This window comes from Arachis ipaensis, chromosome B3 (genome assembly GCF_059453495.1).
Source record: "Arachis ipaensis isolate K30076 ecotype BB chromosome B3, ASM5945349v1, whole genome shotgun sequence".
In the NCBI taxonomy this organism is placed as follows: Eukaryota; Viridiplantae; Streptophyta; class Magnoliopsida; order Fabales; family Fabaceae; genus Arachis; species Arachis ipaensis.
This window is the reverse complement of record NC_142438.1, coordinates 119,632,492-119,704,580: the sequence shown is the minus strand read 5'-3', so window position 1 is coordinate 119,704,580 and position 72,089 is coordinate 119,632,492. Positions and strand designations below refer to the sequence as shown.

General features: G+C 35.3%; 3 protein-coding genes and 2 non-coding genes across 5 annotated transcripts; 1 reads left to right on the top strand and 4 right to left on the bottom strand.

Annotated features, from left to right (window-relative positions):
* The first annotated feature begins 28,945 nt into the window (after positions 1-28,945).
* LOC148572238 (bidirectional sugar transporter SWEET14-like) lies at positions 28,946-30,530 on the top strand. The gene is made up of 6 exons (XM_088509408.1): positions 28,946-29,106; positions 29,183-29,219; positions 29,309-29,522; positions 29,607-29,768; positions 29,846-29,965; positions 30,061-30,530. The coding sequence occupies exons 1-6, from the start codon at positions 29,061-29,063 to the stop codon at positions 30,229-30,231; spliced, it is 750 nt and encodes a 249-aa protein (XP_088365534.1). The 5' UTR covers positions 28,946-29,060; the 3' UTR covers positions 30,232-30,530.
* A 10,317-nt stretch (positions 30,531-40,847) lies between these two features.
* Positions 40,848-42,359, bottom strand: LOC148572237 (uncharacterized). The gene is made up of 4 exons (XM_088510257.1): positions 42,291-42,359; positions 41,718-41,808; positions 41,367-41,437; positions 40,848-40,973 (listed from the first exon to the last, which is right to left on the bottom strand). Exons 1-4 carry the CDS (start codon positions 42,357-42,359, stop codon positions 40,848-40,850), a joined length of 357 nt encoding a protein of 118 aa, XP_088366383.1.
* A 7,973-nt stretch (positions 42,360-50,332) lies between these two features.
* Positions 50,333-52,254, bottom strand: LOC148572236 (uncharacterized). The gene is made up of 3 exons (XM_088507417.1): positions 51,638-52,254; positions 50,842-50,939; positions 50,333-50,406 (listed from the first exon to the last, which is right to left on the bottom strand). Exons 1-3 carry the CDS (start codon positions 52,252-52,254, stop codon positions 50,333-50,335), a joined length of 789 nt encoding a protein of 262 aa, XP_088363543.1.
* A 5,317-nt stretch (positions 52,255-57,571) lies between these two features.
* Positions 57,572-57,675, bottom strand: LOC148572235 (small nucleolar RNA R71). The gene has a single exon (XR_015908865.1). It is a non-coding gene; the product is annotated as a small nucleolar RNA R71 (small nucleolar RNA).
* Positions 57,676-64,216: 6,541 nt separating this feature from the next.
* LOC148572234 (small nucleolar RNA R71) lies at positions 64,217-64,324 on the bottom strand. Its single transcript, XR_015908986.1, has one exon. It is a non-coding gene; the product is annotated as a small nucleolar RNA R71 (small nucleolar RNA).
* Between the last annotated feature and the right edge of the window lie 7,765 nt (positions 64,325-72,089).

Sequence of the window (72,089 nt, the reverse complement as noted above, 5' to 3'; positions counted from 1 at the left end):
CTCTGTATACTCTATTGCTTAATTGCTACTTGGTGCCTGAGTTACCGTACTCTTATTAGTGTCTTGGAAACAAAGGAAATTACTAGCTGCTACTACTGCAGTGTATTAAAGTAAAGAAAAAAAGATGTGGTTATCCCTCCTCCAGTAAGGCCTCCAAGGATCACACAATTTCTAATGACGTCATTTGAGTATAAAGGGAGAAACTGATAAAGACTCAAAGGTACTTGAGGCTCCTCTTCCTACTCCATAAGGACCGGAGGAGCACCGTAGGGAACCGTACTGCCACGATCATCAACAGGAGGCGCCATGAATGACCCAGAACTGAGGATATCACTGCAAAGAGAAAAGGATTTAAATGTGTCCTATGACTCCATTTCAGCACTGAGGGTTTCTTTGTCCCTAACCTTTTCCAAACCATCCAGGTAGGATACCATAACAGCCACCTCAGTAGAATGGATCCATGTCAGACATTTCCATTAAGTTTTGCAGCTCCAGATGGATAGAGGGATCCAAGTGTCTAAATTTTAAGGAGGTCAAGGACTTAAATGTATTTTTCAATCTTTAAGGACTTAAATGTTCACAGGACAAAAGGTTAGGAACCTATTTGTCCTTTACTCTTTTGATTTTTATTTAGTTAATAGATTGAACTTTATATTAATTAGTGAATTTAGGATTTTCTTTATTTTAACCTAATATGAGATTATAAATATGTTTTGTGATGAAATCATGTTATGGACAAGGCAAAAGTGAGGTTGATGAGTGAGTTCATCTCTTATTGCAATAAGAAATTAGGTAGAAGGTTAAGTGATTTTCTTTTATTCAATTCTTAAACGATGGTGCAGACAATTGAGTTTATTGAGTGAGTCCCTTTCTTGTTGCATCAAGAAATTAGATATAAAATAAAGTGATCTTTTTGTATTTAATTTTAATATATTCTTTTTATTTTTAATTTTTAATTTCAATTTATCTTTTTTTTTATTTTAATTTTTGTCTTAGTTTCTTATTTATCCCTTATTTTTGTAACAAAATCATTATAAGAAAAATGTTGAATACCGTCGGATTGAATTTGACGGTGTATATATATATAGCGTTGAAAATTGTTTACCGATAAATTATTTTGTCCGATGCTAATTATCGGTAGATTTTTGTCGGTTTTTTAATGAATTTGTCGAGACTAAGTTGCTGACTACCGTCGAATTATTCTGAGGTAACTTTGGCGCCATATTATGTGTTTTGGCACCTAATTATTGTCGGATTTGTCCGTTGGTATATTCGACGGTAGTTTTTTCACAATTAAGCCACAATTAGTAGTCAAATTAAATTTTTTGTTAACATAATTAGGACAGAAATTCAAAATTACTAGAAATCAACTAATAATTTTATTAAAAATCAATTATATAAATATAATAAAATGTCACATAATTAGAATATAATGAAATAGACATAAAATAAATTAAATCCCTAATCCCTATAGATCCCGGTAATCGTCATCGTCATCTTCCCCCTACTGAAGCAGCATAATAGGTACTGATGTCGGTGCTCTACCAGCAGCACTACAAGAAAAACACCCATTCAGGTACACTTGAAAAGTGTAGCCAAAAGTGAAAAAAAAATGATGCCTTAGGCTACGGCTACGCTTTTTGGGGTGATTCTTATTCGGCCGTTGCCTATTCTCAAAGGCTACGCTTTTCTGCACCAAGTGCTACGCTTTTGGCGTTTGGGAATAGGCTACGCTTTTCAACTGATGTTGTCCAGAAACAAAGGCTACGCTTTTCAGCTTTCATTTTTCCAGAATAGGCTACGCTTTTCAACGCTACTGCATCACTTGTAAAGCGTAGCCACATTGTATACCATAGCTACTTTTTATAAGCATAGCCTTAGGTTCCTCTTTTTTTTTTTTTTTTTTTTTTGTATACTATAGCTACTGTATATAAGTGTAGCCTTAGGTCCCTCATTATTTTTTTTTATTTTCTATATATATATATTCTAATAATTTTTTTTCTAAAACCTAATATTTAGTAATATGATTATATATATAATCCTATTTTTTTAATTAAATTAGTCAAAAATTATAAAATAAAAATAAATACATAATAATACCATACAATATTCTTTAAATAATAAAAATTATCCTTTAACAAAATATATTTATAATGAACTAAAAATATTGGGATGATCATAAATGAGTATTCATACATCTCACACTAAATTAAACATACCCATATTAAAATATACATTAGACCACTTAGAATTTATTACTAATAAACTATAAAAAACCAAAATATTGTATCTTACATAGGTATCTTCTAATAAAAGTTATTAATCTTCTGATAGAAGAAAAAAAAATAAATTGATGTCAAATAGAGCACCTAACATTTGCGACTGAATTGAACATATATTGAAGCAAATTCTTGGCTTCTCCCATTGAGCGCAATGATTCCGACTGAAATGAAGGGCACAGACCTCATTTTGGATCCTGTTGCATAAAGATTCAACCAATTGATTTCTGTCAAATCCCATATTAACCACTTTCTGAAGAAGCTCTTCGTCAATCTGCAAAACCATGATATTGGTGGATTTTGTATATATGAACTGATTATAATATATCCAGAAATTCAAATGAAAATGCAACAACAAAAGCCAAAGTTTAGGTTCAAAATCAGCAACAATATCAACTCAGCCAGAGCATTCCAAATTTTAAATATTCACAAACAAACCAACAAATCATGAAACAAAAACTATAGATATTCAATTGGAGCACCTAAATCTTTTCAAATGCATGTAAGAACTAGAAAAGGAAAAATTAAGGGGAAAAAAAATTAAGCTTTGCCACCAACCTTAATCCTTTCGTTCTTTTCACGGGAGACAGTGACAGAATCACCAAAAGCACCAGCTTTGCCACCAACCTTAATCCTCTCTTAAAGGAACTTCTCCTGAACTTTTTTTGGATGCAACCTGATAAAACCAATTAATTAAGCTTAGGATAAAACCATAAAGAATAATTAGGCAAAAATATGATTTATAAATCAAATTAGACATAATAAATAAATTATATGATGATTAAATGTATGCCAAAGACCAACTTTGAAGCATTTCAAAAATGGTAGAATAGAAAGAATCAATGTTAAAGAATCCTATACATATTCTGCCAACAAATAAATATTTATTCACCACTTTTTAAGTTAAGTACTTATGTAAATTTATATGCCTACAAATATTTATTCACATTCACCCTTATCAGTCACATGAAACTAGTGTCAAATTACAAAATACCATGATCCATATTCTCCCCCATTGCTACTGTACCAAAAAGTGATAGCGACGAATAAAAAGATTGTTATGCAAATCTGTTTTATAATTACACATGATGTGTAGATAGAGCAGTTGGCACTAAGAAAATTAGAGGAGTATAGAAAAATAGGATGACATTAAAACATGCAAGGTTTTGATAAATTGGACCAAATAAATAAAAAACAGAAGAATCTATTGCCAATATCTGACCTGCGATAGTGTCGTGCAGTTTCGATCAGCAGTGGTATTGATTAGCACCTGACATGTTAAGTAAGTGAATAAGTGTGAGTATCAAAATTGTTTAAGGTGGAGTTAATGTCAAAAATAAAAATCAGGCAAATTGATAAACATAAGGACACTATTCTATTCTTTATCAGAAGGTAAGATAAAGAACAAATATGTTCCTTTTGCTTCACTCAAATTTTAACTCCAGTTGGCATAGTCTTATAGAAAGAACAAACTTTAAAATGCTGAATTCAATGATAGGAATATTTAGGAACATGAAGCTCAACTCAAAACACATGGAATTAGTTAACAAATAGAGTGAAGAGGAGGTGCCTGTCACGGAGTTGAACTTGTTCCATCATGGACGCCGTTCTTTGCTAATAAGCTTCTAGAAGTGATTCCAAACCAGCTAACATGCTCTTATCCATGATTCAATTCAATTCAACTCAACCTAGTGTTCTTCATTCACATTAATCATATATGATCTGTTAAACACGATTTTACAATGAAATAATATGTTGAACTGATTATGGCGAGATATATGATCTGGTATTAATCAACCCAATTAATTAACAGATGGATCAAAATTGAATTGAAAAAACTAATCCAAATAGAAACCGGAACCTGAAGAAGAGGTCTGGGGAGATTGCAGCAGAACTTTTCAAAGGAGAGAGAGAAAGGTTGGGAGTACGAACAGGAAGTAATTGTAGAAGCCGAAAGTGAGGACAGGAGCACGGCAAGGCCTGGCAGCGGCGGCGGCTTCAATTGACCCCAGGAGCGACGAATGTTACCGCACTCTGTTGCTTCTGCATGGCTTTCAAGCATTTCCACCTCATGGCACCCTGCTACGGCAATGAGCGATTGTAGTGTCTGCTTCTCTTTCTTGCTTGTAACATTTAAAGCAGCTTCTGGAGGCACCTGAGTACCCAACGATTCTACCGGAGCTCATGTGAGGCAAACGCTGCTTGCGGACTTGCTCCCAGTATCGTCAACTATTCCATCCAATGAGTCCCCTTGTTCATTCTGGCGTGCCTGCAAATTTGACAACTCTTCACAATATTTCTCTTGCTCTTCTCCATCAGATGTTGAATTCACATCAACTGTTTCAACTAGCAGAGATGAATTCTCAGAACTGAAAAATCTTTCTCCAGAATCTTCAATCTTGTCATTAACTCCCATTGTGCATTCAGATTCTCTAGATATTGCAGTTACTGATGCTACACGTTTTCCATCAATAGATTCTGAATCAATATTAGTAAGAAAGCTAGAGCAATGCTCTTCTATGGAAGCCTCTTGCCTCCTAAGTGGAAATTGTGTATAGCTGAATTTTGTGGAGTTTGAAATTGTTGCATTGTTGTCCCCTGGAGTGCTTCCACAATAGGCAGACATAAGCTCTCTGTCAAATACTCTCTCAATGTGCAAAGCAAATTAGTTTCCTCAAGCAATTCTGCTTCAGGACAAGCTTCAGTCTTCTCTATGCTGCAAACTTCATCAACTGATTGCATGAAAGGTGGTAATAGTACTTGGTTTCGATGTTCAAATGGTTCATTATCACTATCAAATTTCACAAAAAAATGTGATGTTTCAGTTTCCATAGGGTCATTCTGAACTTCAAATGTTTCATCTTTAAAATGCTGATTTCTTTCTTCATTTTGTTCCACTAACGGAGAATTGTAGGAGTCTATAATCAAATCCACCGATTGAACTTCTTCTGTAGAAAAACTCACCTCCTGCAATCAAAGATTAACAGCAAACATTCCGTAACAAACACCATGAAAAAATTAAATGATGCTGAGAACTGCGAAGTAAGAAGCTCACTACTACTAAAACCTGCAGTATAGAGGACAATTATAAAACTTTTGCATCCCTTAACATCTATTTGAATTCTCAAAAAACCATCATCATACTTAATTCCAATAGCTCAATTTCTTTTTGTTCTTTTGGAGAAAAAAGAAAGGTACCTTAATCATCTCCAATTGTTGTTGTTGATTGTGGGACAAATTTTCATTGAATTCGAAGACAAAGGAGATATGCGAATCAAAAGCGCAAGTAAAGGGAATCCAAGAGAGACGATAACCCTAGACAAAACCCCAACGGTGAAGGTGTCACCTTCGTTCATGAGAACACTAACTCCTGCCTGAAGCTTTGTGCCATTGAGCCACGTTCCATGTACTGCGAAGGAGAGACACGAAAGAATATAATTGATCGGTAAAAGAATGAAAGAATAGAATTTGAGAAGAGAAAGGAGGAATAGAAGGTACCAGAAGAGAGGTCAGTGAGGGAGAGAGAACGGGAAGAAGGGTGGCAGAAGATGCGGAGGTGGAAGCGGCTGACACTTGGGTGAGCGAGAACGACGTCGCATTTGTGGTGGCGGCCAATTAGGACCATTGAATCGATGTTGACGACGATGAAGATGTTCTTGAGGATCGAGTTGTTCTTGAGAACAGTCAAAACTGGGATTCTCAATTCTCCCCCTTCTTTTTCTTGTTGCTGCTGGTCAATGTTCTCAGCTGCCATTGCCATGGCCAAGAACGCAGAGAGAGAGAGAGAATGTAGAAATTGAATTCAAAATTTTGAGGAAGAAGAAGAAGAAGGTGGTAACTGTAACCGTTTTTGAAGCTTTGAATGAAATATTAGTTACTACACACCAACAGCCTCCTTCTCTCTCGCGTCGCGTCTTCATCCTCTCTCTCTCTCTCTCTCCATCTCGTCTGCGAATTGTCTTTCTCTCTCTCTCTCTCTCTCTCTCTCTCTCTCTCCCCTCCAGACTCCCTCCTCCATGACGGCGATAGCGGTGGCTGCAGCAGCGTTGCAGCAGTGACCCCCTCTCACTCTCTGTTCTCTCGCTCGCACTCTCATCTCTGTCTTCCTCCTCTCCTCCCTCTGGTTCACTCATTCTCTTGGATCTGGGTGTGTGTGTGAAAGGGTGCGTGGCGAAGGTGAGTTAGGGTTAGAGTTTTGAACAATTAATTGGAAGGTGAGGGGGTGAAATTTTTCTCTAATCTGATGGTAAAAGTGAGGGTGTTCGAACGTGAATGTGATTTAGTAATAAGGAGAAAAAAATTACTAAGTGTTGTGGGTGTATTTGGCTCTAGATACATTAGGCATCACTTTTAAAATGCACCCAAAATTTAATAAATAGGCTATCCTTTAAAAGCGTCTTCTTTGATACGAAAAGCGAACCTATAGATATCAACCTACAGCTACGCTTTATAAGTGATTTCTATAATACTTAAGGCTACACTTTTTAAATGATGCCACAATTGTGTATCCTTTTCTCTTATAAAAATGCAACACAGAGAAAAGCGTAGCCTATTCATAAAATAGGCTACGCTTTTCAAATGTAGCTTAAAAAAAGTGTGGCTGAATGGGTATTTTTCTTGTAGTGAACATCGCTTCCTCCAGCGCGCATTTACTCATTGTACACCTCCATCTGCTCTCGCAAACAATCTAGCTACGCTCCAGCTTCTCCTTCATCTGCAAGTTGATGGTTGCGGTGTCTCCCATGCGTGCAGGAAGCTTGTTGTACCTTTGCTCAAACTGCTAACCTTGTTGGTGAAGCTCCTGTGTGAAATTTTGCACCTCCTCCTTCAAGTCAACAACTTCTGTGGGATCGGTGGTGCACGAATTGTGAATCACACTTTTCACACTCGTACCACTAACCAGCAAGTGCACTGGGTCGTCCAAGTAATACCTTACGTGAGTAAGGGTCGAATCCCACAGAGATAGTTGGTTTGAAGCAATCTATGGTTATCTTGCAATTCTCAGTCAGGAAGTCAATTATATTTATTAGTTGAATTGCGAATAAACAAGAGAGCATGGATTAAAGGTTACTTGTTATGTAGTAATGGAGAATATGTTGGAGTTTTGGAGATGCTTTGTCTTTAGAATCTCTGCTTTCCTCTGTCTTCTGATTCACGCACGCACGTCCTCCTATGGCAAGCTGTGCGTAGGTGGATCACCATTGTCAATGGCTACCATCTATCCTTCTAGTGAAAAGGGTCCAGGTGCGCTGTCACCGCACGGCTAATCATCTGTAGGTTCTCAGTCGTACCGGAATAGGATTTACTATCCTTTTGCGTCTGTCACTACGCCCAGCACTCGCGAGTTTGAAGTTCGTCACGGCCATCCAATCCCAGAATCCTACTCAGAATACCACAGACAAGGTTTAGACTTTCCGGATTCTCATGAATGCCGCCATCAATCTAGCTCATACCACGGAGATTCTGATTAAGGAATCTAAGAGATATTCATTCAATCTGATGTAGAACGGAGGTGATTGTCAGACATACGTTCGTGTATTGAGGAAGGTGATGAGTGTCACTGATCATCACCTTCTCCATAGTTAGGCGCGAATGGATATCTTAGATAGGAACACGCATGTTTGAATGGAAAACAGAAGTACTTGCATTAATTCATCGAGACACACCAGAGCTCCTCACCCCCAACAATGGAGTTTAGAGACTCATGCTATCAAAGAGTACAAAGTTCAGATCTAAAATGTCATGAGATACAAAATAAATCTCTAAAAGTTGTTTAAATACTAAACTAGTAACCTAGGTTTACAGAAAATGAGTAAACTATAACAGATAGTGCAGAAATCCACTTCTGGGGCCCACTTGGTGTGTGCTGGGGCTGAGACTAAAGCTTCTCACGTGCCTGGGGCTGTTTTGGGTGTTCAACGCCAGCTTTGGATCCTTTTCTGGCGTTGAACTCCAACTTGCAACTTGTTTCTGGCGCTGGACGCCAGAATTGGGCAGAGAGCTGGCGTTGAACGCCAGTTTACGTCGTTTATCCTTGAGCAAAGTATGGACTATTATATATTGCTGGAAAGCCCTGGATGTCTACTTTCCAACACAATTGGAAGCACGCCATTTGGAGTCTTGTAGCTCCAGAAAATCCATTTTGAGTGTAGGGAGGTCAGAATCCAACAACATCTGCAGTCCTTTTTCAGCCTGAATCAGATTTTTGCTCAGCTCCCTCAATTTCAGCCAGAAAATACCTGAAATTATAGAAAAATACAAAAACTCATAGTAAAGTCCAGAAATGTGGATTTTTCCTAGAAACTAATGAAAATAAACTGAAAACCAACTAAAACATACTAAAATCTATATGAAATTAACCCCAAAAAGCGTATAAAATATCCGCTCATCACAACACCAAACTTGAACTGTTGCTTGTCCTCAAGCAACTAGACAAATAAAATAGAAGACTAATAAGTCAAGAAGCAATAATATCTTAGAGTTTTTGAGTGAAGCTCAGATTCTAATTAGATGAGCGGGACTAGTAGCTTTTTGCTTCCGAACAGTTTTGGCATCTCATTTTATCCATTGAAGCTCAGAGTGATTGGCATCTATAGGAACTTAGAATTCAGATAGTGTTATTGATTCTCCTATTTCAGTATGATGATTCTTGAACACAGCTACTTTATGAGTCTTGGCCGTGGCCCTAAGCACTTTGTTTTCCAGTATTACCACCGGATACATAAATGCCACAGACACATAATTGGGTGAACCTTTTCAGATTGTGACTCAGCTTTGCTAAAGTCCCCAATTAGAGGTGTCCAGGGTTCTTAAGCACACTCTTCTTTTTGCTTTGGACCTTGACTTTAACCGCTCAGTCTCAAGTTTTCACTTGACACCTTCACGCCACAAGCACATGGCTAGGGACAGCTTGGTTTAGCCGCTTAGGCCAGGATTTTATTCCTTTAGGCCCTCCTATCCACTGATGCTCAAAGCCTTGGGATCCTTTTTATTACCCTTGCCTTTTGGTTTTAAGGGCTATTGGCTTTTTCTTCTTGCTTTCTCTTCTTCTTTTTTTTTTTCTGCAAGCTTTGTTCTTTGCTGCTTTTTCTTGCTTCAAGAATCATTTTTATGATTTTTCAGATTATCAATAACATGTCTCATGTTCATCATTCTTTCAAGAGCCAACATATTTAACAGTCTTAAACAACAAATTCAAAAGACATATGCACTGTTCAAGCATTCATTCAGAAGACAGAAAGCATTGCCACCACATGTTACTAATTAGAATTTTTCTTATTAAAAAAACTCGAATTTTATTGCCTCTTATTCAAAAGATCTACTATTTTATTCATGTTTGCTGATGATGAGAAAAATAGACTATAACTTAATTGGAGGTAAAATCAAAATAGACACTAATTACTACTATATGACTCCTAAGGTAAACTCTTATAACGACAACTATCACAGAGTTAAAGCAGAAATTGGAATTTAACAACCTTTGTTCTGGGAAGTGGATGTTCCTCGGATCTGTGGGGTGCTTGGTCCTTCAAGAGATAACTTCTGGCGCTTCAATTCCCTCAAGTCACGCCCTTGCTCTTCCTGTTCTTTAATCAAATAGCAAAGAATTTGACTTTGTTCCTTCTGTTCCTTTATTATTTGTTCCATACCTTCTTGCATCTTGGTAACTGATGTTTCAAGATACTCCCAATATTCAGATTGAGGGATTTCTGGGAGAAATTCCTGTGTTTTCTTCTTGATGGGGTCATCCTGTGCTTGTTGTTTTTCCATTGATGCTTTGGTGATTGGTTTCTCAATTGAGATATACTCAGTTATTCCCATCCTTACTCCAGCGTCCTTGCAGAGCAGAGAAAGCAAGCTTGGGTAAGCCAACCTGGCCTCTTTAGAATTTTTATTAGCAATTTTGTAGAATTCAGTTGAAATCAGTTGATGAACTTCCACTTCTTTTCCCATCATGATGCAATGGATCATCACTGCTCTTTTAACAGTGACTTCAGAACGGTTGCTGGTGGGCAGCAGAGAATGCCCAATGAAGTCCAGCCATCCTCTGGCGATTGGTTTGAGATCTTCGCTTTTGAGTTGATTTGGGACACCCTTCGTACTGGTGGTCCACCTGGCTCCAGGGATACATATATCCTCTAGAATCTTATCCAGGCCCTTGTCTGTTCTCATCATTCTCCTGTTGAAAGAGTCTGGATTATCTTTCAGCTGAGGTAGCTTTAAGATCTCCCTGATCTTGTCAGGGTTGGTATGAACAATCTTTTCTCTGACCACGGTCCGATATTCATAGAAAGCAGTTCCAGATAGTTTTTGCTTGTCTGTCTGCCACATGTTAGCATAGAACTCCTGGACCATATTCCTTCCCACTTTCGTCTCAGGATTAGCTAGGACCTCCCAGTTCCTGATTCGAATTTGCTCCTGGATCTCCGGATATTCGTCTTCTTTCAGATCGAATCTAACTTCCGGGATCACTGATCTTAGACCCATTATTTTGTAATAATGGTCTGAATGTTCTTTAGATAAGAACTTCCCTTGATTCCAAAGTGGTTTTGGAACGCTCTCTTTCTTGCCTCTTGAAGTGGGTTGTTTTCCCTTAGGAGCCATGATCTTAGTAATCACGGATAAACACACCAAACTTAGAGGTTTGCTTGTCCTTAAGCAAAAGAAAAGAAAGGAGAGGGATAGAAGGAGAGCTAGGTGCAATTGTTGATGGAGGGGGGGGGAGGCCGAACCCATATTTAAAGGGAGGGGGGTGGGTTCGAAAATTTAGAAAAGATATGATAAAAAAGATTGATTTGGAAAAGATAAGATAGAAGATATGATAAGAGAGGATATAGTTTAAAATTGAAAAGATATGAAAATTTTTTGAAAAAGATAAATCTAGATTTTGAAAAAGATAATGTGGAGATTTGAAAAAGATATTGATGAGTTGAAAAGATTTTTGGAAAAGAGTTGAATTGGATTGAAAAAGAGGGTTTGTGCTTATGGATTAAGATATATTTGATATTTTTAAAGTAGGATTTTTAGAAATTAAGGATTTTAGAAATCAGAGTTCTTAACATGTGTATGCAAGAAATCATGATTTGAAACATGGAAATTAAAATTAGAATGAAAAATATGAAGAAGAAACGAATTTACCTCCTCCCCATCATCCTGGCGTTTGAACGCCCAAACGCTGCCTGTTTTGGGCGTTCAATGCCCAAATGCTGCTCTCCTGGGCGTTCAACGCCCAGTTGTTGCCCTTTTCTGGCGTTGAACGCCAGATAGCTGTCCTTACTGGCGTTCAGCGCCCATTGGATGCCTCTTTTGGGCGTTGAACGCCCAAAACAGGCTCTTACTGGCGTTTTCTTGCCAGTGAGCTCTTTTTCTCTATTTTGTGTGCAGATTCCTTCTGTAACCCTGTGAACTTATGCAATTGATTCTTTATCTTGTTATTAATGAACTTTATATAAACAAATAAAAATAAAAATAGGGCAAAATGCTTAGAGGATTGATGCCCCATGGCTGGGTTGCCTCCCAGCAAGTGCTTCTTTATTGTCTTTAGCTGGACCTTGCTGAGCTTTTAATCTAGCTTCACCCTTGAGCACTCTTGCTCAACTTTGCCTTCAAGATAGTGCTTGATTCTCTGTCCATTGACAATGAACTTCTTATCAGAATCAATATCTTGAAGCTCCACATAACCATATGGTGATACACTTGTAATCACATATGGTCCCATCCACCGGGATTTCAGTTTCCCGGGGAATAGCCTGAGTCTAGAGTTAAACAGCAAAACCTTCTGTCCTGGTTCAAAGATTCTAGATGACAGCTTTCTATCATGCCACTTTTTTTATTTCTCTTTATAAAGCTTGGCATTTTCGAAAGCAGTGAATCTGAATTCCTCTAGCTCATTTAGTTGGAGCAATCTTTTTTCTCCTGCTAATTTGGCATCAAAGTTTAAGAATCTGGTTGCCCAGTAGGCTTTATGTTCCAGTTCCACGGGCAGGTGACATGCCTTACCATACACAAGTTGGTATGGAGAGGTCCCTATAGGGGTCTTGAATGCTGTTCTGTAAGCCCACAGAGCATCATCCAAGCTCTGTGCCCAATCCTTTCTACGGGTACTTACTGTCCGTTCTAGGATTTTCTTTAATTCTCTGTTAGAGACTTCAGCTTGCCCATTAGTTTATGGATGATATGGAGTAGCTATCTTGTGGCGAATCCCATACCGAACCATGATAGAGTAAAGCTGTTTGTTGCAGGAGTGCCCCATCACTGATCAGTACTCTAGGGACACCAAACCTGCTAAAAATATATTTCTGGAGGAACTTCAGCACTGTTTTAGTATCATTGGTGGGTGTGGCAAAGGCCTCAACTCATTTTGATACATAGTCAACTGCCACCAGAATATAAGTGTTTGAGAATGATGGTGGGAAAGGTCCCATGAAGTCAATTCCCCATACGTCAAATAACTCAATCTCCAAGATTCCTTGTTGAGGCATGGCGTAACCATGGGGCAGATTACCAGCTCTTTGGCAACTGTCACAGTTACGTACAAACTCTCGGGAATCTCTATAGAGTGTGGGCCAATAGAAGCCACATTGGAGGACCTTGGTGGCTGTTCGCTCACCCCCGAAATGGCCTCCATATTGAGATCCATGGCAATGCCATAGGATCCTCTGAGCTTCTTCTCTAGGAACACACCTACGGATTATTCCGTCTGCACATCTCTTAAAGAGATAGGGTTCATCCCACAAGTAGTACTTTGCATCAGTGATTAATTTTTTCTTTTGTTGCCTGTTGTACTCTTTGGGTATAAACCTTGCAGCTTTATAGTTTGCAATATCGGCAAACCATGGTGTTTCCTGAATGGCAAATAAATGCTCATCCGGAAAAGTCTCAGAGATCTCAAGAGAGGGGAGGGACGTTCCTTCTACTGGCTCTATCCGGGACAGATGATCAGCCACTTGGTTCTCTGTCCCTTTTCTGTCTCTTATTTCTATATCAAACTCTTGCAGAAGCAACACCCATCTGATGAGCCTGGGTTTTGAATCCTACTTTGTGAGTAGATATTTAAGAGCAGCATGGTCAGTATACACAATCACTTTTGATCCTACTAAGTATGATCTAAATTTGTCAATGGCATAAACCACTGCAAGTAATTCTTTTTCTGTGGTTGTGTAATTTTTCTGGGCATCATTTAAAATGCGACTAGCATAATAAATGACATGCAGAAGCTTGTCATGCCTCTGTCCCAATACTGCACCAATGGCGTGATCATTGGCATCACACATTAGCTCAAATGGTAATGTCCAATCTGGTGCAGAAATAACTGGTGCTGTGACCAGCTTAGCTTTCAGCGTTTCAAACGCCTGCAAACACTCTGTGTCAAACACAAATGGCGTGTCAGCAGCTAGCAGATTGCTTAGAGGTTTTGCGATTTTTGAAAAATCCTTTATAAACCTCCTATAGAATCCTGCATGCCCCAGAAAGCTTCTGATTGCCTTAACATTGGCAGGTGGTGGTAATTTTTCAATTACCTCTATTTTTACTTGATCCACCTCTATTCCCTTGTTTGAGATTTTATGCCCAAGGACAATCCCTTCAGTCACCATGAAGTGACATTTTTCCCAATTTAAGACTAGGTTGGTCTCTTAGCATCTCTTCAGGACAAGTTTCAGGTGATGAAGACAGGAGCTGAATGAGTCTCCATATACTGAGAAGTCATCCATGAAGACTTCCAGAAATTTTTCCACCATATCAGAGAAAATAGAGAGCATGCATCTCTGGAAGGTTGCAGGCGCATTACACAGCCCAAATGGCATTCTTCTATAAGCAAACACTCCAGATGGACATGTGAATGCTGTTTTCTCTTGATCCTGGGGATCTACTGCAATCTGGTTATAGCCTGAGTAGCCATCCAAAAAGCAGTAATAATCATGACCTGCCAGTCTTTCTACCATCTGGTCTATGAATGGTAAAGGAAAATGATCCTTTCTGGTGGCTGTATTGAGCCTTCTGTAGTCAATACACATGCGCCACCCTGTAACTGTTCTTGTAGGAACCAGTTCATTTTTTTCATTATGAATCACTGCCATGCCTCCCTTTTTTGGGACGACTTGGACAGGGCTCACCCAGGGGCTATCAGAAATAGGATAAATAATCCCAGCCTCTAGTAATTTGGTGACCTCTTTCTGCACCACTTCCTTCATGGCTGGATTTAGCCGCCTCTGTGGTTGAACCACTGGTTTAGCATTATCTTCCAATAAGATTTTGTGCATGCATCTAGCTGGGCTTATGCCCTTAAGGTCACCTATGGACCACCCAAGAGCTGTTTTGTGTGTCCTTAGCACTTGAATAAGTGCTTCCTCTTCCTGTGGATTTAAAGCAGAGCTTATGATCACTGGAAAAGTGTCACCTTCTCCTAGAAATACATATTTCAGGGATGGTGGTAATGGTTTGAGCTCGGGTTTAGGAGGTTTTTCCTCTTCCAGAGGAAATTTCAGAGGCTCTTTCATCTCCTCTAAATCCTCCAAATCAGGCTGAACATCTTTAAAGATGTCTTCCAACTCTGATTCGAGACTCTCAGCCATGTTGATCTCTTCTACCAAAGAGTCAATAAGATCAACTTTTATGCAGTCTTTTGATGTGTCTGGATGCTGCATGGCTTTGACAGCATTCAACTTAAACTCATCATCATTGACTCTCAGGGTTATTTCCCCTTGTTGGACATCAATGAGGGTTCGTCCAGTTGCTAGGAAGGGTCTTCCTAGAATGAGAGTAGCACTCTTGTGCTCCTCCATTTCCAGCACTACAAAGTCAGTGGAAAAGGCGAATGGCCCAACTCTGACAATCATGTCTTCAATCACGCCTGATGGGTATTTAATGGAGCCATCAGCAAGTTGGAGACAAATCCGGGTTGGTTTAACTTCTTCATTTAAGCCATGCTTTCTGATAGTGGATGCAGGTATTAGGTTGATGCTCGCCCCAAGATCGCATAAAGCTGTCTTGGTGCAATTACCTTCTAATATGCATGGTATCAGAAAACTCCCAGGGTCTTTAAGCTTTTCAGGAAAGCTTTTTAGAATGACCGCACTGCATTCTTCAGTGAGGAGAACTCTTTCTGTTTCTCTCTAATCCTTTTTATGACTCAGGATCTCTTTCATGAACTTGGCATAAGAAGGTATTTGCTCAAGTGCCTCTGCAAATGGAATCTTTATTTCAAGAGTCCTGAGATAATCTGCAAAGCGAGCAAATTGCTTATCCTGCTCCTCTTTACGGAGTTTTTGAGGATAAGGTATCTTGGCTTTATATTCCTCAACCTTAGTTGCTGTAGGTTTATTGCCTACAGAAGTGGTTGAAGAAGCCTTTTTAGCGGGGTTATCATCAGCACTTGTGTGTGTCTGATCCCTCACTGGCAATTGAGTGCCAGAGTTAGAAGCTGGAGTGACGTTAGACGCCAACTCCTTGTCTGTTCCTGGCGTCTGAACGCCAGCACTGTGCCCATTTTGGGCGTTCAACGCCAGATCCTGCCCATTTTGGGCGTTCAACGCCAGATCCTTGCTTGTTTCTGGCGTTGAACGCCAGTCCTTGCTTGTTATTGGCGTTGAACGCCAGTCTTGGGCATGGTCTGGGCATTCAGCGCCAGCCTTCCACCAGATTGCTGGCGTTTTAACGCCAGAATTACTTTTCCCTGGGCTCTTACAGTCCTCAGGTGAATTTTGGGTGGTTTGCTCATTCCTTGGCTCTTTGCTGCCTTGAGGTGGGGTATTTAATATTTTCCCACTTCTTAATTGAATTGCTTGGCATTCTTCTGTTATTTGTCTTAACAGGTGCTGCTTTGTTTGCTTCAATTGTTCTTCCATATTTATATTAGCCATCCTTGTCTCTTGTAGTTTATCCTTGAATTCGGCTAACTGCTTTGTTAGAAAGTCCAATTGCTGATTGAATTCAGCAGCTTATTTTACAGGGCTGAGTTCAGCAGTTACTGTTTTAACCTCTTCTTTCATGGAAGGGTCACTGCTTAGGTACAGATGATGATTCCTGGCAACTGTATCAATGAGCTCTTGAGCCTCTTCAATTTTCTTTCTCATGTGGATAGATCCACCAACTGAGTAATCTAGAGACATCTGAGCTCCTTCTGCAAGCCCATAATAGAAGATGTCTAACTGAACCCACTCTGAAAACATTTCAGAGGGGCATTTTTGTAGCATCTCTCTGTATCTCTTTCAGGCATCATAAAGAGATTCCTTATCTCCTTGTTTAAAGCCTTGGATGTCCAGCCTTAGCTGTGTCATCCGTTTTGGGGGAAAGTATTGATTCAGGAATTTTTCTGTCAGCTGTTTCCATGTCCTTATGCTGGCCTTAGGTTGGTTATTTAACCACCTCTTAGCTTGATCTTTTACAGCAAATGGAAACAGTAATAGTCTGTAGACATCCTGATCTATTTCTTTATCATGTACTGTGTCAGCAATTTGTAAAAATTGTGCCAGAAACTCTGTAGGTTCTTCCTGTGGAAGACCGGAATACTGGCAACTTTGCTGCACCATGATAATGAGCTGAGGATTCAACTCAAAGCTACTAACTCCAATGGAGGGTATGCAAATACTACTCCCATATGAAGCAGTAGAGGGGTTAGCATATGACCCCAGAGTCCTCCTGGACTGTTCATTTCCACTTAGATCCATAATGGAGAAAGGGAGATGATGTCAAATAAAAAATTTGTTTTTATTTATTTATTTATTTATTTAATTCGAAAATGAAATAAATTAAAATAAAATAAACAAAAATGGTTGAAAATTTTCAAAAAAATGAGGAGAGAGAAAGTGGTTAGGAAGTTTTAAAAAGGATATGATGATTTTTGAAAAAGGTTTTAAATTTTGAAAAAAAAATCTGAATTTTAAAGGTAAATTTCGAAAATTTGCTTTAAAATAGAGAGAAAAGATATTTTTGAATTTAAAGAGGAGAGAGAAAAACAATAAGATAGCACAAGATTTAAAATTTTTAGATCTAATGCTCCTTGTTTTTGAAAATTTTGGAGGGAAAACACCAAGGAACACCAAACTTAAAAATTTTAAGATCAAGACACAAGGAAAACTCAAGAACACTTTGAAGACTCACAAGAACACAAGAACATGAAGAAAGAACACCAAACTTAAAATTTTTAGAAAATCAAACTAAAATTTTCGAAAACCAAAGGGAAATCAACAAGAAAACACCAAACTAAAAGTTTGGCACAAAATTTAATAGAGAAATTATTATTTTTGAAAAAGATTTTTAAAAAGAGTATACCAAACTGCCACGGACTTAGACCAACGCTCTAGCCAATTGGGCAGTAAATGTAACACTTGTTTTGAAGAAGTATAAAATTTTAACCAAGAACAATAATAAGAGACTCTAAACCAAAAAGAAAAATTTTTCCTAATCTAAGCAACAAAATAAACCATCAGTTGTTCAAACACAAACAATCCCCGGCAACGGCGCCAAAAACTTGGTGCACGAATTGTGAATCACACTTTTCACACTCGTACCACTAACCAGCAAGTGCACTGGGTCGTCCAAGTAATACCTTACGTGAGTAAGGGTCGAATCCCACGGAGATTGTTGGTTTGAAGCAATCTATGGTTATCTTGCAATTCTCAGTCAGGAAGTCAATTATATTTATTAGTTGAATTGCGAATAAACAAGAGAGCATGGATTAAAGGTTACTTGTTATGCAGTAATGGAGAATATGTTGGAGTTTTGGAGATGCTTTGTCTTCAGAATCTCTGCTTTCCTCTGTCTTCTGATTCACGCACGCACGTCCTCCTATGGCAAGCTGTGTGTAGGTGGATCACCGTTGTCAATGGCTACCATCCATCCTTCTAGTGAAAAGGGTCCAGGTGCGCTGTCACCGCACGGCTAATCATCTGCAGGTTCTCAGTCGTATCGGAATAGGATTTACTATCCTTTTGCGTCTGTCACTACGCCCAGCACTCGCGAGTTTGAAGTTCGTCACGGCCATCCAATCCCAGAATCCTACTCGGAATACCACAGACAAGGTTTAGACTTTCTGGATTCTCATGAATGCCGCCATCAATCTAGCTTATACCACGAAGATTCTGATTAAGGAATCTAAGAGATATTCATTCAATCTAATGTAGAACGGAGGTGATTGTCAGACACACGTTCGTGTATTGAGGAAGGTGATGAGTGTCACTGATCATCACCTTCTCCATAGTTAGGCGCGAATGGATATCTTAGATAGGAACACGCATGTTTGAATGGAAAACAGAAGTACTTTCATTAATTCATCGAGACACAGCAGAGCTCCTCACCCCCAACAATGGAGTTTAGAGACTCATGCCATCAAAGAGTACAAAGTTCAGATCTAAAATGTCATGAGATACAAAATAAATCTCTAAAAGTTGTTTAAATACTAAACTAGCAACCTAGGTTAATAGAAAATGAGTAAACTATAACAGATAGTGCAGAAATCCACTTCTGGGGCCCACTTGGTGTGTGCTGGGACTGAGACTAAAGCTTCTCACGTGCCTGGGGCTGTTTTGGGCGTTCAACGCCAGCTTTGGATCCTTTTCTGGCGTTGAACTCCAACTTGCAACTTGTTTCTGGCGCTGGACGCCAGAATTGGGCAGAGAGCTGGAGTTGAATGCCAGTTTACGTCATTTATCCTTGAGCAAAGTATGGACTATTATATATTTCTGGAAAGCCCTGGATGTCTACTTTCCAACACAATTGAAAGCACGCCATTTGGAGTCTTGTAGCTCCAGAAAATCCATTTTGAGTGTAGGGAGGTCAGAATCCAACAACATCAGCAGTCCTTTTTCAGCCTGAATCAGATTTTTGCTCAGCTCCCTCAATTTCAGCCAGAAAATACCTGAAATTACAGAAAAATACACAAACTCATAGTAAAGTCCAGAAATGTGGATTTTGCCTAGAAACTAATGAAAATAAACTGAAAACCAACTAAAACATACTAAAATCTATATGAAATTAACCCCAAAAAGCGTATAAAATATCCGCTCATCAATCGGTAGGGCTAGTGGCAGAGATAGACACATATTAAGCTGTTAACACGGAGGTGTGGAGGTCGCTGGCAAAGAACGACCCCAAGCCAAAGAGACTCAATTATTGTGGGGCTCAGAGGCAGTCTCGCGCCAAATCCTATCAGGATCTACCACTGAGGTATCGGAGTCGAGGTCGTCGTTTTCACTAGGCAGCTGAGATTGCTGGGTTGCGGCCTCTAATCTCTGTGTGTAGTCCTCCTGTGTAACATATGTTGTGATTAGGATAACAGTTAATTGACTTTAAAACGAATAAATTTCAAACCTAGAATTAACTTGAAACTCATATAATGAGCCGCAGACCACTCATTAGCAGATCTCTCCTTGTTGGCCTTTAAAGTATATGTATATTTGAAAGTCTTCGCCAGTATTGTCTCACGATCCAACGAATTAGACTACACATATTGAAATCAACAAATTAAATAAATCAAGCAACAACTAATTCAATTAATAATTAACAAACATTAGCAAACTACTTACCAGCTTGCTCTTCGTCTTCATGAAGGTCATCGACTCACCCGAATACTTCACGACCTCGAGGAAGCCCTGCTAGCGATGTTTGTCAGACGGCGACACTTGAACCCCTTATCATTTCTAAAACGGGCCTCCAGTTCCTTCTTGATAAGTGGTCGCGCCTTTGACGAACGTTGTTCATCATCTTTTAAAGTCGTGTAGCTGCCGGTTGGTCGTAGATCTTTCTAATCATGAGATTATGTTCCGTATCCCATATGAATTTCAACTGCACAAAATGATTCAACAACATTAGTTTGTCGAAATAAAATACAGTTCAAATATAGTTAATTCAACAACATTGGGTTCTTACCGCCCACTTTTGAAACCATCATTCTCTAGTCTCAGCAGGGATCTTCGTATAGTTCGGTCATGGGTGATCGTACATAGACTTAATCACCTCATAGATCTCCTATGTACATGCATTGTTGTTTAGTGCAAACCTATAAAAAAATATTAAGATTAACATACACATAAATTAAACCTTATTGGTATAAAAGATATTAAAATATTAATAACTCATGCATGCATGCCATCAGGCCAAATTCGAATCCGTATGACGGGCGGTAGTGGAAGAGCATCCTGCTGGGACGTATTAGACGAATAACCCACTGCGGGATCTGTCATTGGATCTGTAGGGGGCATAGCAGAAGAAAGCACGTAGTTCGGGTTCGGGACCCTGATGAACAGTTAGTCCGGTGGACCCACCTGTGACGTCACAAGGGTCGACCGGGTAGTCGGGGTAGAAGGCGATGACTGAGCGGTCCCTAGGAATTCAATGGAAACCCTCCCTCTACCACGACCACAAGACCCACTCAATCTGTCTCTGCTACCTGTCATCATGTCTGCAAAGAGAATATATTATTAGCATTAATTAGCCTATATATTACACAAATCCTTCAACATTTACATTATCTAAAAAAAATTTGACATAACCTCTCCTAAAGTTAGACATATATCCACCTTTACGGTTTTCACAAATCCAACCAACCTTAATCCACACCATCACTCAACAAAACTCCATTAAATTCACAACATATATATCCCAGAGAGTATACAACAATCAAATTAGCATATAATAATCAAATCCTAAATCCTAGATTAACATATACCTAAATCCTAAATTAACAATTAACTTAATCCTAAATCTTAAATTAGTATATAATAATCAAATCTTAAATCCTAAATTAACAATTAACTTAACCCTAAATCCTAAATTAGCATATAATGATCAAATCATAAATCCTAAATTAACATATAACTAAATCCTAAATTAATTATTAACTTAACTCTAAATCTTAAATTAGCATATAATAATCAAATCCTAAACCCTAAATTAACATATAACTAAATCCTAAATTAACTTAAACAAAGAAAAAGAGTGACCATGAAACCTAGGGAGCAAACAGAGGAAGAAGACGGTGATGACGGCGGTACAGGATGGTGACAGCGGCACACGAATAGAGAGAGAGAGAGAGAGAGAGAGAGAGAGAGAGAGAGAGAGGGAGTCGCAGCTGACAGAGGGAAGAGGAGAAAGGAACGGGCTAGTTTCGGTGAGGGGGAGAGGAGGTGGCGACAGGAGGGGTTGGCGGCGCGGGAAGAGGAGAGGGTTAAAGAGAGGGGGATAAGAGAGGATAGAGAGAGAGAGAGAGAGAGAGAGAGAGAGAGAGGAGATTTCGAAATGAAAGGGGAGAGAGTTCGAGCTTTCAATTTTAGGACTTGTTACCATCGAATTTACCAGCGGATAAATCCGACGGTAACATATGTCGGTCACCAAAATGCAGCATTCCACTAAAATGAGTTTACTGGTGGATTTTTTCGTCAGTAAACCCCACACTACATTTCACATCTATTTTTCCCGTTTTTTTCTCAACTATTACTGGCAAATTTACTGTTGGAATAAAAAATCCACCGGTAATGATTTGACCTAACGAATTCTACTTGAAAATCGTCTATATACCGTCGGTAAAGCCGACGCTAGTGTACGACGCTAAATCCGACGGTACTTAACATTTTTTATAGTGAATAAACATAGCATATTCCTTAGTGAGCCCATCGTATCAGTGATGGCTGAAACACGATCTTCAAGAGAAAAAGAACATGAACTACTACAACAAATTCAGGTTGAGGCAACTCTTCAAAAATATTGCCTATAATAAGAAAAAGCAATGCCTTTGATCAAAGGCAACACTTTCAAACAAAACACAATATATTTTGGGGGTTGGCTATATGACCGTTGCCTTTGGTCTAAAGCAACACTTTTTTGCATCAAAGGAATTCCTTTTCATAGCGATCCTCGAAAAACGTTGTCTTTTCTTCTATATAAAACAACTTTGAGTAAGGGTTGGTATATAGTTTTCAAAAGCAACACTTGATGAACTACCACTACTACATTTTAAACATTTAGTAATATTTATCTCTTAATATTTGCAAAATTGTTAGTAATTATTATAAAATTATATATAAAGTAACATTTATAATGAAATGTTAGTAAATACATGTAATTTTTTTTTAAAAAAAGGTAAAAAGTGTTAGCTATTCCTATTGACATTAAAATAAATGAACATCAATCAAAATTGGAGACCTAACCTAATGGTTGGGACAAAAGAAAGATCGGAGAACCTGCTAGCACAGAGAATCAATGCGCCAAAGCTATCGGCATGATCTCACTCCAAATCTTGCTCTCCTTCGCACTCTCACTCTCAATTTCACTCGCGCTCTTGATCTCGATCTCGATCGTGCTTTCAATCTCGCTCGCACTCCGCTCCTTGAATCTCTCTCTTGTTTTAACAAACTTTTTTTGATTATTCAATAATTTTAAGATATTCAATTATCAAAACTTAATTTAATTACTTTTAATAAAATAATTCCTAAATATAAAATCTTTAATGAATAAGTAAATTGAAATTAACTCATAATAATATATTTTTTTTTAAAAATTCTGGGTCTTACATCCTACCAATCTTATAAAAATTTTTGTCCTCGAAAATTGATACAAAATAAAAGAGATTTCATATTACTTCACTCTTGAATACATTTAAAGAAAAAGTAAAAAGTTCTCAGTATATATATACATACAGTTTCAAATACCAGGATTTTCATGTGGCATAAAGGTATAAAGGGTATAAGTGTGATGCGAAACAGAAGTTACAAGATAGGTTTGATGTACAAGATGATATGTTTCAAACATGTGATGGTAAAGCAAGGCGAAAAAAGGTTATAAAACAGGTTAGGGTTAAAACAACGTACTTAACGTTCGCACTCTGATCTCACACCAACTTCAGAATTTGAAAGAATTATTGAAATCACAAGTAGACAAGTTAACACTGATCTGTTTATTTATCTCTGTTTATTGAGCATTTTCATGCGCCATCCCTGATTCATTTACTTCATTCATCTCATATAAACTTAAAAAAAAATCTCAGCATCTGTTCCAACTTCCAACCAGTCTAAATAAAAATTCTCAATCACAAGGTCATTTAAAATCATACAACTATGAACACAAATAAAAATCAAATTACATAATCAAATATTTAATTAAAATCAAATTAAAATCTGCATATGAACTTAACAGAATTTAACACTGATCTGTTCATTTATCTCTGTTTATTGAGTATTTTCATACGCCATCCGTGATTCATTCACTTCATTTATCTTCGTATAAATTTAAAAAAAAAGCCATCATCTGTTCAAACTTCTAACTAGTCCAAATAAAAATTTTCAATCACAAGGTAATTTAAAATCATATAATAACCATGAACAAATAAAAATCAAATTACATAATTAAATATCTAATTAAAATAAAATTAAATAATAACTGAATTTTAGTTTTGAAGGCTGATAAACATACTTTCAGAGTTTCAACACGAGAAGCAGGAGCTGAACAGAGGAACAAAGCACAAGGTAGGATGCAATACAGCCGGCGATGCGACGCGGGCAAGTTGAACAGAGAACGAAGCACGCAAGTACGCTGGCGATGCGAGTATGGTGCAGCAGAGCTGGCAACGAGAGTGAGAGAAGATTTCAACACTGCCAGTGTCGCGAGTCGAGGCAGACGCAGGTAACGTGAGTAGCGCCAGCGATGGAAGTGGGGGTAGACGCGGTTAGAGTGCAGAGAGATTTAAATTTGAGAGAAGAGGATTAGGGTTCTTGAGGTGCTGAGCCGCTGAGGGAGTGAGACCTGTGAAATAGGGTTTGTAATCTGAATAGATTGTGGCCAAGTAGGGTTGTTAAAGTTGTATTTATATTTATTAAATAAGAAATGAATTTTGTAAAAATAAAAGTGTTAATATTGCAAATTGATAAACTTGGTTCAGTGACTAAGAACTTTTTGATAGTTGCGGGTAGGATCCATGCTGCTCGGCTTAGGCATTGTCGACACCATAAATTTTTAAGCTGAAACTCTATGATACCATACAAGAACTAGAGAAAAATCTTGTCAGTACTTAACCAGCAAAAAAAAGTGAATAATTTTATACCATTAAATATAATCTTATACCATTAAAAATATTAATGATGACTACAAATTATAAAACTTGTTAGCCCTAACACTCATCTTTGATTATTGTGTGTGGATACAATAGTATATACAGATCAGTGAAGTCACGTAACACAGGAATGCATGCAACAAACTCTGTTAGCTTGGCAACTACGTAACCTAACAACACATGCAGTTACTTATCCATTTTCTTTATCACCTTCTTGATCTTAACTATATCTACTCTATTAGAAGATTTGGCAAGAAGCTGCGTAGAGATGAAAATTCCAATAGTATAACGAATACAGTAGTTTGTAATGTTGGTCCGAAGTGTTCGCAAAATATAGATAAGAATTGCAGAAATGTTTGGTTAACTCGTCTTATTTAATATTTATTAATTATTGTAATAATTAATAAATGCTAAATAAGACAACTTCTGACGATTTTTTTTTGTCTTCCTAACATTACTTTAAAAATTGTTAGTCACTGAACTTTTTGTTATCATATGATAATTTATTTTAATAAAAGTTTTCTAGTTGATAAACAAATTGCATATCATATGTGATTGGTGATGCGGCTTAAGCTTTAAAATGAAGTGAATCTTAATTCTTTTATTAAATTCGTTTTTGATCTTCTTCTTTGGATTTTTTTTTTAAAAAAAGGATCAAACATACGTATATTTAGATAACGAACACTTTTGCAGTGCAATAATAAATATCCATAAATGTCTAAGTAACATTTCGACATTTTCTTACATCATCAGTGATGATAAAATTAAAGTTAAACGTGATCTTGTCTTCAACCCCTTTTTTGCTTTGATAATTTTTGTAATAAAAATGTGTCCTACCTCTCAGAAGTGATTCAATTCATTCAATTCTCTCATCATGTAGGCGCCACCGACTCCGCTTTTTCACGTGGTTCATATCCAAAATAGTGGGAATATGGGTTCTCCTATACACTTTGCCATGGCAATACAAAAACCATAAAAGTGTATCCTTTTTCCTATTTTAAAACTATTATATACATGCACTCTTATATAATATCATATCGTCTCTTCATTATTGGCTCAACTAAAAATTAAGGTGACGCAATTTTTTAGCTTTTGCGTCATTAAAAAAAATAATGTCTGAAAATGAAACCCCCCTCCCCCCATGAGGTCGTTCCATTCAAGATATACAGGGCAAAAATAAAAATAAAATTCATTGCCACCTTACTTTATTTTTTTTTTTAAATATTATAATATAAATTCTTTTGGGGTCTAATCCAATCATAACCCACGTCAGCAATGCTTTCCTCTTGCCACCACCATTGCCAATTGTATTCACAATATATATCGTTTCCAAATTGGTGCGGAATCTGAGAGTTACTATGTTAAATTCTGTTTGAATTATTGAAAACTTATACCAAATTTGCATCCACGTCGTACGCGGTAGCCTTTGTTCTTATCTTGTGTTGGGCAACCATATATATGTTTGTCCAACACAACTTGGAGGACACCAAGCTTCCACTTATATACATTTTATTTTCGCTTTCTTGTTTTATTATCTAGACTCTTCGGTTTTCTATTAATGGTTCTAGCTAAACAACTTAGTATTGCTAACTTTATATATGCATTGGACTTATAATGAAGCTAAGGAGAATATAAAAATGGTGATACGGATAAGGGGTTGGAGCTATTTGACAACAATATAATATAAACTTTTTCCTTCGTTATGGAAATAAGAATATGTATATGCGAATTAACACAACATGAAGCTAAATGAGACAAACTCCAATTTCACACGTAGCAGTGAGAAGTGGCACTCATCAAATGAAATACATTAATTAGGCTGATAAAATTATTTTTTCTAAAAATTTAAATTGATAGAAAGAGATACATATTTTATACTAAAATTTTTCTTTTAAAATCTATCACGATCAAATTCTAGATCTTTAATTCATAGAAATTGTAATATCAAGTCATAGTTATTTCTAATTTCTCTCAAAAAAAAACTTGAATTCATAGCAGAAGACACATAAATAATTATATATCTAAACAATTTAACAATTAGTAAGTAGTAATAGTGTGCATTATATTGCGGCTGATACCTAGCTAGGTCAACAATGATAGCAAAGGCGTTTAGCATATTCTCCATCATTATCATTATTTTCATCATCATCAGCAGTAGCAAGTTGAGGTTGTATATCCACCGTCCATTGGCCTCTTTAATGCCCAAAGAGTTAAGATCCCGGCCTCCAAATGCGATTACACCTCAAAAAGTTACCCTATGGTAACAGTAGCTAGAGTTACTAGGTAGTGGGATTCTGAATTTCACGAATGAAAAGAGTATCTGTTCCGGAATCATGCAAAGAAAAAATGGATGAACGGAGGCAAGTGGGAAATGCCCCCCCATATATATAATATGTATAGACTTTCCCTCCAGCAGTGCATTACAGTTCACAACAATAACAAATTTGGCTCTGTTTAATTATACCTTGCTTCAACTTAATTTGGTTTTATTATTCAGGGGAATCATGTTTTTCTTTTTCCTTTTTCAAGGGGAAATTAAAAGTTTAATGGACTTCAGCTATTTTTATGGATTCTTATTTTCCACAATCCTTAGTCAATAAGTTATTTTATCCGATTATATTCAATATTTTTATTAAATTAACTTGATAATGTATGTTTCAATACACTTCAACTACTGATTTGTAAATTTATTAGAAGAATTTATAAGATTTCTCGATAAATAAAAATTAACATTAACATATAGTCACCGTCATATGTTATTTTTTTTAGCCAAGTATATTTGATTTGAAACTAAATAGATGAAACCTGCACAAAATGAGATTCAATAATCAATCTATAAAAAATTGCCTAGTAAAGAGGTGCTTTATTACATAAATTATTTGATTTTTTTTTTTTCATAAAACCATTGCTACAATATTATCACTACGCCATAGTCGACAGATTGCGGCTGCCATTTTGCGGAGGTTATCACAACCGCCGCTAGATGAAAAGATGATGGTGGTTGAATTGGTGGTTTCTAAGTGTTCATCGAAATTCCATTTTTTAGCGGCAGATTTGTAGGTAACCACTAAACCAAACACTTTTAATTGCAAAGATGCGTAACACCAACTAACCCACTCTTATTTTTTGGTTTGTTCTTTGTTTAATTTGCTTCGCTCCCTATTAGTCTTATTTCTGGTTCTGGGTCTGATTATAAATTAGTATTTTTTTTTTGTTAAATTTGGGGTAATTTAATTGTTTTGCTAATTTGTGATCATTATCATAATTTTTTAATTTAATTATTTAAAATTAATAAAAAAAATAGCACCGATTTTTGCAGTTTAAAATCACTGCAAATGAATTATCTATTCAGCAGCGATTATTCAAAATCACCACAAAATTTTTTGTTAGCGTTTTAAAAGAGGGTTATCCATCAAGCATCATAAATCTATTTAGGGACATTTAAAATTGTCGTAAAAATCTTAAAAAATCACTACTAAACCAAATTTTTTTTGTGTATTATGAAATTATTTATCCTAAAAGTATAATATAATTACAAACATAAATAATTATGTCTAACCATACTAAAAATAATTTTCTTCATTGTTTTATTATTCAACGAAAATTTTGGTGACAAAATTAAAGTTTTATAAACTTGTGGGGGTGCATTATTATATCTTCAATTTTTTCCTTCTTTTCGCCCTTGGTTTTTGCCCATTATAATTTATATATATAGTCGTTAAAATCAAAAAGCCCTTTCGTGAGAAAAACATCTGAAAGAAGGAAACTAAAATTCGAATATGCATAAAGAAGGTGGCACCCGGATCGGGACCAAGCCAATTATAGTGTATATAATATAATGTATGATTAACCTAACTTAAAAATTAATTTGTGTTATCTTTTCAATAATCTAACAAACATATTTCATATCCTTCCTTAATTATTGTTTACGAGAAATTGAAATCCTCAATTATGTATTCACTTGGTCGGTAATAAAAGTGGCGAAAATAAATAAAAATAAAAAAGAAATAGAGTTGGAAATCAAAGTGAATAATTACATTTTAAAAGGAATGAAGATGATGCGAAGATATAATATATGTGGTGACTGATGAAGCAAAAGAAATTAGGTGGAAGAAAGAAAGGAAAGCTTAGAAGGATGGAACTTTGTGCGGAAATGAAGCTTTATTTCTGTGGCTGGCTGCCCAATCAGTAATATGGGCACATAAATAAAACTACAAAAGAGTAGCGCAAATTGAATTGCCTGTCACTAACCATAGTTCAGAAAGGTGGACCACATTATTATTGGGGTTACCGCGGTAACATTATTATTATTTTTGACTTAGCTATGAATGATGAGTTAATTAATTAATGATGAGTTGTAAGGCTCTAAGCCACTTGGTGGGTGACACATCAGAAAGGGTGTGTAATGTGTTGAACCCAAAATGAGGCGTTGGAGAAGGCAATAGGGTAAGAATTGAGAAAGGTGTTTGGATAGTGTTAAAAGTTTAAAAAGCAGTAGGAGTAGTAGTGATCTAATTAATTATAATCAAAAGTAATATTGGTGCTTCGCATTTTGGCGCTCTTCTTGCAAGTTGATACTATTATCATCACTTTTCGCCAACTATAAATAGGTCGTAAACTCTTCGTTTAGATTCGTGGGTTTAATAACATACACAAAGAGAATTAATAGCTTTGAACTGAGGGTGAGTCTGAGACTGAGAGAGAAGAAAATACATTCTAATTCCAAGCTAATTCATTAAGAGATGGCCATGACCCGTGAATCTTGGGCTTTTGTGTTTGGCCTCATAGGTATCACTCTTTTTTAGCTTCTTAATTAATTTCTCCATTTCATGCATGCGTGCCCTAATTTGTGTTTTTAATATAGGCAACGTGATCTCCTTTGCGGTGTTCCTTGCTCCAATGTAAGCAATGATAATCCTTACTTCCTTCTTTCTTTCTTTTGATTTACAAGCAAGAATTATTATTAATTAACTTGTGTATGTGCACGCAGACCGACCTTCTACCAAATATATAAGAAGAAAACGAGCGAAGGATTTCAGTCACTTCCATATGTGGTTGCACTCTTTAGTGCAATGCTTTGGATTTATTATGCATTGGTTAAGAAAGATGCTGCTCTTCTTCTTATCACCATTAACACCTTTGGAATTGTTGTAGAAACTGCTTACCTTGCTATCTTCCTGTTTTATGCCCCAAAGAAGGCTAGGGTACGTGTGTTTTTTCATTCTAGCTAGCTTTCTTTATTTTCTTTGATTTATGATTATTCTCTAACTAAAATTATTGTTATACAGTTTTCGACGATCAAGCTTCTTATGTTGCTGAATGTGTTTGGGTTTGGAGCTATGTTGTTGGCAACTCTGTATTTATCTAAGGGAGCGAAGCGTCTTGCTATCATTGGATGGATTTGCCTCGTCTTCAACATTAGTGTTTTCGCTGCGCCTCTCTTCATCATGGTATGTAATAACTAATAATAAGTAGTAACAACCAACAACATATATAGCAAGTTTCTAATTACTCATGATGATTGTAGAGGAAAGTGATCAAGACGAGGAGTGTGGAGTACATGCCATTCACCTTGTCCTTCTTCTTAACCATCAACGCCGTTATGTGGTTCTTCTATGGCCTTTTCCTCAAAGACTACTACATTGCTGTAAGTAATATATATATATATATATATATATATATATAATTCTCATCTCATCTAATATAATCAACTACTACTTATTGGATGAATTGATGATGTAGCTTCCGAACACGCTGGGATTTCTGTTCGGGATCATTCAGATGGTGCTGTATTTGATGTACAGAAATGCGACACCGGTGGCACTGCAAGAGCCAGTGAAAGCGCAAGAGCTTAATGGCCATACCATCGATGTTCTCAAGATCGACACCAATCATGCTCTTGCCAAAGTCTAAGGGATCACTTTAATTACTCCATCCTATATATTTTAAGTGTCTCTCTCTTTTTATTAATGTAATTAAAGCATCGTGTGGTTTAAATTTTAACGTACGTACATAAAGGTAGCTCTAAAATATTTCCATATTCTCAATTACATATAGCAAGCTTATTAATTAGCCTGTCATCTTTAATTTGGAAATATCACTCTCTCTCTCTCTCTCTCTCTCTCAGTGTATCCCTCAGTCAAACTCATAAAATTCACTTTCCTTGTATACCTTATCAATGTTTCCCGTAATGAAAATTAATTGTTCAGTAATTTTTGCTGCACTGCTCATTACATTTTATTTAAAGTCTTCAATATAATTCGATCATCTTAGTAATATATAGGATTGCTAATAATTTTCAACTTATTTGATCAATTATTAATTGAATTAAATGTGTGTAATAATCAAATTAAATAAAGCGTCGGAGAAGGGGACGGAAAGGGGGATCTCTTTAGTTTGCTTTTCGTATGTCATGCACAAGGAGGCAGATAAAGCCATCAAACCTTACTAACAACAATAATATAATAAAAATCAATAATATACTGTTTACCTTTTAAATTTTTTCTTGATCATGACATTCAATTCATTGTTAACATGTAGACAAAATTACATAGGATTAATTAATCTAATCTACTCTCAATCCATTCCAATGATTAAAGAGAGTATATATAATAAAGGGGGAGTGCTAAAAATCATCAGCCAAATATATATATACACGAAGTCTATATATAGTATAGTTACCAAAGTCTATAGTATGGTTAAGGTAGTTATAATAGCTAAATAGTTTTAACAATATTAAAAAAGTATTGTTACAATTAAAGTTATATTTTTTATATTTTGATGAGATTTTTTATTTTTATTTTTGTTAATTAAAAATTATTGTTAATAAAAAATATTATTTTAATTTTAATAATATGTTTTAAATATTAATAAAATTGTATAGTCTCTGCAATACCATGAACATATATAGGCAGAGTATATATTATCAATGGAATATTTAATAATAAAATTATTAATAAAAAATAATAAAAATTTGTCTTATTTAATATCTATTAATTTTAGTAATAATTAATAAATATTAAATAAAACAAGTTTGAGTTATTTTTTTTGTTTTTTTAGCATTATTATATTATCAGTTATTTAATACGCCAAATCTATGTAAGTTGACTATTACTTAATTAACATTCATCAGAAACTAAATGATGTCAATAATGATACTATTTATATCAAACAGTTGCTCAAAACATGAACCGCTAGCGATCAAGGACAAAGTCAAACTCAAAACGCACAGAAGGAAAGGGATCCTGAAAGGTAAAAGTGATCTTTCATTCTTTTTAATGAGAAAATCAAAGTAGAATATATTTATTCTTTTTAATATATTAGTGCGTCATGTCGTATGTATTAAAAATTTTAATTGTTTTTTTTTTTCATAAATATAATTGATCTTTATTTCATAGAGAAATATCTACTAAAAAAATACAAATATTTGTCATCCTTCATTTTTATTATCATTATTTGCAATTTTCATTAAAAAAAAATCTAGGTCTAATCAAGGAGAATATGATATTTTGTACCAATTGACAAGTGACATCAAACTAGAGGATTATATTACCCCACCAGTTCAATTTTCGTGGTATAGCCTTACAATGTAGACACTAGACACAGTGAACGTCCCAAAGTAAATGGTACATAAAAAAAGAAGACAAAGTGAGGATTTGCATTCCCTTTTTTTTCTTTTTCTTTTTTTACGTCATTTCCATCAATTCTCCTTAGGGGGGAAAAGCTTGAAGCATTTGTGTATGTGTTGTTAATTCGTGTACATGCTTTTTAATCAAGTGTCACGTTCTGATCTTGAGATTCAAATCAAGAAGGATTTGCTTCAAATGGCTCAAAAAATTCTCGTTTTTGAAGTGGGGGGATAAACTCGATTAAAGGGGAACGTTAGGCGGAGAAATTAAAAATAAATAAATAAATAAATAAATAAATGAAATAAAATAGAAGGGGATACGATAAAATGCACTAACTAAACGTGAAATGAAATAATGGGCCACGGAGAGAGAAAGGGATGAGTACTACGTATGCGTTTGAAGATAAGCATTCAAGGGCTTTACGCAAATTAGTGAGGCAAGGTAGCTATATAAAGTTGGAATATGATTGTATTGAAATTAAAAAAAAAAAAGATAATAATATTGCCATGCACAATGCATATATCATATTATGGTTATTGGGTGGTTCCTTTGCTCCTTCCTATATAGAAGAATTAAGCAGATGAATGTGCAAAAAAATAGATATAGATAAGGTGTGATGCAATAAACCACTTGTGTTGTTGGGTAGTACCTTTAATTTGTCTATATACTAGCAAAGCCTCCTGTGTCTTGTAATGTTATTAGTTGCTTTATCCTGTTTTATTTTTATCACTACGTCAATGAAATGATCGTTGCTCGTTCATTATTATTATTACATGGACATGGGGGGTGCCAATTAGGCCTCTCTATCTCTGATATGATTCCATTTCTTTCTTTTTCGGTGCTGCTTTCTTGAGCCCTGCCCAATCATTGCCTCATAATGCATGCCCTCCTAAGATATGTATCATTTATTTTCATTTCTTTTTGCTTATGTTTTGATTTGATTATTCATCCATGGCTGCCATACCATGTGTCATGCATCACCTTTCTTGTGGACCTAGCTTACCTCATGCTTTAATTCAATCATATCCTTGCTCCTCTTACATGCATGCTTCCTTTTATTCTTCCCTCGTAAAACTATTCTTGTGGAAACTTTAAATCGATAAATAAATAAATAAATAAATAAAAGAGAAAATCTACGCATCATCATATTTATTAAAATCCGGTTTGCACTTAATTAGCAAATGAAAAGTGAATAATCTCACACCATTAAATATAATTTCACACCATTAAAAATATTAATAATGACTACAAATTACAAAAACTGCTAACCCCTAACATTCCTCATATATATAAGAAATATATCTAATGAGAATGAGTTGTTTATATAAGAATGTGAGAATGTAATTATTATGGTTGAAATAAATTAAATTTAATGGCCAGGATTAAATTTGCTTTAAAAGCTAAATTAAAATTAAAATTACTACTCCTTCTTTTTCTCTTTCTTTCTTTGACCAAAAGTAAAATTTCTCTCACATTTTTATCTTTTTTTCCTTGATCTTATATTTGGAGGCTAAAAATTAAATTCCTAATGTTTTAATATTTCTTTGTAATGCGTTATTTCTTTCACTATTAGTCTTGTTACTGTTATTGCTCCTCCTTATACTCGTTACTATCATCGTTGCCACACATTAAAACAGATTTAATCTTGGCCATTAAATTTAATCCAACGATAATAATTGCATTATCACATTCTCATATAAACAATCCATTCTCACTAAATATATCTCCTATATATATATATATTTAATATATTTTTTTTAAATAAGAACTTTTTAAAATTTGTTTAAATTTTTAGCATAGTTTTTTTTTTTTAATTTTTCTTAAGCTAAATTCTTTTTTCTTTTGAGATCTAATAAGCATCGATCTCTAAATCTTTTCAATCATAAAATTTTAATATTATGTTACAAAATTACTTTTTTTTTTAAACTTAAAACTGATAAAAAAATATAAATAATTATATCTCTAATACTTTTTAAAAATATTATTTATAATATTTCATTAAGACGTATACAATATATATTAATAAATAAAAATATAATTATACCAATGAACTATACTTCAAATAATATAGCCTTCGTATCTTTACTTCAAAGTTTTGGGTTTGAGTCTCACTCCTAATATAAAAATAAAATATATAATTATACTAAAATTTAAAAGTGAATTTTGTTTTTCTTTTGCATGTGTTTTGTCTTTTCACTGTTTGGAACATTTTAGGCAGCTGATTTATGCATGGTGGCTATGAAAATATATCTCAATACGTGTTGATTTGAATCCAATCCTTTTGTGCCACATGACCAACTTGGAGATCTTATATATGTTTCCTTCACTTTGCTCTTATTTATCACCTCATCACCTAAATGAATCATCCGACAGCAAGATATCATCAGTAGTTATCTCAACTGCTCGTACGTATATATAACCAATTTATAAAAAACAATGTATCATCTATCACAAAGAATCTGAATTCAATGTGCTTAACTTTTACATATCCTATCGCATGCAACCTCTCTTTACTCCTTACAACTACTTATTTTTAAACACTAAATTATAGATAAATTTTATTAATTTATATGTATAAATTTTAAAAAATATAGGTATAAATTATATATTAATTTATATATATAAAACTCTAATAAATATAAATATAAATTATATATTTTTTATGTGTAAAATATCGATAAATATAAGAGTAAATTATTACTGATTAAATATCAATAAAAAATAATATAATATTTATTAATTACATAATATTATTTTTTTTAAATTTAATTTTATAAAAAAAATACCTAAATAATTATATCTTTTACACAAATTTTTCAAGATTTTGGTAATAATAATTGAACGCATTACTACTTGCTAGTTAATGCTGATCCTTAATTAATAATCTGACTAACAAAAGATTGGATATTAGCTACTTATAATTGGTTGGGATACATGAGTTAATTAAGCCTCACCTCTATACTGGTATAAAAATTTTTGTTTCAAGTTTGCATAAACTTCCAAGTCTTTTAGAACTTTCGCACTTCCTTTTTTCTGCTCCCCTATAAAAGTTTCGTCTTCACATGCCTTAATTCATCAAGAGAAGTATACGGAATATGTTTATAACAGCTTTTGAATTAAAAGTGACTCCTTTGCATATATAATATGAACCAAACTTGCTATTTGCAAATAGAAGAGATTACTCTTTACTGGATTGATTTAGTGCCTGCCTAACATTGAGGTAATAATACTCTGCGCGCGTGCTACGTACCAAAAGAAGGGAAAAAAAAAGAAAAATAAAATGATTAGAGATATAATTATTCATGTTACTTTTTAGCTTAAATTTTTAAGATAAGTAGTTTTATGATATGATATCAAAAAAATTCGATTTTTGATAAATTCTAAAAGTAAAAAATTAACATAAAACAAATAAAAAAAATACTTATATAAAAATTAAACAAATCCAAAAGAGAGTATCACTTGAAAGAAAATATTAGAAATCATCTCATGTGACAGAAAACACACATCGTCTTATATCTGTTGTATGGTCTAAATTTTGCTATATGCCGTGGACCTTACATAAAATTTATTTTAATTCATTCCATACAATGTTATGTACGTAACCATATGCAGACCACATATTTAATTCACTCTTCTTTTAATTAGGACTACCTAAAAATTAAAAGTTGTCCTAAAGAGAGTGACTATATATCCATGTGTGTGCACTATGACTATATTCCTACCTCGCCCGTCCTTTTATGAAAGTGTCTTCAACCACAGTGTGAGTTTCACACCATAAATTGTGAATAATTGTTTTACTTTATGGAATATACTTGATTGTTATTCTCTTTCCTTGTTATTAAAATAAGTGTTTCTTTTAATTTTTTTTAACTTCATTAAAACTTACATCTGCTTTATTTTTAGTTTTGATTTCTATAAAAATTTTAATTTCTTTAGATTTTATTAGTATAATAAAATTTAAAAGATCTTAGTTTTAGTACATCTTGCTAAGACAAAAAAAAATTATAAGAATAGATTAATTTTAATAGTCATCTTTGAGACACTTATTACGTGGTCAATGTAATTTAATAACAGAGGTGGGTTTGACTTGGTAATAAGTTAGCAACAGTAGAGAATATATATAACGCCAAGAGAAGATATAAATAGTCATAGTGATAGTGATATAGTCAAAATATATGATACTCATTTATTCAAATAGAAAACGTATAGTCTAATTAACCTCCTTATACTATATAGTTTTCTGCACTCTTTCCCCCGCACAAATTAAAACAGATATAAGAAAAGGAAAGACGAAAGCTAAGACAGTCAAAAAGAGAGAGAGAATAAGGACCCTTTTTTCCCATTATTATTGAATTATACATATATTCAGTTTGCAATATGATCAAAGTTATTGAATAGAAGTGGTATGATAGTGTTCCTGCATAATAAGTCTAGCGGTAGATATAACTGGTCTTATTTAGAGATTGAATTTTTTTTCATCTGAAATAGAAGAAGTATATGTCAATTTCAAAAAAAATGACAGCGGTATATACCTGCTCATGGTAAATAAGAGTAAAAGATGAATGCAATATATATTCAAAGTAAATAACATATTTTTTAAGAAGTTAAAATTTTTGTATTTATAAAGTATTATCTCTTCAAAGTGGTTGAAATATGTTTTTGATATTTTGATAACTACCTTCAATTTTTTTTTTAAATAGTTTTATTATTGTCAAAATTTTTTCTAACAGAAATAAATCACGTTTTATTTATTTTATTTGAATTTCGATTCATAGGTATAATAAAGTCGGAGTATAACTATCATATCAGTAGTAATATAAAAATAGTGAGTTTGTGATCATGTATGTGTTGTGTTAAAAGTTAGGTCACAAAAAGTGCTACTTACAAATTCATTATGACGCAGAAATAATAGTGCAAATTTATTGATGAGTTATCATAGATTGATTGACCGCTAATTGAGACAAACTAAAATCTTAAACAGAATTTCATATATACATTCTCTCTAAATTCCCTTTATTATGTTCACACATGCGCAAGGCTTTTGAATGAGTATACATGCACAACTACTTTAAAAAATGGCCCAAAAATCTGATATTGATACTACTACGTACTCGTAATATATTAGCCGCAAGTTAAAATATGCTTTTATCCCATATTATGATGGATATCACTATCATATCTTGGTTGATATGCAGCAATAATAATGTGCATTCAATATATATACTGCTTACAAATTACAACAAATTAAAGGTGAAGACTCAGACTCAAGATATATAGTGATAGTATGCATAGAATAAAGAGTGTACTCATTTAAAAAAAAGAGAAAAAAATAAGAGAGATCTGCATTGATTTTTCTCTCTTTCTCTATATCCCTGCACTATTGAAATATACATGTATGGAAACAAGCACTCAAATTAAAAGGCTGCTTCAACATATATATAGGGGGACAAAAAAGATAAAAAGCCACTCATCCTTGAGAACTTTACATCACAAATGAGATAATTATCTCATCGGCAAGGGATCTTCATCTTACCCTTTGAGGGGCCACCAATTTCGGAATTTTAATTTACACATGTGCATACATAACATCAATACTAATAAGATCTGCTTTTTAATTGATTTATGATCATGTTGATTAAGCAACTCATGTGAAACCAGAAACTGAAACCAGAGTTGCATGTGATCAACTTAAATAAGGGGTTTTATAAAGAAAATAAAAACAAAACAAAATTATTACACAATTCTATTAAGATGGTTTTGATTACATTTCGTATCTTTTTTTTATATATGAATCTGGTTTAAAACAACGAAAAAGAAATAAACATATATAAATCATAGTTCGATCCAACATTTAAGAGATATAAAGCATATAAAAATGAGTAAAAGTTCTATTTATACATTAAAATTGATAACAAAAATTAACTATTATTATATACCTGTATATAAATACATATATTATTTAATTTATTTTTAATATATATTTTATATTTTAATATATATTTTATATTAAAAATTAATTGAAAAATAACCTACAAAAGTACAAATAAATTGTGATTTTGCTCTAGGATTTATGGCCCATAAAATGTGGTTGTTTTAAACCGCCGTTTATTGCATCTATACAAATATTTAAAGTTGTATTTATTTACAAACACAGAACATTAAAATAGTGAACTAAAATTGTATTTGGCATCGTATTTGGAAGATAAGACATGAATAGAGATATCGTGTTTAAAAATATTGAATTAGTGTATTTTATGTCCATTTTAACAGAAAAGATAAACACTACCAAGAGACACAAATTATTTTTTATTTTTAATTTTTTATTATTTTTGTTAGTTTTTTATAATTATATTTTTTTATTATTATATTTTTTTAATGAAAAAATGAGAATAAATTAGACATTCATAATTTATTCTAGTTTATCACCAAATAAAATATAAAAATACTAATTTTTGTGTCTTTATTTTTTTATGTCTTATTCTCAGTGTCTTGTCTTATCCTATTCTCAGACCCAAACGCAGCCTAAAAGAGATTTATTACGATCTATTTATTTGTGTTATAATATTGTTACTTATATCGGATCTCTTAAAATCTGATAATAAATTTCATAAATATTGAAAAAATATATAAATACTAATTTTTGTGTCTTTATTCTTTATGTCTTGTTCTCAGTATCTTGTTTTATCCTATTTTCAGACCCAAACGCAGCTTAAAAGAGATTTATTATGATCTATTTATTTGTGTTATAATATTGTTACTTATATTGGATCTCTTAAATTCTGATAATAAATTTCATAAATATTAAAAAATTTTAAAATAATTAATTTTAATTATTAACCTGACATTTAACATATTTTCAACTACAAAATAAATAATATATATAAAAATATTTATTATTTTATATAATTTTATAAAAGTTTTCAAAATTAAAATCCACATATTATCAAAATATAATTTGTTTGGTTATTTTTTTAAGGGTTAGATTAGGTAAATAACTTAATTAAGTTCCTTTAAAAAAATAGCTTAAAACATAAGAATTTATATTAAAAATAGTTTATAAATAAGTTATTTTTTGTTTGAAAAGTTATTATAAAAAAATTTGTTTTAAAATTGTGTAATAAATAGGAGTGAAAAAATAACTTTTGAGAAGGAAAGAAGTCAAATTTTTTATTTTTTCAAAAGCTCTTTAATAATTTTTCAAAAAGTTAAAAGTATATTTTAAAAAATGTACTAAATACTATGACTTTTTATAAGTCAAAAGTCCAAAAAATAGCTTTTAAAACTTCACAAACAGACTCAAAGGACCATTTAACATTGTTATATGGTTAAAATTCTTAAAAATTGTTCATTTTGATCAAAAAATAAAATCCTCGATTTTGAGAAGAAATAAATTATTTTTTTTACATTATGTTTCATTGTTTCTCCTCCCACAATTAAGTTATTATTATTTAAATATAATACTTAAATGATTTAACTAAGTGAATAATATCATTTAAATATACAAATAATTGCTTCACCATTTTTTTCTTTCTACCAAAATTTTCTCTTTTATCCTCCCTTTAATTTCAGTCAAAATATTTTGGCTTGTGACTTGTGAGCGTGTAAACGGTGTTATTGAACCATTTAATACTAATAATCGTATGTGGCCATCATCCACAATTCACTAACGTTTTTTCAAACTAAACTCGTGGTTCTAATTCAAGACTTATACTTACTAATTCGTAGTTCATAAATTGTAACTTTTATCCACAATAAAGTGATTTTGTTCGTCAATTTACATATAAACTTATGTACCAAATTCGTGGTTTTGTTCCACAATTAGGGGGATATATATATATATATATATGCCTAAGCAGTATATAATATATTTTAATCACTACAAAAAATTATCGAAATAGCGATGGATTTAGCGATTGATTATAATCTACAATTTAAATGTACATTTTAATAGCTAATGGTCTCAAATATATACAAAGAATAAGCAAAGAAAAAAAAATTTCATTTATATAAAAAGAAAAAAACCTAAATACCTTAAAAATTCAAACACACGAATATATATCAAACAATTGAAAGAATTTACAGCTTAATTTTTTCTTTCTCTTTTCACCTAACCAGGAGTTGAAGAAATTCTATGACCTAATTAAAGTTTCTTAGAGAGTAGGAGGCATTACTTTCTTTCTTCACCAAAGATACTAAAATCCCATAACCACGATTGCAGGGCAATATAATTGGTTGGTAATATGCTAGTAACCAATGAAATGGAAAGTTTTTCCACCATATGCATTATAGTAATTCTGCTGAATAACAAAAATATTTAATTATTCTGTTAGTTTTTATAATTTTACTATATTTTTAATTAGATCTTTATTTTTTTTTTAATTGAGTCTTTACACTATTTTTAATTTTGTAATTACGTTATTTTCATGTTAAAAATGTTAAAATTAACATAATATTTTTATCAAAATATATACGGTCAAAGATTTAATTAAGTTTTTAATTATAAATATCTTCAATTTACAAAGAAATATTTAGTTAACTCTAATATTTTTTTATATTAGGAAGGACTTAATTACAAAATTAAAATAGTGTAAGGATCTAATTGAAAAGAAAAAAAGTATAGAAATTTAATTAAAAATTTAGTAAAACTATAGGGATCAAGAGAATAATTAAATCTAACCAAAAAGAGGAAATTTAGGATAAAAAAGATTTGAGAGTTATAATAAACAAAAAATTCTGTAAGTTAAGATAACAGATCATTTCATATACTTGTTGGGAAGGGTAACCAGGATACCTGAATGTTGAAGAAAAACTTTTCAATTAGAATATATTATGATAAATAAAATAAACTGCTGAATTTAATTTGTCAGATATTTACATTTTACTAATTACAGGATATATAATTTATTTACTTATAGGGTGGATAAGAAAATGTATAATGTGGAATATGCTAATTATAATAAGTGGAGGTTCCTTGATGAACTGGAATTGGTGCTGTATTCTAAGAAGGGGTACTGAATTTTTGTCTGGCTGCAACATTTTAAATAAAAAAGATAAAAAAAAAATGAATGAAACTCAACAATCTTATTAGCAATCATAAACATGTTTGTTTTGGTTGCATGCAAGAAATTTAGGCCAAGTGAGTTCTATAATATCTTTGTTATGGTGTCTAAATTGTCTAACTTTTTTTTTAAGTAAAAAATAAAATATTTAAAATAAAAAATAAATCATGTAAAATTTATTAAATATTATTTATTTACTTTTTTTAGTAACTTAAGTACAAAGTAATAAACACCATAACATTTACTATTAAAAAAAATTAAATTTTAAACAAAAAAATGAAAAATTAAATATTTGTCATAAATGATGGATCAATTTTACACTACTTTACTCCCTATAATTTAAGAAAAGAAAATGTAATACCTTAAAAATATCTTCATCGGTTTTATCATCTCCAATGTAGATAGGAAGCACATCATCATTATCATTTAAATCTGCAAACAAAGCAATATAATTTAACCCTCTAATAATAATGTACAATTATCTTACAACACACATAAATTGAAGCAGAGGTTGTTATCAATCAATACCAAGAGATTCAAGTAAAAATTCAACCGCTTTCTCTTTGTTCTAGTCAATCAATGGACGAACCTCTAAACCTTCAATTTAAAACCTTGTTAAATAGCAATCATCATCATGATCTGGTGGGAGAACTTACAAATTACACACTTGTTCACACAAAACATGCAAATAAAGATAAAAATTAAATAAAACCTGAAGGGGAAAGAAAGTTGTGGAAATAAGTGGGGGCATTCTCATGTGGTTTGGTAGTGGGATACTCTTTCTTGAACTCGTTCTCCAAAACCTAAGGATTTTAGAATTTTAGAGATAAGTATAGCAGTTGGAATATCTGAATTCAATTAAATAAAAAATACAGTTGAAAAACATAAAAAAAATGAATCGCAATTCAAGAAAGAAAGGAACAGATTTTATCTTTTAAAATTCTTGTATCTTCATTTTTAATTGCTTTTCTCCCACAATCAGTGAAGTACATTCCACAACTACAGTCTTTGACTAGAGTGATATACATTGCTCAAGATTCATAATGTGTTTGGAATTAGATGAAATCTTCAATAAGAGGCTGATAGAAGAGTTTATATGCCTCTATCACTTTAAGATACCACATTGCTTCTCGATCAGGCCATGATGAAAGATCAACAATCTTATGAACATGTTATTATATTACAGTTCATTACTACATTTTGCTCCTAATTCCTTAATTAACCATCATGATAAGTTCTATAATCGCCTGATTCAATCAGAATTACAGTAAAAAATACAAATTACCTTTACCATAGAAATGTTTCTGGTACCGACAACATAATCTCCAACTACCATCACATACATCTCTGTCATTGATGAATAAAAACAAAAAAATAATTAATTAATTAGTAAAACTAGATTTGAAAATAGTTGCAGATTTTGAAGAGGAAATGTGAGGTTGAGTTGGATGACCAAGTTGCCAATGGCAATGTAGGAAATCGCGACCGAGGGATAGCTCAATGACTCCGGTGCTGTCATCAAGAACCAGAGGAGTGTTGGAGACCAAAACATCCTACGAAGAAGAATCGAGAATGTTATTTATGGTTGAAGTTAAATGGTGTTGTTTAGAGAAAATTGGAAATAGTTGGGAACTTAGTAAGTACCTGCAACCAAACGCGTTCGAAGAGGATGCCACCGAGTGTGTAACTGCTTTGAGAGTGATTTGGAACTTCACGTGCGTGCTTCAACTATAGTTGCGGATTGAAATAAGGTGAACAATCAGTAAGAAAACAAATCAAGAACATACAAAATAAGAAATTGAGGTGTTTCTTAGTTTTGGAAACCTGAATGCAAGCAATCTTCTTCTCTTCCGTTGGAGGTTCGAGATTGAGAACGGGAAGAGATGGCTCAGTGAAAAATCTTGTTATTTGTTAACATGTGTATAAACCCTAACTATCGAATCTTTTGAATTCTTCGACTTACAAATTTCATCAAGCTTCTTCACCTAATCAAAAGTTAGATAATCAAATTAACAAATAATTAAATAATATTTTTGTTATGGCAATCGAGAAATTCTCTCGATTTATACCAAATAATTAAATAATACGCGACAAGAAGCAACGGTGGATCTAGATGGCAAGGCGACGATCTGCAACAAAAGAGTGAGTAAAGGAGGCATCGCGACCAGAGGAGGCGACCGTGAGAAAAGAATGGCACAACAATGAGAAAGTCAGATCTGGACGGTGATAAAATGATATGTGAACTCAAACGACACCAACGACGTCAGGATCTTAAAGAAGAAGGCGACGATGCCGAGACCTCAGAAGACGATGGCGACGAGGCCTCAGGAGATGGTGCTGCAATAAGAAGATGATGAAGATGGCGCAGCAACGAAGAGACGACAATGGTGTAGGTAACTCAGAAGACGGTGCTGTGCTTCCAGCGGGTAACTCAATAACTGAAGGGAGAAGATGAGAATAGTGTGAGTGAGGGTAATTCAGTAACTATCTTATTTTTTTAAATTAGCGACCGGTTTAGTGACTGATGAGTTCATAGCGACTGAATTAGCGACCAAATAATATTTCATCATATTTTTCTATCAGTTGCAAAATTGGTCAGTAAATTAAAAAATAGCGACTGATTTTATGACCAGGAGTCCCAAAGACGTTACTTCTTTATTTTAGTTACTAACTCGGTCACTAAATTAAAAAAAAAAGCAACCGATTTTAGCGACCAACTTTATTCTGATTGTATAAAAAAGTAAACGGTCGCTAATTCGGTTGCTAATAGTGGCTGATTTAGCGACCACTGCCTTAGTGACCAAATTAGCGACCAAATAATTTTTCACCCTATTTCTCTATCGGTTGCAAATTGATCGCCAAATTAAAAATAGCGACTGGTTTTGTGACCAAGAATTCCAAACACGTTATTTCTCTTGTTTTGGTTGCTAATTCGGTCGCTGAATTAAAAAATAGTGACCGATTTAGTGACCAACTTTATTCTAGTTGTATAAAAAACTTATCAGTTGCAAATTCGGTTGCTATTGGTGACCGATTTAGCAACCAACTTTTCTCTGGTTATAGAAATTCTATATCGATCGCTAAATCAGTCGCTATTAGCAACCAATTTTTTTATTCGCTAAAATCGGTCACTATTCTAGTATTTTCTTGTAGTGAATGATGATTCTTAAAGTACTTTCCCAAAAAACATATTAAAAATTATTTTTTTAACTTAAAAAATATAAAAATAAATAAATTTTAAATATTAATATCTATTTTAAAAGATAAGTTTCCCAAATTTAACACTAGAAAACTACCAAAAGTATCCATGAAATTTACGAACACTAACAAAAATACACATAAACTAAGGAAATTAACGTTCAACCCATTGATGAGTGGATATTTTATACGCTTTTTGGCATCATTTTCATATAGTTTTCATTATGTTTTGTTTAAGTTTTATTATGTTTTCATAGGTTTAGTGAAAAATTCACATTTTTGGATTCTACATTGAATTTATGTGTTTTATGGTGATTTCAGGTATTTTCTGGTTGAAAATTGAGGAGCTTGAGCAGAAGTCTAATTCAGAGACAGAGAAAAGACTGCAGATACTGTCAGGATCTGACATCCGTGCACTCGAAGGGGCTTTTCTGGAGTTACAGAAGTTCAAATTGTAACACCCTACCATACAAAGTCTTATGCTTAAGTCATAATTCAGAGATGGCAAGGTATTACGACCTCTAAAACAAAAATTTAGTACGTATAGTAGTATGAATAATTGATTATAACTAGGAGCCTTTGTAGAAAAAGGGGGTAAACAAAAACCGTAACTCGAAAACGCAACACTCCGAATGATAACGTAACGAGCAAAGGATAAGCTAGCGCAAGATCATATATATAAAGAGTGTCAAAAACGGGAATATCAAGACTCAAAATCCGGCTGCGAAGAGAACCGGTCCGAGCATAGCAATATATACATATGATAAAATAAAGAAACCCCAAAGGAAACCCAAAGGGACACAAATACAGAAAACCTATTCTCCAAAAATCTCCTCTAGAAGGAGTCATCACAGTTTGTATTATTTAATGGAGATAAAAGTATCTAAACAAGATATATAACCCAAAACAGAGTCCCGAGAACAAAGGATCTTTGCTAATCCAGAAGTCTCCAGCATGCCTCAACGAGAAGCCTCACGTCCTGCATCTGAAAACCACAAAATCCGCATGGGTGAGAACCAGAGGTCCCCAGCACGGTAACAGCTTCCACATATATAATACATAATAATAGAGGAAAGCCAAAGGCAATCCTAGAGCTTCCTCCAGATAATATCAAAGCTTATAAACAAGCTAAACCGTAAGTGGCAACTGACTAAAGATTCTTCAGTCTAACCAATACTTCCCTTTCCAATTCCTTCAGACATCCCAACCACCAGCAGGAGTATAATATAGCAAACACAGTTATATCAGACAAGAGATTTACAAATAGGAACAGATAAGGCATTTAGACAATTAGCAAGTAATATGCAGTCAAATAGGCAATCTCAAACAATTCATGTAGTATGCTTATGATGCATGCCTGTCCCTAGTGGCTGATGATATCATCTGTCGGTTATAGAGTCAACCCGACAAGTCCTGGTAGCTAGCCATTGGACTGTCCCCCTGTCGTGCATCCCCAACTCGAGTTATACTCATCATAAACTTGATCATAATCATGATCCATATCCATCACCCTCACTGGTGAATATTTATCCATCACCATCACTGGTGAATATTTATGGGGGCGAGCTCATCCGGGCCTTTCACAGTGCCCGGCCACACTTACGACATAGGGTCAAAAGAGCTTCGAGTCTCAACCTGGAGCACGTGGTGGCTAGCCACTGCTACTACCCAGGGAAACCCTCATCTCCAATGGTGGAAGTGCAAACATTCACAATTCATTCAACAGCATATATGCATTTATACTTAGCCATAAACATGGCTCCGCCGCCACATGGCATAATCCAGCCATCCGGCTCACGGTTAAATCCATAACCAGCCAATTCATTAACAATTACGGCCATTCGGCCCATGGCATAACAAGCACTTCCACCGCCATCCTCCACATCTCACATAATCATCTTTGATCCTCATGGATCATTCATTTTTCCCTTGCTTCACTCGCAAGTTACCACATTCACTAGCCCTTTTCCTCATGCTAGGCATATCATAATGATTTAAGACATAAGTGGTGAGATTGGAGGCTTAGAAGTATGAAGTTTGGCTTTTAAAACTCAAAAATCAACTTTGGGATGAAAACAGGGCCACGCATACGCGCACTCCATGCGCACGCGTGGATGATGCTTTCTCGAAGAATGGCGTATACGTGCCAAGTGTGCCTACGCGCGAGGGGTCATTCTGCTAAAAATTTTCTAAGTTAAAAGCTGCAGAATTCACAGATTCAACCCCCAATCTTCCGACGGTCATAACTCTCTCATTTTAAATCATTTTTCACCCGTTCTTCGAACGGCATGGACATCCCGGATCCAATTTCATTTCTAAACAGAATTGGCACAAATCAAAGATTCGTAGTCCAAGTTATGTCCCGTCAAAGTATGCCCAAAAACCATATTTTCATTCAAAACCACAAAGTGCCATTTTCAAAACAAGCCACTTTCAACTCTTTTCAAAATCAATTAAAACATGCCAATTTCATCCCTTTTCTTTGAAATCAATCAAAGTGTACCAAATTCAACAACAAGCCATCCTCAACTCACGCATTGACGTTTTACCAAAATTCTCAAAACTACCTCCAACCATTTTAACACTTCTCAATCAAAAGGCCAAAGGATAAATACAATATTATGTCATACATCCTTCTCATCCCAATTTCTAACAATATCAATTTTCAATCAACCATCATTATACATAATCATCATACTCACCAACAATATGGCACCACCCATCAATTCAACCTCAATCATTCATCAAGCATATATCACAACATGCATTTTCTCACATATCACACAATCAAGGCATCAATATTCATAATCACACATATGATCACATCATATATCTCAACCATTCCACAACATCATCAATTCAATGCCTATCTTAGGGCCTCTAGCCTAAGTATTTCCTACCACATTACATATTAGATACGGGAAACCGAAACCATACCTTAGCCAATTTTCCAAGCTCAACCGGAGCACTTCCAAACCACTTGTCCACAAGCTCTCAAGGTATCAACACCTCCAAGAACAGATTTTATCACACAAAACCCTCTTCCAAGCTTTCCAAAATCACCAATCAAGCTCCAATATTCACATATACACAACCTAAGCCACAATCATCATACCCATACACAACATCTCAATGCCCAAACCTCATAGAACAACAAATTACACTAGGGTTGAGAATCTTACCACACCCAAGGTCCAAGGAGACAAGATTAACCTTCTCCTTCAAGAGAGTTGGGTCCTATAACATCAAAGAACCCAAAATCTCAACATTTTTACTCATGAAACTCGAAATCAAGGGCTGGAATTTCGAACAGTAAAACGTGGCTTACCTCAAGATTAATTGTATGGGTTTTGTAGAGCTCTCCGCGGTGAACGCGTGGCCACAAACGGAGTGGCAATCGGAGCTCTAGATCAAAAGTTATGGTGGTTTGAAGATCAAGTGAGAGATAGGACTTGAGAGAGTGTTCTTCCCTCCATGGCCTCCATTTCAGCGTGTTTAGTGTCTCAAATAAGGAGAGAGAGTGCTGAAAACTAGGGTTTTGGTTTAGTTTAGTTGGGCCAAGGGCCCACTTTGGGTCCGGTTGGCCCGATTTGGCCCGTTCGGTCCAATCTTGGTCCGATTTCTATAAAATTGGTACCGAAATTCTCGTCTCAATTTCCTCTATCATATTAAGCCATAAAAATAACATTTTTGGCTTTCTAGAATAAATTCTCATTTATGGGTTAATTAGCCGTTAATTAACCGGATCTTACACAAATGACACGCTCTCAACGACTATGGAAATCTAACATCTAGGGCTTTCCAGAAATATATAATAGTCTATACTTTGCTTTGGAAATGAAGGCCCAAAACTGGCATTCAACGCCAGCCACCAGCCCGTTCCTCTCTAGCAATAGACTAATCGCCGCTCCTCCATTAATTAACACCTTATTCACTTTGATTCCACCCATTACAGTTGTGATATGTAATGGGCGAAGATGAGATTTTTGTTTCTCAGAAGGCCTTTGGAAATAACCTGGTTCGTCCTCATAACGAATGAAGGAAAAAACCTCCTCATCCTCAACATCGTAGTCTTCACAAGGATTCCCCTCATACTCACCCAGGTACTCAGTTGGAATTATCAAATTGGTGCTCACCATTTAATCATCTACCTCTTCGAAGTATTTCTCATCCAAATCAGCATCTTTCTCTTTAGTAACTTCTGGAGTGACTATCACAGCCTTACCCTTATCCAGTTTAACAGGGGACGGAATTTCCTTCGAGTATGTTTCCCCTTCGGCAGGAAATACCACTCTCGAATGAACAGAAGGAGTTGTCCCCTTGACTTTTTCATTTTGAGACGCCCATGGAGCCTGACGTCTCCCCTTCCTCTTTGATATCCTCTTGCTCAAACTCGAAAATAAGGATAACGACCATGAGGAGGACCTCGGTGGTCCCATTGTGGATTACGCTTGTATTGGGCATCTCTATTACGAAACTCTTGGCAATTTCATATCCATTGGACACCTAAAGCCTGTGAACGGTGGTGCACGAAATTAGAACTCGCACAACTTAACCGGAAAGTGCACCGGGTCATCCAAGTAATACCTCAGGTGAGCGAGGGTCGATCCCACGAGGATTGTCGGACTGAGCAAGCAATCGTTCTCCTATTGGACTTAGTCGGACAAACAGTAAAGGTTATTTGTTGGTATAAAACGCATAAAATAAAGAAAGCAATGAGTGGTTTGATGTAAAATTAATATAAGAAAACAGTTAAGGTCTCGAAGATGTTTATCTTTCCGGATTAAAACGTCTTACTAACTATTTTAACAATGAGTGATTCATTCTATGGCAAACCATAAGTGATTAAACCCTAATCTCTTAGTGATTTAATCTCCCTTAATCCTCATCAAACGCCACTCTCGTAGGGGTGTCCATGGATCGGATCTGATCCGCATATCCGCGGTGTTTATCCGAATCCGATCCGAAAATTGCGGATATGGATCCGATCCGCAAGGCTTTCGGATCGGATCGGATCGGATCCACACACTAATCGGATCGGATTGCGGATTTTGTGTTGGTATCCACATATCCGATCCGCATATCCGCGTATCCGCAAAAATAAAGAAATAAATAAATAAAATATTCTTTTTATGTTTTATTTTAACTAATAATTATCATATATGTTAAATTATTTTAATTTATTATTCAAGAAAAGTATGTTTAATATTATTTTAAGAGTAAACATATTTAAAAGAATAGAAAAAATAAATTTTATTGAAATTTTTTTAATAAAAATAAGCTTTTAAAAATATTTTTGTATTTTGCGGATATATCCGATATCCGATCCGATCCGTGCGGATCGGATCGGATCGGATCCAACCTTAAAAACTGCGGATATTGGATCCGATCCGATCCGATGATTGTAGTGCGGATCGGATCGAAATTTTGGCCATATCCGATCCGATCTGATCCGCGGACACCCCTACACTCTCGTGGTCACTCAATTCAAATCAGAGGGTGAAGTTTAGAAAACCAGTTTAATGCCACAAAAACCCTAATTACCCAAAACTAACAGGATTATATGTCACATATCCCGATTAATTCATGTAATTAGCAATTTAGGAGGAGTGTTTTCAAGATGTAGTTCAAGCGAGATAACTCTCTCGAGAATCACAAGAACTCATGTAGAAAGGGTCATACTCTCATTCCACCCAGTTCATAAGATTAAAAACGAAAACAACACCTTATAATTGAATCAAACATAAATTAAAATAGAAGAATAATAGTTCTAATCCATAGAAATAAACAAAGCTCCTAACCTTAACCAGGAGGTTTAGTTGCTTATGGCTTACAGAGAAAATAGGGTTCTGAAAAGTGCAGAAGAAAGAAGATCCTAAACCTAAGTGATCTTTTCCTTTAAATACTAACCTAATAATAAATGCTAGGCCTAAAAGATATTATTTGTAAATAAAAATTACAAAAAGAAAATAAATTAAAACTAAGAAGTGCTAAATCTACTTAAAGGCCCAAAGAGGTATGAAACGGGCTGCTGCTGGTGTCCAACTTCAGGAATGAGCATCCGCTAAGGGGAGAAGTCTAACGTTGCTGGCCTATGCCCCCTGCTGACATCAAACGCCAGATGGGCATTCAGCGCCCAGGGAGGGTGCTGCCAGCATTTTCCTTTCTTGCTCCAGGCTTCTCCAAACTGCTTTGAATTTCACCTAAAATCATAAAAACACAATAAAAACTCAAAGTAGCATCCAAAGGTGATTTTTGCACTAAAATCAAGTAAAAGTAAATAAAATCTAATTAAAAATAATATAAAAATAACTAGAAAAAGGGTATAAGATGCTCACGCATCAAACGGCTCAAAGTGTAGCAGGGCTTCTTTGAGGGCCACCAGAACTTCACCCCTCTATCCTTCGATTTAGTTGCCTTTGTCTAACCTATTCTTCTTTGTGGGCCAATTATTTCTTCATTCTTTCTTTTTCGAAGATTGTTGCCGCCTCAGCATTGAAGACCGCATTAGGAATTCCAATAGCCCATCACCCACTCCAGGATAAACCGCTCAAACATGGGACTCGAAATCTCCCAATGTAGTGTCAAAATAATAAGAAAAGCCAACCTATTTACACAAAAGTAGGGTTCAGTAAAACTGGCCACATCATCAAACAGATCAGAATCAACCTTCATTTCTTTCTTTCCATCATCGAATTTCAACCGCCCTTCCATGATTGCTTCTTGTATCAAGTCCCTGAAAAGGATACAATTATTAGTCGAATGGCTAGTTGCTTGATGAAACTTACAGTAAGGTTTTCCTTTTAAATCTTTTATCGAAAGCAAAGTTTTGCCTTCAGGTAAAACTAACTATTTATCTTTAAGCAACAAATCGAATATTTGATCCGATTTTAAAATATCAAAACTATATTTTTTCCTACTCTTATGTTTTGAATCACTCAATTTATCAGTATTCAAGATCTTCTTATGTAAAGAACAAACATAAGGTGATCCTTTCTTTAGTTCAGATTCCTCACTCGAGGATTCCATTGCTACATATGATACCCTTTCTTTTCGAGAAAAAGATTTGCTTTTCAACTTTCTCTCGTCATTCTTATATTTTTCTTTTTCTTTCCTAAGAATTTCTACCTGGCACACCCTTTTAGCCAAATGAGTCAGATCAGGTATATGAATATTAAGCAACTTTCGATGCATATAAAAACCTAAACCCATAGTTGCTATTTTAACTACTTCACTCTCAGAAAGAGACACATAACATCAACTTCGAGCGTTTTTTAAACGAATCATGTAATCATCAATTGATTCTCCATAATCACGTTTCAAAGCCACTAAATCAGTAACTGCCACATTTAACTCCCCTTTTTAAAACTGAGCGTGGAAAACACTTTCTAACTATTCCCAAGTCGTCATTAATTAGGCCTAAGATTTGAAAACCAGGTAAATGCATTCTTCATTAACGAAGAAGGAAAAAACTTCATTTTCAGATTCTCATCATTAGCTAGATTTTCGATTTTGACTAAATATCGGGCAATATGCTCAGTAGTTGATTCGCCAACTTCCCCAGCAAATTTTGTAATTATCTTAGGATTCTTCACTCCTCTAGGTACTTCTGCAATTTGAACAACAGTAGGGAAAGCAGAGACAAAATAGGATCGATTCATAAAATCCACATTAAATTCAACCTTGTTAAACACATCCTCAACAATCCTCGTAACCTGATAACGTTCTCCAATTCGATTGACATGCAATTGAGCCAACACGTTATCAACATTTTGGCCATGATGAACCATCTGAGGATTTTCCTTGCCCACGAGAATATCATTTTCATTTTTCAACAAATTCTCAATACCCTCATGGTTTCCTCTCACATCTTGTCTTGCACCCTCATCGTAGTCAACAATTTGAGCAACCCGCTCTACTTTCCTAGCAAGATGTTCAAACTTTGTCCCATGATCTGCCATCATAGGATTCAATATTGTAGTCATTTGTTGGGTTAACAAGTTAACCAAATTATGATGACTTTTTTCTACATGTTGTCGAAATGCTGCCATTGAATTAGAGGCATTCGATGTAGAACCCACATTATAATCTCGAGAATACTCGGGTTGTGGTTGTGGCAGTTGAACATTATTCACCCCGAATGTACCTCCAAATCAAATTGGAGGAGAAAAACCACCTACTGGTGGAGTACACCCTGGAGGAAGGCCATAAGGAGGCCAGCCAGTGGTTACCAGGGGTTGAGTTTGTAATGTGTTACCATGTGGGCATGTATTACGCCCGTTATTCCCTGTTTGGGAACTAGTAACCACCACACTTTCACTCGCCACATTTCCTTGTAGACGTGAAGTAACATCCGAAGATTGTGCAACTATTGTTGTACTATCAATTATGGATGAACCACCATTAACATTCGAAACCTCATCTGTCATGTGTACAATTCTTCCACTTCTCAATTGCATACACTATGACAACATATAACCATTTGACACACTTGAATTTTCAAACTGTTCCACTGGCATGCCAATTTTTTTTTGTCAATTTTAGCAAATCGAGAGTGATTTGATATATAGTGGTTTGGGAGCGAAACCTACTCCTCTGTGAGTACCAGTTTTCTAAAGTGCATCAAAAAGACCTTTTTTGATTGAACCGAAACTAAATAAAATCTGAAAAGATAAATATAGTAAACTTTGAAAATACATTGATTGAATTTAAAATGAACCACATTAAATTTAATTAAAGTAGTAAATTGCCTTCGATAAGATCAAAGGACTTTGAATTTGAAAACAAAGTGATGAAAGATAAAATTGAACAAAAAAAATTAAAGATTGCTTGTAAAATAAATTGCAGGAAAATTAAAGGTTACTGGAAATGTAAATGAAATTTAAAAACATAGAAGGAATCCTACAGAAAAATAACTCGAATGTAGACTCAGAAAGTCGCTGGGATGTGAGTGTGCTTGAGTTCTTTTCTGAAGTAAAGTTCCAACACTTCTTCCTTCGAGTCTTCTCATATTTATAAGAGTTTCCAACCAATCAGATTACGGTGTAACCTCCACATTTATTAACTTTTAAACAATTATTCCTCCTTCTTTTGCTTAACATAAATAACTACTAGAAATAACTAGTGCGCGAAATTGAACTCGCACAACTTCACCGGCAAGTACACCGAGTCGTCCAAGTAATACCACAGGTGAGTGATGATCAATCCCACAAGGATTGTTGGACTAAGCAAGCAATGGTTATTATGCAGATCTTAGTCAGGCGAAATAGAAAGATAGTTGTTGTTGTTGGATGCACATAAATAAAAAATAGAGAAAAGCAATTAAAGGTTGACAAAAGGATAATTTATAAAATCAATTAAGGCTTTGGAGATGCTTTATCTTTCCGGATTAATACTTCTTACAGACCACTTTAACAATGAATAATTCATTCTATGGCAAAACTGTAAGTGATTAACTCCTGTCCTCTCAGCAAGTTAATCTCCTCTAATTCATATCAAACGCCATTGTCAGTGGTCATTCAATATGAACGAAGATGAAGCTCATGCAATTCATTCTCCTTCTGATCCTACTCAAAATACCACAAACAAGGTCAGATCTTCTGGATTGAAGAATGAAGCTCAATGTTCTAGCCTTATAATGAGCGGAAAATTTATACCCTTTTTGGCATTATTTTTACATAGTTTTTAGTATATTTTAGTTACTTTTTATTATATTTTTATTAGTTTTTATGCAAAAATCACATTTCTGGACTTTACTATGAGTTTGTGTGTTTTTCTATAATTTCAGGTATTTTCTGGCTGAAATTGAGGGACCTGAGCAAAAATCTAATTTAGAGGCTGAAAAAGGACTGCAGATGCTGTTGGATTCTGACCCTCCTGCACTCGAAGTGGATTTTCTGGAGCTACAGAAGCCCAATTGATGCGCTCTCAATTGAGTTGGAAAGTAGACATCTTGGAATTTCCAGAAATGTATAATAGTTCATACTTTGCTCGAGATTTGATGGCCCAAACTGGCATTCAAATGCCCACCAAAGACCCTTTTCTGGAGTAAAACGCCAGAACTGGCACCAGAACTGGAGTTAAACGCCCAAACTAGCACCCAAGCTGGCGTTTAACTCCAAGAATGGCCTATGTACGTGAAAGCTTCAATGCTCAGCACAAGCACACACCAAGTGGGCCCTGAAAGTGGATTTCTGCACTATCTGCACTTAGTTACTCATTTTCTGTAAACCTAAGTTACTAGTTTAGTATAAAAAGCACTTTTTACTATTATATTCACATATTTACATCTGTGGATGAACTTTGTCATCTTAGGACTTGGAGGCTGGCCATTCGGCCATGCCTAGACTATTTTCTCTTATGTATTTTCTACGGTGGAGTTTCTACCCCTCATAGATTAAAGGGTGGAGCTCTGCTGTTCTTCATGAATTAATGCAAGTACTATTGTTTCTCTTTCAATTCACGCCTACTTCTTCTCCAAGATACACTCTCGTACTTAATTCAGTTAAGTCAGAATGAAGGGGTGACCCGTGACAATCACCCACCATCTTCGTTACTCGCTTAGCCAAGATCCGCGTGCCTGACAACCACAAGCGGTCTACATGATGTTCAACGTAGTCATTGGATGACAGCCGGAGTATATTCTCTTGGGTCTCTGATCTGCGATTCGCATCGTCTCTCCTGACAACAGAGCATCCGAATATGAGATTAGAACCTTCGTGGTATGCTAGAACCATTGGCAGCATTCCTGAGATCCGGAAAGTCTAAACCTTGTCTGTGGTATTCCGAGTAGGATCTGGGAAGGGATTACTATGACGAGCTTCAAACTTGCGAATGTTGGGTGCAGTGACAGTGTGCAAAAGGATAAGGGTCCTATTTCGACGCTAGTGAGAACCGACAGATGATTAGCCGTGCGGTAGCTGTACCTGGTATTTTTCATCCGAGACGAGAGATCCGACAGTTGATTAGCTGTGCAGAAATCGTACCTAGTATTTTTCATCCGAGAGGATCATACAGCTTGCCATGGAAGGGAGCACGCATGATTGGAAGAAGACAATAGGAAAGCCGAGGTTCAGAAGCAACAAAGCATCTCCAAACGCTTATCTGAAATTCCCACCAATGAATCACATAAGTATCTTATTTTATTTTATGTTTTACTTATCTTTTAATTATCAAAACCTCATAACCATTTGAATCCGCCTGACTAAGATTTACAAGATGACCATAGCTTGCTTCAAGCCAATAATCTCTGTGGGATCGACCCTTACTCACGTAAGGTTTATTACTTGGACGACCCAGTGCACTTGCTGGTTAGTTGTGCGAAGTTGTGAAAAGTGTGAATCATAATTCCGTGCACCAAGTTTTTGGCGCCGTTGCTCGGGATTGTTCAAGTTTGGATAACTGACGGTTCATCTTGTTGCTTAGATTGGGTAATTTTATTTTATGTTTAAGCTTTTTATTTTTAATTTCGAAAAAAAATGTTCTTCATAGTTTTTAAGAATGAATTCTAGAGCTTCATGAGATATGTTGAAGCTTGGATGGCTGTTAAGCCATGTCTAATCTTTTGGACTGAGGTTTTCACTTTCCATTGTAGAAAGGACATGTCTGTATTTGTTATGCTAAAGCTTGGCTGGCCATCTGGCCATGTCTATTCTTTTGGACCGAAGCTTTAGACTAACATTGCACGAATCCTGAAAATTCTTATTAAAATTTTTGAATTTCTTTATTTTCTTTTTCCAAAATAATTTTTGAAAAATACAAAAAAATTTAATAAAATCATAAAAACAAAAAAATTTTTATGTTTCTTGTTTGAGTCTAGTGTCAAATTTTAAGTTTGGTATCAATTGTATGTTTTTAATTTTTCTTGAAATTTTCGAAAATTCATCATGTGTTCTTCTTTGATCTTCAAGTTATTCTTGATCATTTTTCTTGTTTGATCTTTAACTTTTCTTGTTTTGTGTCTTTTCTTGTTTTTCATATGCATTTTCGAATTGTTAGTGTCTAAACATTAAAAATTTCTAAGTTTGGTGTCTTGCATGTGTTTCTTTTCTTAAAAATGTTCAAAAATATGTTCTTGATGTTCATCATGATCTTCAAAGTATTCTTGGTGTTCATCTTGACATTCAAAGTGTTCTTGCATGCATTATTTGTTTTGATATTAAATTCTTATGTCTTGTGTCATTTTGTTGTTTTTCTCTTTCTTCATTAATTCAAAAATCAAAAAAATAATATCTTTCCCTTATTTTACTCATAAATTTCGAAATTTTGGGTTGACTTAGTCAAAAATTTTCAAAATTTAGTTGTTTCTTGTTAGTCAAGTCAAAATTTCAATTTAAAAACTTTATCTTTTCAAATCTTTTTCATTTTTCTTTTTAATATTTTCGAATTTCTTAAATAAAATTTTCAAAATCTTTTTCTTAATTTTATTTCATAATTTTCGAAATTAATGCTAACATTTAATGTTTTGATTCAAAAAATTTCAAGTTTGTTACTTTCCTGTTAAGAAAGGTTCAATCTTTAAATTCTAGAATCATATCTTTTAGTTTCTTGTTAGTCAAGTCATCAACTTTAATTTTCAAAATCAAATCTTTTTAATTTCTTTTTCAAATCTTTTTCAAATAAATTTCAATCATATCTTTTTCAAAATTTAATTTCAAAATCTTTTTCTAACTTCTTATCTTTTCAAAATTTATTTTCAAATCTTTTTCAGTTAACTACTTGACTTTTTGTTTGATTTTAAAAAGTTTTCTATTTCTTATCTTTTTCAAAATCACCTAACTACTTTTCTCTCTCTCTAATTTTCGAAAATCACTAACCACTTTTTCAAAATCTTTTTTAATTAACTAATTGTTTTAAATTCTAATTTTATTTTATTTCTTTTCTTAAAATTCGAATTATAACTTATAAATAAAATAAAAACAAAAATATTTTTCTTTTCTCTTAAGTAAAATTCGAATACACTCTCTCCCTCATCTTTTTCTATTTATTTATTTATTTACTAACACCCCTCTTCTTAAAATTCGAACCCTCTCCCTCTCTTTGTGTTCGAATTCCTCTTATTTTCTCTCTACCTCATTATTCTATTCTTTCATTCTTCTACTCACATAAAGGAATCTCTATACTGTGACATAGAGGATTCCTCTTCTTTTCTGTTCTCTTCTTTTTCATATGAGCAGGAACAAGTATAAGAACATTCTTGTTGAAGCTGATCCTGAACCTGAAAGGACTCTGAAGAGGAAGCTAAGAGAAGCTAAAGCACAACACTCTAGAGAGGACCTAACAGAAATTTTTGAAAAAGAAGAAGACATGGCAGCCGAAAACAACAACAATGCTTTCTTGGCCAAATTCTTTCCGTCTCAAAAGTTGAGCAAGCTTAGAGTGGAAGTCCAAACCTTCAGACAGAAGGAAGGTGAATCCCTCTATGAAGCTTGGGAAAGATACAAGCAATTGATCAGAAGGTGTCCATCTGACATGCTTTTAGAATGGAGCATCTTATGTATATTCTATGATGGTCTGTCTGAATTGTCCAAGATGTCATTGGACCACTCTGTCGGTGGATCTCTTCATCTGAAGAAAATGCCTGCAGAAGCCCAGGAACTCATTGAGATGGTTGCAAATAACCACTTCATGTATACTTCTGAAAGAAATCCTGTGAATAATAGGATGACTCAGAAGAAAGGAGTTCTTGAGATTGATACTCTGAATGCAATATTGGCTCAGAATAATATATTAACTCAGCAAGTCAATATGATTTCTCAAAATCTGACTGAGATGCAAGCTGCATTCGGCAGTACTAAAGAAGCCTCCTCTGAAGGAGAAGCTTATGACCCTGAGAATTCTGCAATGGAAGAGGTGAATTACATGGGAGAATCCTATGGAAACACCTATAATCCTTCATGGAGAAATCATCCAAATTTCTCATGGAAGGATCAACATAAGCCTCAACAAGGCTTGAAGAACGGAAGATTGATGGTTTAGAATTCAGAATAAATTTCCGTTGCAAGTATAGTTTCTAAACCAAGCAATCATCCTTTCTTACAAACGTTTTGGTTGTCACAAGTAACAAACCCCTTTGAAATTGATAACCGAAGTATTTAACCTCGGGTCATCTTCTCAAGGAATTGCAGGGAGGTGTTCTTATTATTGGTTATGAGTCTTGTAAATTGGGGGTTTTGAAAGTGAGGAACAGGTAATTTAAATAACAAGGAAAATAAATTGCAGGAATTAATAAATTAATATCTAATAAAACTCTTGGCAAGGTATGAAAATTCGGAAGTCCTATCCTAGTTACTCTTATGAGAATTAAAGTTAATCCCACTTAGTTAACCTTTACTAAAGCAAGGGAAAGTGAAGTGAACTAATTAGTTAGATCCCCAAGTCCTAGCCAACTCCTAAGGAAAGACTAGAGTTAGTGGGATTCCAGTCAATTAGCAGACATAACAATCAATCACGATAAGGTTGATAACTCAAGAGCCTCCAGTTAATCAATTAAAGCCAAGAATGTAAAAAGCTAAATAAGAATCATAAATCTGAAATACCTCAATTGCATTAATAAGAGAAAATCCTGACATAAATGGTTCATAAGCCAATTTGGAAAAGAAGAGAATCAATAAGAAAAATAAGTAAACCAAAGTACTAGAATAAATAAAAGTAGAAGAGAAACTAAATTAAAAGAATATTGAACCTGTGATGGAGAAGAAATAATCCTAAATCCTAAAACTAAATCCTAAGAGAGAGGAGAGAACCTCTCTCTCTAAAAACTACATCTAATCCTAAAATTATGAATTATGAAAGCATGATGATGAATGGAAGCATTCCCCCACTTTATAGCCTCTAATCTGTATTTTCTGGACCGAAAACTGGGTCAAAAACAGCCCAAAAATCACCTCCAGCAATTTCTGTTACATTCAGGTCACGGCAAAGTGACGCGGAGGCGTCGTCCACACGTTTGCGTGGATTGCATTTTTGCCAGGTCATGCATCTGCGTGATCCACGCGTTCGCATTGCCTATCGTCGGGGCAGCTATAGCAAATTATATTTCATTGCGAAGCCCCGGACGTTAGCTTTCCAACACAACTGGAACCATCTCATTTGGACCTTTGTAGCTCAAGTTATGACCATTTGAGTGCAAAGAGGTCAGGCTGGACAGCTTAACAATTTCTTCAATTTCTTGTATTCCTTCCACTTTTGCATGCTTTCTTTCTATCCTCTGAGCCATTCCTGTCCTGTAATCTCTGAAAACACTTAACACACATATCAAGGCATCTAATGGTAATGAGAGAGGATTAATATTAGCAAATATAAGGCCAAAGAAGCATGTTTTCAATCATAGCACAAAATCAGGAATGAGAATGTAAAACCATGCAAATAGTATGAATAAGTGTATGAAAGATTGATAAAATCCACTCAAATGAGCACAAGATAAACCATAAAATAGTAGTTTATCAACCTCTCCACACTTAAACATTAGCATGTCCTCATGCTAAGCTCAAGATAAGCTATAAAAGTGAAGAGAAATGGTAGAATGTATGAAATGCAACCTATCTATGTGAATGCAACTACATGCAAAATGTTTCTACCTACTTGGTTAAAAGTAAATAAGTTCTCCAAGACAAACATAAGTTAGATTTCACTAATTTAAATCATACAATAAAAGACAAGTAAACTTGTAAGAAGACAACTCATGAAAGCAGGGAACATAAAATCAAGCATTAAACCCTTACTGGTAGTGTATATCACTCTAATCTCTCAAGTGTCTAGGGTTAATCACTCTACTTTTCTCTAATCATGCTTTCTAAACTTTGTTCTTCATCTAACCAATCAACAAATATTTAGTATACAAATGCAAACATCATGAGGTCTTTTCAGGGTTGTAATGGGACTAAGGTAAGGGTGAGGATATATGTATGGCCAAGTGAGCTATAATATGAATCTTTAATTAACCTAAGCTCTCACCTATACATATGATGAGCGGATAATTTATACGCTTTTTGGCATTATTTTTAGTATGTTTTTAGTAGAATCTAGTTACTTTTAGGGATATTTTCATTAGTTTTCATGATAAATTCACATTTCTGGACTTTACTATGAGTTTGTGTGTTTTTCTGTGATTTCAGGTATTTTCTGGCTGAAATTGAGGGACTTAAGCAAAAATCAGATTCAGAGGTTGAAGAAGGACTGCTGATGCTGCTGGATTCTGACCTCCCTGCACTCAAAATGTCTGGAGCTACAGAACTCAAAATGGCGCGCTTCCAATTGCGTTGGAAAGTAGACATCCAGGGCTTTCCAGCAATATATAATAGTCCATACTTTGCCCAAGTTTAGATGACGCAAACTGGCGTTCAACGCCAGCTCTCTGCCCAATTCTGGCGTCCAGCGCCAGAAACAAGCTGCAAAGTGGAGTTCAACACCCAAACTGGCACCAAAACTGGCGTTCAACTCCAGGAATAACCTCTACACGTGTAACACTCAAGCTCAGCCCAAGCACACACCAAGTGGGCCCCGGAAGTGGATTTAAGCATCAATTACTTACTTCTGTAAACCCTAGTAGCTAGTTTATTATAAATAGGACCTTTTACTATTGTATTAGAGATCTTTGGTCTCAGTTTTAATCCATTGTTCATCTTAGGAGACTATTGATCACGTTTTGAGGGCTGGCCTCTCGGCCATGCCTGGACCTTCACTTATGTATTTTCAACGGTAGAGTCTCTACACTCCATAGATTAAGGTGTGGAGCTCTGCTGTTCCTCAAGAATTAATGCAAAGTACTACTGTTTTCTATTCAATTCAACTTATTCCACTTCTAAGATATTCACTCGCACTTCAACCTGAATGTGATGAACGTGACAATCATCATCATTCCCTATGAACGCGTGCCTGACAACCACTCCCGTTCTACCTTCGATTGAACGAGTATCTCTTAGATTACTAATACAGGGGACCGAGTCCGAGATATTGGGATCTTCGTGGTATAAGCTAGATTGATGGCGGCATTCATGAGAATCCGGAAAGTCTAAACCTTGTCCGTGGTATTCCGAGTAGGATTCTGGGATTGAATGAATGTGACGAGCTTCAAACCTGCGAGTGCTGGGCGTAGTGACAGACGCAAAAGGATAGTAAATCCTATTCCAGTATGATCGAGAACCTCCAGATGATTAGCCATGCAGTGACAGCGCATCGGACCATTTTCACAGGGAGGAATAGGATGCAACCAACGACAAAGGTGATTCCTCCATATGATTAGACGTGCTGTGACAAAGCATTTGGATCATTTTCCCGAGAGAGATCGAAAGTAGCCATTGGCATCGGTGACATCCTTACATAAAGCTAGCCATAGAAAGGAGTAAGATTGATTGGATGAAGATAGCAGGAAAGCAGAGGTTCAGAGGAACGAAAGCATCTCTACACGCTTATCTGAAATTCTACCCAATGAATTACATAAGTATCTCTATCCTTATTTTAGTATTATTTTCGAAAACCCCATTACTATTTTATATCTGCCTGACTGAGATTTACAAGGTGACCATAGCTTGCTTCATACCAACAATCTCCGTGGGATTCGACCCTTACTCACGTAAGGTATTACTTGGACGACCCAGTGCACTTGCTGGTTAGTTGTGCGAGGTTGTAAACCATGGTATTGGCATCGTGTTTTTGGCGCCATTACCAGGGAAAGCAAGAGCAATGAATTTTACATAATCAAAGTGTAATCACAATTTCTGCGCACCAAGTTTTTGGCGCCGTTGCCGGGGATTGTTCGAGTTTGGACAACTGACGGTTCATCTTGTTGCTCAAATTAGGTAATTTTCTTTTGTTTTATTTTCAAAAATTTTTCAAAAATTTTCAAAAATTTTTCCTTTGTTTTCGAAAAAAAAATGTTTTAAAAAAATTATTTTTTCTTCAGAATTTTTAAGAATGAATTCTAGTGTTTTATGAAGCATGTGAAGCCTGGATGACTGTAGGGAATGTTAGGCTTGTCATGTCTGAGTTACATACTAAAGCTTGGCTGGCTATTAAGCCATGCCTGACCCTTTGATTGGAGCTTTAGACTAAAGAGCATAAGATTCCTGGAATTCATATTAAAAATTTTGGAATCCTTATTTTTCTTTTTTTTTTCAAAATAATTTTCGAAAAAATTAAAAGAAAATACAAAAAAATTAGAAAATCATAAAAATCAAAAATATTTTTTGTGTTTCTTATTTGAGTCTTGAGTCATGTTATAAGTTTGGTGTCAATTGCATGTTCATCTTGCATTTTTCGAAAAAAAAATTCATTCATTCATAGTGTTCTTCATGATCTTCAAGTTGTTCTTGGTAAGTCTTCTTGTTTGATCTTTGTATTTTCATGTTTTGTGTCTTTTCTTGTTTTTCATATGCATTCCTGAATTCTTTATGTCTAAGCATTAAAGAATTCTAAGTTTGGTGTCTTGCATGTTTTCTTTGCATTAAAAATTTTTCAAAAATGTGTTCTTGATGTTCATCATGATCTTCATAGTGTTCTTGGTGTTCATCTTGACATTCATAGCATTCTTGCATGCATTCATTGTTTTGATCCATAACTTTCATGCATTGCATCATTTTTCTTGTTTTTCTCTCTCATCATAAAAATTTCAAAAATAAAAAAATATCTTTCCCTTTTTCTCTCTTAAAATTTTGAAAATTAGATTTGACTTTTTCAAAAATTTTTAAAAATCTAGTTGTTTTTATGAGTCAAATCAAATTTTCAATAAAAAAAATCTTATCTTTTTCAAAATCTTTTTCAAAAATCAAATCTTTTTTCAATTTTTTTTAGTTATTTTCGAAAATTTCAAAAATATTTTTCAAAAATATTTTTCTTAATTTTACATCATATTTCGAAAATAACATCATCAATTAATGTTTTGATTTAAAAATTTCAAGTTTGTTACTTACTTGTTAAGAAAGATTCAAACTTTAAGTTCTAGAATCATATCTTGTGATTTCTTGTGAATCAAGTCATTAATTGAGATTTTAAAAAAATCAAATCTTTTTCAAAAACTAATTTCTATCATATCTTTTCAAAAATATCTTCTTATCTTACCTTTTTCAAAAAAGTGATTGCAAAATATCTTTTCTAACCTTCTAACTTCTTATCTTTTCAAAATTTGTTTCAACTAACTAACTAACCTTTTGTTTGTTTCTTACCTTTTTCAAAACCACCTAACTAACTCTCTCTCTCTAATTTTCGAAAATATCTTCCCTCTTTTTCAAAAATTCTTTTTAATTGACTAATTATTTTAATTTTTAATTTTTAATTTTTTATTTTAATTTTCGAAAAAAAAAATCACTAACCTTTTTCAAAAACTATTTTCGAAAATCACTAACCATTTTTCAAAAACAATTTTCGAAAATTCCCTCTCTCTCTTTTCTTCTCCTTTTCTTCCACTCACCTAAAGGGAACCTCTATACTTGGGTAAAAAGGATCCCTATTATTATTATTTTTCTGTGCCCTCTTCTTTGTCATATGACCAGGAGCAAGGACAAGAACATCCTTGTTGAAGCAGATCCAGAACCTGAAAGGAATCTGAAGAGAAAACTAAGAGAAGCTAAATTACAACTATCCAGCAAGCACCTGTCAGAAATTTTCGAACAGGAAGAGGAGATGGCAGCCAAAAATAATAATAATGCAAGGAGGATGCTTGGTGACTTTACTGCACCTAATTCCAATTTACATGGAAGAAGCATCTCCATTCTTGCCATTGGAGCAAACAATTTTGAGCTGAAACCTCAATTAGTTTCTCTGATGCAGCAGAACTGCAAGTTTCATGGACTTCCATCTGAAGATCCTTTTCAGTTCTTAACTGAATTCTTGCAGATATGTGATACTGTTAAGACCAATGGAGTAGATCCTGAAGTCTACAGGCTCATGCTTTTCCCTTTTGCTATAAGAGACAGAGCTAGAGTATGGTTGGACTCTCAACCTAAGGATAGCTTGAACTCTTGGGATAAGCTGGTCAAGGCTTTCTTAGCCAAGTTCTTTCCTCCTCAAAAGCTAAGTAAGCTTAGAGTGGATGTTCAAACTTTCAGACAGAAAGAAGGTGAATCCCTCTATGAAGCTTGGGAGAGATACAAAGGACTGACCAAAAAGTGTCCTTCTGACATGCTTTCAGAATGGACCATCTTGGATATATTCTATGATGGTCTGTCTGAATTAGCTAAGATGTCATTGGATACTTCTGCAGGTGGATCCATTCACCTAAAGAAAACGCCTGCAGAAGCTCAAGAACTCATTGACATGGTTACTAATAACCAGTTCATGTACACTTCCGAGAGGAATCCTGTGAGTAATGGGACGCCTATGAAGAAGGGAGTTCTTGAAATTGATACTCTGAATGCCATATTGGCTCAGAATAAAATATTGACTCAGCAAGTCAATATGATTTCTCAGAGTCTGAATGGAATGCAAGCTGCATCCAACAGTACTCAAGAGGCATCTTCTGAAGAAGAAGCTTATGATCCTGAGAATCCTGCAATAGCAGAGGTGAATTACTTAGGTGAACCTTATGGAAACACCTATAATCCATCATGGAGAAATCATCCAAATCTCTCATGGAAGGATCAAAAGCCTCAACAAGGCTTTAACAATGGTGGAAGAAATAGGTTTAACAATAGTAAACCTTTTCCATCATCCACTCAGCAACAGACAGAGAATTCTGAGCAGAATCCATCTAGCTTAGCAAATTTAGTCTCTGATCTATCTAAGGCTACTGTGAGTTTCATGAATGAAACAAGGTCCTCCATTAGAAATTTGGAAGCACAAGTGGGCCAGCTGAGTAATAGGATCACTGAAATCCCTCATAGTACTCTCCCAAGCAATACAGAAGAAAATCCAAAAGGAGAGTGCAAGGCCATTGACATAACCAAAATGGCCGAACCCAAAGAGGGAGAGGAGGACGTGAATCCCAAGGAGGAAGACCTCCTGGGACGTCCAGTGATCAATAAGGAGCTTCCCTCTGAGGAACCTAAGGAATCTGAGACTCATCTAGAGACCATAGAGATTCCATTGAACCTCCTTATGCCATTCATGAGCTCTGATGAGTATTCCTCTTCTGAAGAGAATGAGGATGTTACTGAAAAGCAAGCTGCCAAGTTCCTTGGTGCAATCATGAAGCTGAATGCCAAATTATTTGGCATTGATACTTGGGAAGATGAACCTCCCTTGTTCACCAATGAACTAAGTGATCTGGATCAACTGACACTTCCTCAGAAGAAACAGGATCCTGGAAAGTTCATAATAACTTGTACCATAGGCACCATGATCTTTAAGGCTCTGTGTGATCTTGGTTCAGGAATAAACCTCATGCCCCTCTCTGTAATAGAGAAACTGGAAATCTATGGGGTGCAAGCTGCTAAAATCTCATTAGAGATGGCAGACAATTCAAGAAAATAGGCTTATGGACAAGTAGAGGACGTGTTAGTAAAGGTTGAAGGCCTTTACATCCCTGCTGATTTCATAGTCCTGGATACTGGAAAGGAAGAGGATGAATCCATCATCCTAGGAAGACCTTTCCTAGCCACAGCAAGAGCTGTGATTGATGTGGACAGAGGAGAATTGATCCTTCAATTAAATAAGGACAACCTTGTGTTTACAACTCAAGGATCTCTCTCTGCATCCTTGGAGAGGAAGCAGAAAAAGCTTCTCTCAAAGCAGAGTCAACCAAAGCCCCCACAATCAGGCTCTAAGTTTGGTGTTGGAAGGCCACAACCAAACTCTAAGTTTGGTGTTGAACTCCCATATCCAAACTCTAAGTTTGGTGTTGGGGGAGTCTCAACAATGCTCTGAACATCTGTGAGGCTCCATGAGAGCCCACTGTCAAGCTATTGACATTAAAGAAGCCCTTGTTGGGAGGCAACCCAATTTCTATTTATCTAACTATATTTTTCTTAGTTATATGTCTTTATAGGTTCATGATCATGAGGAGTCACAAAATAAATATAAAAATTGAAAACGGAATAAAAAACAGCAGAAGAAAAATCACACCCTGGAGGAAGCATCTGCCTGGCGTTCAACGCCAGAACAGAGCATGGTTCTGGCGCTGAACGCCCAAAATGGGCATCATCTGGGCGCTGAACTTCAGAATTGCACCCTGGAGAGGAGCTGGCGCTGAACACCCAGAACAAGCATGGTTCTGGCGTTCAACGCCAGAAATGGGCAACAAATGGGCGTTGAACGCCCAAAATGGGCACCAACCTGGTGCTGAACGCCCAGAGTTGTGTGCAAGGGCATTTTACATGCCTAATTTGGTGCAAGGTTGTAAATCCTTGAACACCTCAGGATCTGTGGACCCCACAGGATCATCTCAGGATCTGTGGACCCCACAGGATCACCTCAGGATCTGTGGGCCTCATAGGATCCCCACCCACCTCACCCTCCCTCTCTAGATTCATGATCATCCCTTCTGTTTTCCATTCACCACTCACATCCATACACACATCCCTCCATCTCCTCCATATCTTCTTCTTCTTCTTCTTCTATTCTTTCTTCTTTTGCTCGAGGGCGAGCAAAATTCTAAGTTTGGTGTGGTAAAAGCATAAGCTTTTTGTGTTTTCATTACCATTAATGGCACCTAAGGCCAAAGAAACCTCAAGAAAGAGGAAAGGGAAGACAATTGTTTCCACCTCTGAGCCATGGAGATGGAAGGATTCATCTCACATGCCCATCACTAAGAAAAGGATGGAGCAAACAAGAGAGCACATTCATGGATCTCAACAGGCACATGAAGAAGCTCATCATCATGAGATCCCGGAGATGCCTCAAATGCATTTTTCTCCACAAAACTATTGGGAGCAAATCAACACCTCCCTAGGAGAATTAAGTTCCAACATGGGACAATTAAAGGTAGAACATCAAGAGCACTCCATCATCCTTCATGAAATAAGAGAAGATCAAAAAGCAATGAGGGAAGAGCAACAAAGACAAGGAAGAGACATAGAAGAGCTCAAGGACATCATTGGTTCCTCAAGAAGGAAACGCCACCATCACTAAGGTGGATTCATTCCTTGCTCTTATTTCTTCTATTTTTCGTTTTCTATGTTAAGTGCTTATCTATGCTTGTGTCTTCATTACATGATCATTAGTAGTTAGTAACTTTGTCTTAAAGTTATGAATGTCCTATGAATCCATCACCTCTCTTAAATGAAAACTGTTTTAATTCAAAAGAACAAGAAGTACATGAGTTTCGAATTTATCCTTAAACTTAGTTTAATTATATTGATGTGGTGACAATGCTTCTTATTTTCTAAATGAATGCCTGAACAGTGCATATGTCTTTTGAAGTTGTTGTTCAAGAATGTTAGATATGTTGGCTCTTGAAAGAATGATGACAAGGAGACATGTTATTTGATAATTTGAAAAATCATAAAAATGATTCTTGAAGCAAGAAAAAGCAGCAAAGAACAAAGCTTGCAGAAAAAAAAATAGGCGAAAAAAAAAATAGAAAGAAAAAGAAAAAGCAAGCAAAAAAAGCCAAAAGCTCTTAAAACCAAGAGGCAAGAGCAAAAAGCCAATAACCCTTAAAACCAAAAGGCAAGGGTAAATAAAAAGGATCCCAAGGCTTTGAGCATCAGTGGATAGGAGGGCCTAAAGGAATAAAATCCTGGCCTAAGCGGCTAAACCAAGTTGTCCCTAACCATGTGCTTGTGGCGTGAAGGTGTCAAGTGAAAACTTGAGACTGAGCGGTTAAAGTCAAGGTCCAAAGCAAAAAAAAGAGTGTGCTTAAGAACCCTGGACACCTCTAATTGGGGACTTTAGCAAAGCTGAGTCACAATCTGAAAAGGTTCACCCAATTATGTGTCTGTGGCATTTATGTATCCGGTGGTAATATTGGAAAACAAAGTGCTTAGGGCCACGGCCAAGACTCATAAAATAGCTATGTTCAAGAATCATCATACTGAACTAGGAGAGTCAATAACACTATCTAAACTCTGAGTTCTTATAGAAGCCAATCATTCTGAACTTCAATGGATAAAGTGAGATGCCAAAACTATTCAAGAGGCAAAAAGCTACAAGTCCCGCTCATCTGATTGGAGCTATGTTTCATTGATAGTTTGAAATTTGTAGTATATTCTCTTCTTTTTATCCTATTTGATTTTCAGTTGCTTGGGGACAAGCAACAATTTAAGTTTGGTGTTGTGATGAGCGGATAATTTATACGCTTTTTGGCAATGTTTTTAGTATATTTTTAGTAGAATCTAGTTACTTTTAGGGATGTTTTCATTAGTTTTCATGATAAATTCACATTTCTGGACTTTACTATGAGTTTGTGTGTTTTTCTGTGATTTTGGGTATTTTCTGGCTGAAATTGAGGGACTTGAGCAAAAATCAGATTCAGAGGTTGAAGAAGGACTGCTGATGCTGTTGGATTCTGACCTCCCTGCACTCAAAATGGATTTTCTGGAGCTACAGAACTCAAAATGGCGCGCTTCCAATTGTGTTGGAAAGTAGATATCCAGGGCTTTCCATAAATATATAATAGTCTATACTTTGCCCAAGTTTAGATGATGCAAACTGGCGTTCAACGCCAGCTCTCTGCCCAATTCTGGCGTCCAGCGCCAGAAACAAGCTGCAAAGTGGAGTTCAACGCCCAAACTGGCACCAAAACTGGCGTTCAACTCCAGGAATGACCTATACACGTGTAACACTCAAGCTCAGCCCAAGCACACACCAAGTGGGTCCCGGAAGTGGATTTAAGCATCAATTACTTACTTCTGTAAACCCTAGTAGCTAGTTTATTATAAATAGGACCTTTTACTATTGTATTAGAGATCTTTGGTCTCAGTTTTAATCCATTGTTCATCTTAGGAGACTATTGATCACGTTTTGAGGGCTGGCCTCTCGGCCATGCCTGGACCTTCACTTATGTATTTTCAACGGTAGAGTCTCTACACTCCATAGATTAAGGTGTGGAGCTCTGCTGTTTCTCAAGAATTAATGCAAAGTACTACTGTTTTCTATTCAATTCAACTTATTCCACTTCTAAGATATTCATTCGCACTTCAACCTGAATGTGATGAACGTGACAATCATCATCATTCCCTATGAACGCGTGCCTGACAACCACTCCCGTTCTACCTTCGATTGAACGAGTATCTCTTAGATTACTAATACAGGGGACCGAGTCTAAGATATTGGGATCTTCGTGGTATAAGCTAGATTGATGGCGGCATTCATGAGAATCCAGAAAGTCTAAACCTTGTCCGTGGTATTCCGAGTAGGATTCTGGGATTGAATGACTGTGACGAGCTTCAAACTCGCGAGTGCTGGGCGTAGTGACAGACGCAAAAGGATAGTAAATCCTATTCTAGTATGATCGAGAACCTCCAGATGATTAGCCATGCAGTGACAGCGCATCGGACCATTTTCACAGGGTGGAATAGGATGCAACCAACGACAAAGGTGTTGCCTCCAGACGATTAGCCGTGCTGTGACAGAGCATTTGGATCATTTTCCCGAGAGAGATCGAAAGTAGCCATTGGCACCGGTGACATCCTTACATAAAGCTAGCCATAGAAAGGAGTAAGATTGATTGGATGAAGATAGCAGGAAAGCAGAGGTTCAGAGGAACGAAAGCATCTCTACACGCTTATCTGAAATTCTACCCAATGAATTACATAAGTATCTCTATCCTTATTTTAGTATTATTTTCGAAAACCCCATTACTATTTTATATCTGCCTGACTGAGATTTACAAGGTGACCATAGCTTGCTTCATACCAACAATCTCCGTGGGATTCGACCCTTACTCACGTAAGGTATTACTTGGACGACCCAGTGCACTTGCTGGTTAGTTGTGCGAGGTTGTGAACCATGGTATTGGCATCGTGTTTTTGGCGCCATTACCAGGGAAAGAAAGAGCAATGAATTTTACATAATCAAAGTGTAATCACAATTTCTGCGCACCAACATACATTCTATATTTTAAATTCATGCCTAACTACCCAAAATTCCCATTTCTGCATATCATACTCATGTATCAACTTTTCTTTAATTTTATCACATATGCATTGATTTTTCATTAACTTAACATTGGGGTAATTTTGTCCCCTTATTTATTTACTTATTTATTGAATATTTTTTTGGATTTTTTTATATTTTTTTTATATAAAAATAAACATAGCTTATCGATGCACATGGATTTTTAATTTCTATAGTTTCACATGAGTAGGTACCCAAATTCTCATTATATTATCATGACACATTCTCTTATTTTCTTTTGTTCCCACATCTTCCCATACTCAATTAACACACAATTCTATCTTAAGCTAACCAAAGATTCAATTGGGACATATAATTGTTTTTCCGCTTAAGGCTAGTGATGTGGTAAAATAAAGAACAAATGAGATTTAAAGGCTCAAAGTGGCTAACAAAGGTAACTTAAGGGGTAGGCTTAATTTGGATAAGTGAGCTAAACAAATAATGGCCTCAATTATATGCAAGCATATAAATATATTAAACATTGGACATATAGGATGAAACAAAATATAGATTACAATCATAGAGAAGTAAACACGCAAGAATAAAATAATTATGGTTAAATAATGTAACCATGTATTTAGGCTCAAAGTCTCACAGGTTGTGTGTTCTTTAGCTCAAAAATCATGTTCCAAATATAACTTCAAGCAAATTTAACATAAAAGTTTTGATTAAAATTAGTGAAATTTTGTTCTAAAAATAGGGTCTTAGAAGAAACTTATTGTCTTTTCAATCAAGTAGAACATGCATGCGACTAACCTATTACTATACAATTTATCCTATTCTACAAAAGAAAAACTAACTAAATATCCTATTTTATTGGTGTTAAGGAAGAGAAATTACCTCCGGAAGTCAGGTACTGACCGACCTCCCCACACTTAAGGCTTTGCACCATCCTTGGTGCCATCTATTAGGAACAAAGGTGGGCTGGTAGCAGTATCTCCACAGTCGGAACCGTCATGGCTCCCTATGCTGGTAAAGGAAGTGGAGTCCGGAGTGTCTGAGTCTCTGTATTTTCCCTTAAGTAGCTCCTTGAGGTATGTGAATCGGCGCTTGTTTCGGCGCTCTCTTAGCTTTGCTTTGTGTTCCTGCCGATCCAACCTTTCAAGTATCTGATGGAGCAGTTGATTGGTTGTAGGTGCTTGTGGTGTTGAAGGTGGAGTGTCTTCAGCCGGTTCAGTAGGCTGGCTTGTAGTGGCTGCTGGAGGTCTGATATCTTTCCCGTTAGGGATGTACTGATCATCCCGTGGGAGCATGGCTTTGGTGTCTCCAGCTTTGTAAGAGACTCCAACTACTGAGACGAGATTTGAAATCAAGGCGGGAAAAGGTAAGTTGCCCGCAATTTGTACGTGTCCCATGGCATTCCGGATGTGTCTTGGTAGGTTCAGAGGCTGGTCTGTAAGGATGCACCATAGTAGAATGGCCATGTCTGCAGTGAAGGAGGACTCGTGAGTGCTCGGAAAGACGTAATGGGATATAATCTGTGCCCACACGTGAGCCTCCAAGGTAAGTGCGGAAGCCGATATTCCCTTAGGACGGGAACGATTGTATCCGTAGATCCATCTGCTGCCAGGTAGTGTGATAATTCTGAGAACAGTGTCCCAGTCAAATTGGTACATCTGGCGCTTGAGTGAGGCTTCTTGAAATGCGTCCAGTCCTTCTAGAGTAGGGGGAAGATCTAGAGCTCGCTGAATGGCCTCTTCTATAATGGGAACTTGCTTCTGACGGACATAGACAGACTGCAGGGTTGGTAGGTGGAAGTTTGAGTAGAACTCAACTACCCAGGAAAGATTAACCTGCCGTGGCTGTCTCTGTAGGAAACCCCATTATCTTCGTTTAATTTGCGGCTCAACAAATTCAGCAATACGGGTCGGGGAAGGTGGTAATTAATGCACATTAA

Bases quoted from the DNA above. Each gene is read 5' to 3' on its own strand.
- LOC148572238 (XM_088509408.1), top strand. From the start codon at position 29,061: ATGGCCATGACCCGTGAATCTTGGGCTTTTGTGTTTGGCCTCATAG. The intron at 29,220-29,308 runs GTAAGCAATGAT...ATGTGCACGCAG, and splicing joins GCGGTGTTCCTTGCTCCAAT to ACCGACCTTCTACCAAATAT. The intron at 29,966-30,060 runs GTAAGTAATATA...TTGATGATGTAG, and splicing joins TCAAAGACTACTACATTGCT to CTTCCGAACACGCTGGGATT.
- LOC148572237 (XM_088510257.1), bottom strand. From the start codon at position 42,359: ATGACAGAGATGTATGTGATGGTAGTTGGAGATTATGTTGTCGGTACC. The intron at 41,438-41,717 runs GTTTTATTTAAT...CTTTGTTTGCAG, and splicing joins CAACTTTCTTTCCCCTTCAG to ATTTAAATGATAATGATGAT. The intron at 40,974-41,366 runs GTATTACATTTT...AAAATGTTGCAG, and splicing joins CCGATGAAGATATTTTTAAG to CCAGACAAAAATTCAGTACC.
- LOC148572236 (XM_088507417.1), bottom strand. From the start codon at position 52,254: ATGGCAGCATTTCGACAACATGTAGAAAAAAGTCATCATAATTTGGTT. The intron at 50,940-51,637 runs GTTTTCAAATCT...TATCCTTTTCAG, and splicing joins ATGAAGAATGCATTTACCTG to GGACTTGATACAAGAAGCAA. The intron at 50,407-50,841 runs GTTTTACTGAAC...TTATGATTTTAG, and splicing joins TCTGTTTGATGATGTGGCCA to GTGAAATTCAAAGCAGTTTG.